The sequence below is a fragment of the Astatotilapia calliptera genome, chromosome 5 (genome assembly GCF_900246225.1).
Source record: "Astatotilapia calliptera chromosome 5, fAstCal1.2, whole genome shotgun sequence".
Lineage (NCBI taxonomy): Eukaryota > Metazoa > Chordata > Actinopteri > Cichliformes > Cichlidae > Astatotilapia > Astatotilapia calliptera.
Window position 1 is genome coordinate 3,213,717 of NC_039306.1, and position 60,772 is coordinate 3,274,488.

Below are 60,772 nucleotides of genomic sequence, written 5' to 3' on the forward strand. Positions count from 1 at the left end.
AGCCCTAAATGTTCATGTATGTTTATTTTTTATTTTATATTATAAAATTGTCTCTGGTTGTTTTAGTATTATTAATATTACCAGTATTATAATTGATGATTACCTTTTCAAAGTAACTTTACCATAAGGGGCCAATACCTGCAACTCAACAAGGGCTCTTTAATTTTCTTTAATAAATTGTGTGTGTTTTTTTTTTTTTTCCTTTTTGAATTTCTCTAACATTTTTCTCACAATGTTGTTTTTTGAATGTCATCTTTTACAGTGATGAATTCATAACTTGTAGGGATGTCATGATAGCCTTGATATTTAAAAGTGACATAATGATAAAATGATGAAATTATGATAGCATTGTAAGTAAATGTGTAACTGGTTAATGACATTTTCTTAATATAGAAGCAAATCACAACAACAGTTGTCCCAAGCTCCTTATGTAAAGCTTTTCTATACTGATGGTTGCAGACTTTTTCACCATCTCAGTGAACTTGTACTGAGATGTACTTGTCAGTTAATGCGTTTGCCAAAAGGACAAAGTGCCACTTTTACCACTCGAATCACAAATTTAAAATCTTTAAAATCTTTATTTTCATGCACTTGTGAATTACTCAGTGGAAATGTGATGGAAATATTACTTATTACTTAAAAATATAATATTTATTGTGTCTTTTCAGCTGTCAAGAGATGAATGCATCATCTGGCAATGTGACTGTAGTCTTACAGTATCGAGACTCATTTGCTAAAGCTGTGACCAAGAATTTGATTGTCGTGTTCCTTGGCATCTCCATCGGCTACATCAATGCCAACCTCATTCACACGTTCTGCAAACACCAGGTCTTGTAGTCTTTCTTTCATGACCACTTATGTAATCAGTAGGGGTGCAACGATACACAAAATTCACGGTTCGGTTCGGTTCGATACTTTGGTATCACGGTTCGATATTTTTTCGATACAAAAAAAAATGTTCATGCCTTTTTAATTTGTCATTTATTAAAATTATAAATATATATTTTAACTCAAAAGTACAGTTTTTAAATTTAACCCTAACCCTTGTGCGTGTTTTTTATTTTGACAGCGAATGCGCACCTGCGGACCACTTATGTGCAGCCCTGGTTATTTAGCTCGTCATATTGCAGCCACAGAAATTATTTTGTCCATGAAACCATAAAGCTGCACTTTCTTTTTGCCTTATAGTCTGATTTGTCATAACTTCTCCGTTTTGTGGTAAGCTTTTCTTTGGCTGTCACTTCTTCACCCTGACCTGTCTTATTTGGCTCAGCAGAACTAAAATATATATCCTGCTGCTTTTACACACGTACTCACATAAGCTCAGCGATTCTCTGCGCGATCAACCTCTCACATGTTTAAGCTGCGGGAGATTTCACTTGTCATGTTTGCATAGTAAGCTAACGATTAATAAGACGATGTCAGAGGAATTGGTGCACAAATTATCATCACTCACAGATCAGTGCTGTCGCTCTCTATACACAGTTCGCACGATTGCAAAGTGAAAGCAAAAAAACAAGCGCAAATTCAAACGCGATTTCAATATGTCACATATTGACAGTGGCTCACCGATGCCAATGACATAATTACCCAGCTACATTTCTGAAAGAATGCAAAAGCATTGACATATATTTTTCCTTCCTACAATAGCCCGACTGGAAAAATCGCTAGCCCTGGGACGTCGGGCTAGCGATATTGAAAGCCCTGTATCTGATTGAGGAATCACTCATCTTTGGAAAAGAGAGTTTATTACAGAGAAATGGCTCTTTCCAAAATAAAAGCTATACTATACGCTTCTTCTGGGCTATATTCTCAGCAGCATAAGGAGAATCATGTGCTAACAGCTTTCTAAATGACTCGGCTAAAGTTGGTAGCATGCTTGTTGTTTTTGTCTTTGCACTACGATGATGTCTGCGTAAATGTGCAGTCATATTCGTTGTGTTCCCACTAGTGCTTTCAGGTTAATCTCGTTGAAATGACCTTAATGCCACAACACGGCAAATCTCCGTTAACGAGCTACCGCCGATCGCCCCGTGCATGGGGCTAGACGGCCAACACGTTAACGAGCTAACTGCGCTAACACACTAGTTTCCACCCATGTAATTGAGCATTGCATGGCACATCCAACATACTGTTTTACTTTAGTCCATGACTCGCTTACCTTCAGGGTCATACGTCACATGAAAACCAAAATAATTCCAAACGCCAGATCTGAATGAGGGTGGGGGAGGTCCATGTTGCAAGGAGAGCTTAACTTCTGTCTTGCTAGTTTGCCCTGCGCTCTTCCTTCTGACTATGCTGTTTGTGTTGAGCGCTCAGTGGATCTGCGCTCGACAGTGCAGCCTAGGCGGAGTAGTCGAACGCAGATTCACTCAGCGCTCCACACAGACAGCATCGTCAAAAGGAAAGTTGATAAAATAAATTACAAATGTTGTATTGTTCGATACATATGCGTACCGAACCGAAAGCACTGTATCGAACGGTTCAATATCGATACGAATATCGTTGCACCCCTAGTAATCAGGCATGAAGCTTTAAACAGGAAACAGGAAAGTCCCAGTGAAATCCGATCTCTTTAACAGGATGACCTGTACAAAGTTGAAATCATACAAAATCAAAACTAATCTGGAGACACAACCAGTGTGTCAAAGCATCAGTGCTAAATGACATCTCACGCATAATGATGAGATGCAACCAGTATCTGTGGAAACGGTGTCTACATGTCTCTTAAGAAATTGCACCATTTGACGATATCCATCCTTTTCTACTGCTTGTGGTTGAAGGGGCACTATTCAAAGCAAAGATGCCTTGCCTTTCAAAATTGAAAATTTTAAACGTGTTGCCTAAACAGAATTGTTTTCAAACATTGTTTTCCTATACCTCTCCAGATTTTCTACAAGAATCCCAGATATGTCCTCTTTATTCACCTGGTGATCAATGACATGGTCCAAGTGATGCTGACTGCCATCCTGTTCATCATCAGCTACACCATCTACAAACTCAATGTCTCCGTCTGCTGCATCTTTATGTTGCTCGCTCTCTTCACCACTGAAAATTCCCCTCTGAACCTGGCTTGCATGGCAGTGGAATGCTACATAGCCATCTGTTTCCCCTTGCGTCATGTTCAGATTTGCACTGTCCAAAGAACTTTAATCTTGATTAGTTTAATTTGGATGATCACAACATTGTCTGTCCTTCCTGATCTATTCATCACCTTGGCCACAGAACCCCTGGATTTTTTTCATTCTCGTGTGTTTTGTCTCAGAAACACTGTCTTTCCACATCCCCTCATCATCCAGAAGAGGGATATTACATATGGAGTGTTTCTAGTTATAGTTTGGGTTACTATCATTTACACGTACCTAAAGATCCTATTCACTGCCAAAACAGCAAGCAAAGATGCCAAGAAAGCCAAAAACACAATCCTCCTGCACGGGTTTCAGCTGCTGCTGTGCATGGCAACATATGCAGCTCCCCACTTAACAAATGCTCTGCAGAAATGGTTTCCTACGAATTACACTGATTCCCTCTTCGTGATCTATGTTACAGTTCAAATACTGCCACGATCCATCAGCCCCATTATCTACGGCATTCGTGACAAAACTTTTAGGAAGTTCTTGAAAGGGAATCTGTTGTGTAAAATCACTGTACATAAATCAGACAATCAAAATAGGTAAAAGTGAATGTCCTGGCCCCTATACCTCTGTTCAGTTCATTCAGTCATGTAAGTTGAAATGCCATGAACATCTAATAAAAATCTTGATAGCTTGATTAGTCTTATATATTAATTGGTATTGTTATATATTTATGGTTTTTATATTGTTAATTTGTGTATGTTGCGGGGCGTGGTCGGCCGCAGCAGGGAAGGTGGACACACCTGCGCAACATCGCAATCACACCTCACCAGGTTAAAAGCTGTGCTCTGCCTGCTGTTGTTGTAAATAGTAAATGGTAAATGGCCTGTATTTATATAGCGCTTTACTAGTCCCTAAGGACCCCAAAGCGCTTTACATATCCAGTCATCCACCCATTCACACACACATTCACACACTGGTGATGGCAGCTACATTGTAGCCACAGCCACCCTGGGGCGCACTGACAGAGGCGAGGCTGCCGGACACTGGCGCCACCGGGCCCTCTGACCACCACCAGTTGTAGAAGTGTTCAGCTGCACAGCTGGAAAGCTGCAGCTGTGTATGTAACATGACAGCAACCGATAAATAAAAGAATAAAGATGCTGGAAAGCATGTTCATGTCGTCGTGGACATTTACAGTGCATAGTACTGTATGTGCAGATGATAATTATAATCATTCAGTTATCTTGTTTAAGGAACTTTTAACTGGATTTAAAAGCTTGTGTAATTGTAAACAATTTTATGTTTGTTTTTGTAAATACCTTTTTCTTTTTTCACTTAATTTGAATCCATGCTTCAAATTTCCATGTTCTTTTGATAAGCAGCATAATTTTATTTATATTTAGCAATAATTAAAATCCTTTATCAGAGAGCTTTTGTAAAGTCTGTCAAAATTTAAATTTTTGCATGAGGTACAGTTAAGTACTCCTTTAGGGTGCAAACAGTGAAAAATGTATTTGCAACACTTGGAACATTTTGTGATGAGCAACAACTGCTGTGGATCATTTAGGACATATATGTATGTTTAAAGCTGAAGCCACTAAACATGTCTAATGTCAAGAAAAACGTTTGTGTAATTATCAGAATTTATGCACTGATTAGCTATCTGGTGTCAAGTTAATTATAAGCAAAAGAAATCTGGCTTAAATAGTCCAGACTAGAACTGTAAGTGAACTCTATGCTGACAACCTTTCCAAAAGCTGCCTTTGGTTACATGCATGAGGAGAAAGAATTAGTTTTGGCTGTAGAGAAGTCCTTCCTTTAAATAAATAGTTACTGATGCAAGAACTGATTTCCCTCATTTAAATCAAATACACAAAGTTGTAGTGCATGTAAGATTACAATTTCAAACACAATGAACATAACTGTATACAGTTTAACCCTGCTTTTAAAAATGTTACAGGTTAAAATATGTCTTGCCGTTAAATTAGAAAAGTTCATTTTGTGTAACAGAATTTACATTTCTACAATAAAAGTGATAAAATTCTGGTGTTCATAACATATCTCACAATATTTTATAGTTCTTTGTGTGAATGATGTAAATGACTCCCCTGCTTGTTAAACCTTTTCGCCATTTGTCCGGTCTTTTATTTCACCCTTCAGCTTTTCTGCAGTAATCCCAGGTTTTTACTTTACATGATGGTCAATGACATGTTTCGTGTGACCGTGTGGATGTTTGTCATCAGCTACACAATCACAAAAATCCCGGCCTGTTGTATTCTCCTCCTGCTTGTTCTCTTCATGTTGGCTTTGAAGAGAGTAAGAATTTATCTAATGTATAATTTAGAATTATTTTTAAAAATTCTCAGATCTCATTGGGCTTTGGATAAACTGTGCACACATGTATCATAGATCAACCCCCACCCGCCACCGTCCATGTGTACTCACTCTGTATAAAAAGGCTGCTGCAATACCACAATCACATTAGGATCAAAATCCATTCAAGGTCAGTACTGTCATGCTTCACTTCACACTTCTTTTATTGGAAATGAAAAAAGAACCACCACAGAACTGTTCACAATGTAACACTGATCATATTTGCTGTACTTTGCACCGTTGACTGTTTTTTGCCCCTGAAACAGGTTCTTTGGATGCTGATATGAATTTGACACAAGTTGACAGCAATGCAACAATAACTTTGAATTACTGGAAGACATTTGTCAAAGCTGTTGGCAAGAATGTGACCGTTGTTGTGTTGGGCATCACCATAAACTACATTAATGCCACCATGATCCACACATTCAACAAGTATCATGTGTGTAAAGTAGGCCTGCTACTCTACTTTACCTGTCAAAGAGTTGTCATATTTTGTTATCTTTATTATTTTTTATTTTAAGTTGATTTTTTTTTTTTGTTTCCAGCTCATGTTCCTTTGGTTCGAAGGCTGAGCTTGTCTGCTGTACAAGAATATCATTTAGAAATGCTTGCTTTTGATGTAGACCTTATTACTTTCAATGTTAGCTTATTTTTGGATATTATTTGGGTGTCTCTCTACTAACTCAATAATTCACCTCTATGTGATTTATTGTTTCTGTGAAGCAATACTTAAATCTAATTTTAATATGTACATGTTTTTACAGTAACGCTGTCTGAAAAAATGTCTTTTTAAATCAACTGTTGTTTTAACATCTGCCTTTCTTTAACCTTACTCTAAAGATATATTCTAAACTAATAATTAATTATGTCATTTAAATCAGATCTTCAAGTTGAACCCTCGCTACATCCTGTTCATCCACTTGGTGTTAAACGATATCATCCAACTGTCAACCAGCATTTCCCTCTTCATCTTCTCGTACGCATTCCACACCATCCACGTCTCCCTCTGTTTGTTACTCATCTTGCCGGCGATCTTTACCACACAAAACACTCCTCTTAATATAGCTTTTATGGCAGCAGAGTGTTGTGTTTCTGTCTGCATCCCTCTTCGATACAGCTACATATGTACAGTCAAAAGAACATATATTGTAATTGGAATAATCTGGGCAATAAGTTCACTTTCCATTTTGCCAGATCTGTTCATTCTCTTGGCCGTTGAGTCTTCACAGTTCTTACAGTCGAGAGTGGTCTGCAACAGAGATTCTGTGTTTCGGAGCAGCTATAGTGTAAAGAAGAGGGATGCATCCCACGCACTGTTTCTGGTGCTAGTTTCGGTCACACTGTTGTACACTTACTGCCAAATTTTGTTTGTGGCTAGATGTGCTGATTCAGATACTAAAAAAGCAAGAAACACCATCCTGATTCATGGGTTTCAGGTGCTGTTGTGCACAACGGTTTATGTGCAACCTCCGTTAATCAAACTCCTGGTATACTTTTTTCCTGAAGGGCTAAGTGACATAAACTTTGCGACTTTTGTTATTAACCAAGTTCTCCCTCGCTTAGGAAGTCCTATAATCTATGGATTACGTGACAAGACTTTCAGAAAGTTCTTGAAAAGGCATTTGTGTGCAGTGAACAACCTTCCAAAGATAATACGGTCGTCATAAAACAGCAATACATATCCAACTCATATACTGATTTTAGATGGGAACATATTTTCAGCATGTCATTTTGTATAACCTCTGCTGTTTTCATAGCTGAACTACATTAAAATATTTAGTGTAAATATAATGTTGTTTAACACAATCAAGGAGGAAGTTGAAAGATTATAAACTCTGCACAAAAGCTTATATGCAATATTATAATTCATTTAAAAGTTTTTAATCAGATAACAGGTCTGTGCATGATGTGTGACATATATTTGGGTGTCCTTGGTCACTGCTGGGTCAGGCCTTGGGTAGCACTAGAGACATGGCACTCATTTCTGAATTGACATTTTTTAGAGAATTTTATTTAAAATGTGGTTTTCCCTCTTTTTACCTCCACACCTGAACTGAGGCTTATTGATGGTACTTCTTTTGGCTCTTCAGATTTTTTTATTCTTAAATAAATTTATTACCAAAAAAGTTTTGTGTAAAAAGAAATACTAATGTAATCAAAATTATGATTATTTATATGTCTTACGATATATGACAACAAACATGGAGCAAGAAAAAAAGGAGGTGAAAAAAAGAAAGAAAAGCAGCTTCAGCTCCTGGGCAGGAACCGGCTCCAACCAGGGCTGGGCTGGGACAAAAAATCGGCCCACCAGGTATTATAGGAAAAGCCATAAAGCCTTGAATGAAAGCAAACACTGTTGTAACAGGGATGTACACTGTCTTGTTGGTATATATGTATGATTTCTATACATTTTCCATCAGATATTATAGATACAGATATTATAAGATTCAGATAATTATGTCTAGATAAAAATGTCTAGCTTTATTTATTACAGCTAGACATTTTAAATGAGAATAAGAAAGAAAAGTATTTCTTTGTGACCCCTTTCCTGTTAATGCCCTACCTGCTAGACCCGCCCTGCACAGTTACCAGCTGTCAGCTCCTTAGAAAAGGATCCAGGTGTTATTTGTCTTACAAACTTCCCTTCAACATTCATGTCACCTAAAAGGTAAACCTGTTTCTCCATCACCTGCAAACGTAACATTTTACGGTAGGTGAGAAATCATCAACATGTTACGTTTTCGGCCACCCAACACGTTCCTAAATCACGACATCGGAAAAATGAGGAAATATGAGAACCGTTTGGACTCAATCTACACATGTTTGCTCTTTTTCTTAAAATCACTTGGGAAAACACTATTTAACGTCATTAAAGTGCTGGTTAATGTTAGGAATAAGTTTAGGGTTACGGATAAGGTTAGGTTTAGGGCTGGATCGTCTATTACCGCGGGACCGTCATTACACTGGATTTCATCCATAACCCGGTGTTGTGCCAAAAAGTGATTGTCTGCCAAAAACTAATTTCCAATGTTTCTGTGTATTTTTTATGTGTAATATCTTTATGTATGTTCGTAAATAGACTTCGGTGAACAGGGTTTAAAAAGGGGTTATAAAGAGAATTTAAAAAATATCCATTTTTCAAGTATCTTTACAACTCTGTGTTACTGTAATACATTATAACCAATCTGGTCCTTTATCCCTAATATTGTAATATTTGCTGCCATTTCTGCTGTCCTCTTGGCCAACTTACTCTTACAAAAGACATTTTTAATGTTAATGAGATTTTTTTTTTAACTGCATAAATAAAGGTTATATAAAAGTCACTGCCAAAAACTGATTGCAGCTTCTACCTTGTAGCCCAACAAGTTACTTATAGCAGTTTAAATACGAGCAATCAGTTTTTGGCAGACAATCATTTTTTCACACAACACCGGCACATACCATAAGAACGCGAACGGTCACCTTTTGCGTTTCTCAGGACGTGACAAAACGTCGGGACATTATGCCTCGGGAGTGAGAACGGGCTGGTTCAGCTCTGATGATTCAGTAAGGACATCTTCTGGTTTCATCTTCATGTTTCCCTCTCACCAGGATATCCAAACCGACATCATGACCAGCAGCTTTACAGCTGTGGCTCCAGCAAACATCAGCTGATGCTAGAAATTAATATTAAATAAATTCTAACAACAGCTGATCAAGCTTAAACGTGCTGCTGTTGTTTACCGCGACATCCGCTGGTTTCCTCTTTGTGGGAGATAAACAAACAAGAGAGAAAAGCTGATCATTGATCAGTTTCATGACTAGAGTAGCAACAGGAGAGAGAGGGGAGAGAATGAGAGAAGAAGAGGAAGCTGACAGCATAAAGACAGAGAATAACTCCAGCTTTGTGTCTTTTTTTCCATTCTAGCTGAAATACGGGACAAATCGCGTTCCTTTGCGGCTCAATATAAAACGCGTAATATTTTCTCTGAATACGGAACAATTCCATTTTTTACCGGACGTTTGGCAACTCTACTAACTAACCTTATGAATAAAATAAAGTTCACTATCAGTAACATCATAGCACCCACCCAGCTGTATAGAAACTCCGTCATGCTAGCTAGTACGCAGTACGAGTTATTGTAACTGACTGTAAAAAGTCAGCACAGCGAAAATAAACTCCACCTAAACTTGGTTTATATCTGACCCAGATAGACTGCAGGTCATAACTTCTTACATTTCGGGCAGTATGTTCAAAGCTTGTCCACTCTGCGCTGTGATATTTTACACCACTACATCTGACACTTCCTTACATCACTGAGCTTAGCGATGTAAGGCACTAATGTAGCTGCTAGGAAACTTGCTCTTGAGCTAATCTGAAGACTACACGAAGTTTGGAAGTCTGTAGCGATTGACTGCAGAAAGTTGGTGACCTCTGTACTACGGCCTACCACTTCATGACTTATTTGCTGTTGTTTCACATGACTTCCACTTTTAACACTACTAATAGTCGATTATGAAGTATTTCATAGCGAGAAAATTTCATGACTGGATTAAATGAATGACTGGGTTAAATGCGTTAAAGATTTTAATCACACTAATCATAATGGCGTGTTAACACATTCTTGAAGGGGCCCCTTAGTTCCAGTGAAAGGAGCCTTTCATGCTTCAGCATACCAAGACGTTTGGACAATTTCCTGCTCCCAGCTTTGTGGGAACAGTTTGAAGATTTAAAAGTTTGAAGGTGGAACAGTTTGAAGACTCTAAAGAGCTTGAAAACAAAAGCTGGACATCTTTAAGTTGCTTGAAGACGGTTCAACTCTCATCCGAGAAGCTTCTTCATAGACATAGATGGCTTGTAAGTCCTCTGTGAACAACCGTCTTTGAACAGAGGCGATGGCTTACGACACAAACTGTCTGCCATCTATAATCTAGTTTTGAGATCCCTTCCCAGATGCTGTAATGCCCACTCACATCCTGGGCCTTTTGACCTCAGGAAATCACATGATAGGGTGGGGCCAGGTTTCACAGTCCAGACACTTTTCTTTCTAAGTTCTTTAGACTACCATTACCTGGATGACTGAGAACCTTCACAGACAACAGTTTGAATACATCTTTTTGTTCCAACATGACTGCAGACCAGTGTACAAAGCAAGCTCCATGAGGACATATAAGAGGGAGTTTGGCCCTGACCTGACCGAGTCTTAACCTCAACCTAAAGAACACCTTTGGGATGAATTAGAGCAGTCACCGCTCCAATTCTTCTCATCCAACATCTGTGTCTGACCTCACAAATGCACTTCTGGAAGAAAGATCTAAAATTCCCATAAACACTCCTAAACCTGTGGAAAGCCTTCCCAGTAGTGTTGAGGATGTTTTGCTGCAAAGGGTGGGCTGACATCATGTTAAACTCTGTGTATAACGTGCCCACCCCCAAGTCCCTATATGTATGTGTTATGAGAGTGTGAGTAATGTGGATGTCTAGGTTGCAGAATAAAATTTAGGCACAGGCAGCCAGAAGGGGACAGAGGGGGAGTGCCTCCCCTGCACCCTGGTGACACACCTGCACCCCAAGGTGTGTGTGTGGGTGTGGTGGAGCGGGAAGAAGGAGGCAGCTGAGGATGGGGAGGGAAGAAAGGGAGGGGCAAGTGGCCCCTCCCTGGGGCCAGCTCCCCCGCTGACCCCAGGAGGTATCCCAACACTCTGGAACCCACCAGGGCAATGTGGCCTAGGCCCATCCAGACCGGGGCCCACAGCAGCAGCACCACCCCGCCCCACAGAGTCCGGGGCAGCCCACCCGACCCCACCGCAGAGAAAACTGCACCCACCTCATCATCCAATCTTCTCCCAGACTGCACAACACAATAGACACCCAGTTTGAGTCATTCTCCACCTCTCCAATATCTCTCCCCTAAAGATATTGGAGTGAGCTCCTGTAGAGAGGAGACCTCCTGCAAAGATGTGCTTGGACTTCTGAGTTGTGAACACTCAAATCATTGCATGGCTCCGCCCATCAAAAAGTCTGTGCATTCACGAATATATATCGCCCAACGTTCATTATTGGACTGACAATTGTCGGTTGGAAAATTTTTACATATCGTCCAACCCTAGTGTTAACCACAGGGTGCTTAGGTTAAGTAACAATGTAGTTTGTTGTTGTTTTGGTTTAAGTGAAAATGTTTTATGTGTGTGTGTTCATGTGTTGTATATGAGTGTAGACTTGTATATAGTTAATCATGTATGGATCATTTAATGTCGAATTCTGAATATCGATCTGTAAGTAATGAAATTTGAAATAAGGGGGTAGGAACAGGAAAAATGTAATCCCACTCCTTTTCGAGCACACACATTGTATAGACATAGATATATACGTGAAACTTCATTTTTTATAAATTTTGTTTTTTCTTTTTTCCCTTGTTATTTCAGTTATATTACACCCCGGCCTAGGCAACCGGCGTGCAACGCAGGAAAATGAAAATAATGAAAAAACACACGAAAAAAACCCCACTAAGGCTCTCTACCAAAATCCCCAAAACGGAAGTGTCTCAAAACGAAAGTATTTACAAAACCCATTTACAGCTATTTACAACAAACTTTTTATTTACAACACGGGGGAAGATCGCGACCATGACACACTGAAACACAAGGCTTAAATACATAGAAGGATCAATCAGGGAATGGACCACAGGAGGGAAACACAGCTGGGGCAAATTAGACCTGACGAGACAAGGAAACGTAAACTGAACACACTAAGATAACACAGACTTTCAAAGTAAAGCAGGAAATACATGACAGTCACGCAAAAAACAAAACACTGACAACACCGAAACGTAACATTTCCCCCCACCCAAAAATCAAACATGTAACCCCAAGTGAGAAGTTTGATCCAGACAGACGAAGCCGATGACGGCTGGAGCGGTCCCACGGACCCTCCAGCAGACGACGAAGGCTGGAGCGGTCCCCTGGACCCTCCAGCGAAGGCGGATGAAGGCTGGAGCGGTCCCACGGACCCTCCAGCAGACGACAAAGGCTGGGGCAGTCCCCGGACCCCCCAGCGAAGGCAATCCCGGACGAGCCCCCATATGTTACACCCCGGCCTAGGCGTGCAACGCAGGAAAATAAAAATAAGAGAAAAAAACAAACAAACAAAAAAACTACTACGGTTCACCACAAAAAAATCCCAAAACGAAAGTATCGACAACTATTTACATTAAAGAAAAATAGGACATTTATTTACAGCAAAACACCAAACTATTTACAACAGGGGGAAGATCGCGACCCTGACACACTGAAACACAGGGTTTAAATACCTAGAAGGAGCAATCAGGAAATGGACAACAAGAGGGAAACACAGCTGGGGCAACACTGAACTGACGAGACAGGGAAACGTAAACTGAACACACTAAGATAACACAGACTTTCAAAGTAAAACAGGAAACACATAACAGTCACGCCAAAACAAAACGCCTAAAACAATACACTGCCAACGCCGAACCGTAACAGCATGTTCTAAAGAAAATCTATCTATATTTTGTCATACTGATGTAAAAGACAAAAAATAATGGGTATTAAGGCCCTTAATGAGCAGGCCTTTTGAATGGAGTCCTTTAATGCATGCACATGGCCTAGGGCCCTGATACACATATAATACAGAGAGATGTTTCAGATGTTTCTGGAGAGCTGGGGTTAGTGGATGTTGTAGCCTAAATGCTGACAATATCCTCTGACTTTTCATACTTTAAACAAAGACACTAGAGCATGTGTTGGTGTCATGTCAACCTAAGGAGATGGACCATAAGACAAAGCATGATATTGACACATTTGCAGAGATTCTTGTCTCTTCTCTGTGAGCTAGCAAAAGTGCCTAATACACACGTGCATGCACTAATGGGTACGAGCACTCCTACTACTCACAAACATTTAGGCACTGTCTCCCTCTCTCACACATACAGTATAGACACACCTGACGTCATTTGCATATAACCACTATTATAAATTATCAAATCACTGGCAAGTGCTACAAGACAGAAGTCAACCATAACCAGGTGAGCACCTATTCTTTGGTGGGTGGGGTTGTTTATAAAAACAATTTATATATTCTTTGAGATTTTTATTGTACTGAATCATTTAGTGTAGTATATTTTATTTTATGTGATCAGCTATATAATAACTCTGATTGTAACACAACCAGGCGCAATTATCAACTATGATTTAAGTTACTGCTTTGACTGAGAATGCTACTATTATCCAGCTCGTTGTGACTAAGTTAATGTTATAGGTCAAACTTGGAGTTTTTTCTTTAATGAAAATGTCTTATTGCAGTTCACACTTAACTAAAGCAGAGTTTAGTGCAGAAAAGCATAGTTTGTTGTAAACTGGAGCAGAAAGGTTTTTGAACTTTATAAAATTGATGAGAATAAATAATTTATGGTGGATTACATTGCAGAAAATGCATTTTCTGAAATGTAAATTATTTGCTTAAGCAAAATGAATTATTTTTGATTCTTGGATATGGTGTTTTATGGTTGGTGTAATAGTGTTGCAGAATATTTAAGATTTCTAAGATTATTATTAATCAGATAAGGAATGCTCATAGATATCAACACTTTGCCGTGTTTTTAAAGTTAACACCTTCTGTGTTACAACCTGCCATAACAATCAATGATGTCTACAGGTTTTTTGGCCAACTCAAGAACCTTTCAAATGCTGCCATGAATTTGACAACAGTTACGTATCGGGACCCGTTAAACATAGCTATTGTCAAGAATGTGATAACTGTGGTCCTCAGTATCGCCATCATCTATGTCAACGGCACCTTGCTGCACACATTCAAAAAACATGAGGTCTGTATCCTGCTCATAAATTTTGCATCTATTTATTACATCCATTTAGAACTAGATACTAGACGACAGAATGTGATATGTTCTGCACGGTGAACATTCCATCGCGCAAAGAGACGTTGGAGTGACGTCTTTTAAGTGATATTTTTGGACGTCCAAGTTTGGTCACTGAAGCAGTTGTTTTTTATCCACCGTTCAATGTTTAGTGGAATAATTCACCTTTCATGTTCTAAATCCTGTCCTTCTCTTCAGGTTTTCAACACAAATCCTCGTTACATCCTGTACATTCATCTGGTAATCAATGATATCCTCCTGCTCATCATGTTCACCCTCCTTCAAGTTCTCAGTTACGCCATTTTCACTCTTCATGTGCCCTTCTGTATTATTTTGCTAGTGATTGCCGTCATTTCCAGCCTTAACACTCCAATGACCCTCGCTGTGATGGCAGTAGAGTGTTATGTTGCCATATGCTTCCCTCTCCAGCACTCACAGATCTGTACAGTCAAAAATGTAACCGTTGTGATCACAGTGATATGGATGCTAAGTTCACTTACAATTCTGCCAGATTTATTCACCATCTTGGCCACAGAATCCAGAGATTTCTTTCATTCAAGAGTCTTCTGCCTTTGGAAAACAACTTTCAGACCTCCTGAGCTAGAAAAGAAGAAAGATATATCCAACATTGTATTTCTGGTTATTGTTTGGCTCACCCTTGTCTACACATATTTCAGAATCCTTTTCGCTGCACAGGCAGCTGCTACAAACGCCAGGAAAGCAAGAAACACTGTACTGCTGCACGGCTTCCAGCTGCTGCTGTGCATGCTCAACTACGTGCATGATTTGCTGCTCAATGGTTTGACATCCTTGTTTCCAAGTGGAGTACTGACTATTCGCTACACAGTCTCAATACTAATACATGTTTTGCCTCGAATCATCAGTCCAATTATTTATGGGATACGAGATAAGATGTTCAGAAAGTACCTGAAAAAATACTTGTTTCATACAAAAAATGCTAATGCTTTTGTACACAGGTAACCCAGACAAGACAGACATTGTTGACGTTACACATTTATCAATTTCTCTTAATTTTATTACCATTTTCTTTTAGATACAGGCTAAGTAGAAGTAATGGGAGTAGTGAAATTCACTTTATGTTTCTCATATCATACTGACTTACAATTTTTTTGATCTTTCTAAACTCTCATTCACAGTGAAACAGTGTTCTGTTAGTCTCTGCATTTTGAAGCTGTAGGCAGAAATACTGTAACTTCCTGTTTGTATCACAAAGGAGAAAACTGCAGTAACCTAACCTACAGCAAATAAAAACATATTTTCATGAGTTTTCAGAATTTGGTGTTATTGGATTCATTTTTGGTGCTCAGTGTTTAGTGTAATATGTTCCAAAGTAAGATGCTACTTCATTGACAGTCCATTTTTCCATAAAGCATTACTGTGCTAAATTGAAAAATGGTATAACAGTTTTGTTGTTACTTATGTAAGACAGGTTCTCCAATTATGTGCATGATGGGAAAATAATCAAATGAGCCTTTTTCCTGCAAACATTTTGCTACCATTGGCTCACTAATGGATTTTATGTGGTGGTTTATGTGGAGGGAAATTTTGAAATTGCAGAGCAGGATACTTTATATAGTACTGTTAATTAGTAATTATTGCTTTTGGCTTCCTGTAAGCTACATTAGTGCTTGAACTTGCAGTGATGAAGTGAATGAAGAACACCACTGAACTGATCTGAATGGACTGGCTCATTGTCAGTGATCTGATCCAGCTTTTCAGTTTTCACTTGTGTTATTTGGTATCATACTTGAATTTTTCGTGACATGGGGTATTCGTAAGTCAGGGTTCCACTGTATTTAAGAATATTTTGTGTTTTTTTTTTTATTTATGTGTGCTCAAATGGAATAATATGGTAATAATAATACATTTGTCTTAAATTATGGATGCTGTGTCGGTCGCGAACGAAGTGGCTCTTAGAGCCGGATCTTTGAAGTGAACGACACGAGCCGGCTCCTTATCGCCAGCCGTGGGTTTTTTTTTTCTTTCTCTCTCCCTCTCTCTCACTCTTTTTTTCTGCTTCACTCAGCACACGAGCCTTGTGCTTTGTGCTGGGAAGAGGGGGGAGGGGTGGAATTTACACTCGCAGTAGCACAGGAACAGAGCAGGCGAGAGAGAGAGAGAGAAAGAGAGCCAGGGACAACAACGTCACATTAGAAAGGTATAGTAATCACAGTTGTGGATGTTAAAAGATTCACAAAGTTTATTCATGCAGGCCCATATGACAGAGAATGTGCATCTTCATTTTGTTTTCATATTTTCGTTTATATGTAATTGTGTTGTGGTTTGCAGTGTTTTGTGTTGTTTTACTTAAAATTTGTTTAAAAGGAAAAAGCTAAAAATTTAAATAGCTAAAAGTTGAACTGCGAATAGTTGGTTTTTGTAATATATGATTTATTTATTACATTTCATGTGGAGAGAATAAATAAAAGTAGATTTACGGTGGCCCCTAGAGACAAAGCACGTACAAACTCCAAAACACGTACAAAACACAACAGAAGTGCTCCAGGATGCAGGCAAAGTGTTGAGCTTTTGTTACCTAGTGGCTACACAAGCAAGCAATTACCAACGACCGGATTTGGTGTGTGGTAGTAACAGGTAAATGAACATTTTTTTAAATGATTTGAATATATATGAGTGGTATATATACAAACACCCAGCACGCCCCTGTGGCCGGTTTATCCTTCAAGCTCGGGTCCTCTACCAGAGCCCTGGGAGCTTGAGGGTTCTGCGCAGTATCTTAGCTGTTCCCAGGACTGCGCTCTTCTGGACAGAGATCTCCGATGTTATTCCCGGGATCTGCTGGAGCCACTCGCCTAGCTTGGGAGTCACCGCACCTAGTGCTCCGATTACCACGGGGACCACCGTTACCTTCACGCTCCACATCCTCTCGAACTCTTCTGTGAGCCCTTGGTATTTCTCCAGCTTCTCGTGTTCCTTCTTCCTGATATTGCTGTCATTCGGAACCGCTACATCGATCACTACGGCCGTCTTCTTCTGTTTGTCTACCACCACTATGTCCGGTTGGTTAGCCACCACCATTTTGTCCGTCTGTATCTGGAAGTCCCACAGGATCTTAGCTCGGTCATTCTCCACCACCCTTGGGGGCATCTCCCATTTTGACCTCGGGACTTCCAGGTTGTACTCAGCACAGATGTTCCTGTACACTATGCCGGCCACTTGGTTATGGCGTTCCATGTATGCCTTGCCTGCTAGCATCTTGCACCCTGCTGTTATGTGCTGGATTGTCTCTGGGGCATCTTTACACAGCCTGCACCTGGGGTCTTGCCTGGTGTGATAGACCCCAGCCTCTATGGATCTTGTACTCAGAGCTTGTTCTTGTGCTGCCATGATTAGTGCCTCTGTGCTGTCTTTCAGTCCAGCTTTGTCCAGCCACTGGTAGGATTTCTGGATATCAGCCACCTCCTCTATCTGCCGGTGGTACATACCGTGCAGGGGCCTGTCCTTCCATGATGGTTCCTCGTCTCCCTCCTCTTTCTTGGGTTTCTGCTGCCTGAGGTATTCACTGAGCACTCGGTCAGTTGGGGCCATCTTCCCAATGTATTCTTGGATGTTCGTTGTCTCATCCTGGACTGTGGTGCTGACACTCACCAGTCCCCGGCCCCCTTCCTTCCGCTTAGCGTACAGCCTCAGGGTGCTGGACTTGGGGTGAAACCCTCCATGCATGGTAAGGAGCTTTCTTGTCTTTATGTCAGTGGCTTCTATCTCCTCCTTTGGCCAGCCTATTACCCCAGCAGGGTACCTGATCACGGGCAGGGCGTAGGTGTTGATGGCCCGGATCTTGTTCTTACCATTCAGCTGACTCCTCAGGACTTGCCTGACCCTCTGCAGGTACTTGGTGGTTGCAGCCTTTCTAGCGGCCTCTTCATGGTTCCCATTTGCCTGCGGGATCCCCAGGTACTTGTAACTGTCCTCTATGTCTGCAATGTTGCCTTCTGGTAGTTCAATCCCCTCAGTTCTGACTGCCTTCCCTCTCTTTGTTACCATTCGACTACACTTCTCCAGTCCAAACGACATTCCAATGTCATTGCTGTATAGCCTGGTAGTGTGGATCAGTGAATCAATGTCTCGTTCACTCTTGGCATACAGCTTGATGTCATCCATGTACAGGAGGTGGCTGACAACTGCTCCGTTCCGTAGTCAGTATCCGTAGCCAGTCTTGTTAATGATCTCACTGAGGGGGTTCAGGCCTATTCAGAACAGCAGTGGGGACAGAGCATCTCCTTGGTAGATCCCGCACTTCAATTCAATTCAATTCAATTTTATTTATATAGCGCCAAATCACAACAAAAGTCGCCTCAAGGCGCTTCATACTCAAGGCGCTTCACTTGATGGTGACTTGTGCTATGGGCTTGGAGTTGGCCTCTAGTGTTGTACGCCACATCCCCATTGAGTTCCTGATGAAGGCTCTTAGGGTCCTGTTGATCTTGTACAATTCTAAGCATTCCAGTATCCAGCTGTGGGGCATTGAGTCATAGGCCTTCTTGTAATCAATCCAGGCAGTGCACAGGTTGGTCAGTCTTGCAGTCTTGGCTGACTGTTCTGTCTACCAGTAGCTGGTGTTTTGCGCCTCTGGTATTCTTGCCAATCCCTTTCTGTGTCCCGCTCATGTATTGACCCATGTGCCTGTTCATCTTAGCTGATATGATGCCTGACAGGAGCTTCCATGTAGTACTGAGGCAGGTTATTGGTCGGTAGTTGGATGGGACCGGTCCCTTCTTGGGGTCCTTGGGGATCAGGACCGTTCGACCTTCGGTTAGCCATTCCGGGTGTCTCTCGTTAACTAGCGGCTGGTTCATTTGTGCTTGAAGACGCTCGTGGAGTGCAGTCAGCTTCTTCAGCCAGTAGGCGTGAACCATGTCGGGCCCTGGTGCTGTCCAGCTCTTCATACTGGAGACCCTTTCTTGGATATCTGCCACTGTGATGGTTACTGGACCCTGTTCAGGGAGGTCGCTATGGTCTGCCCTCAGATCCACTAGCCACTGAGCATTGCCATTATGGGTTGTGTCCTTCTCCCATATGCTCTTCCAGTATTGCTCCGTCTCCAGCCTTGGTGGTGCTGTTCTCTTATTATTATTGTGCCCTTGCCACTGAGAGTACACCTTTGCTGGTTCTGTGGAGAACAGCTGGTTTATTCTCCTGCCTTCTATCGCTCTGGTGTACCTCCTCAAGCGGCTGGCCAAGGCTGTGAGTCTTTGCTTGGCAGTTTCCAAGGCCTCAGGTATGGACAGTTTGCTGTATTTCTTAGGCACCTTCTTTGTCACACCTTCTACAACTCCGTTAGTTGGCTAACCTCCCTACGTGCTACTTTGATCTTGCCCTCTAGCCTCCTTCTCCATGGAGGGTACTGCCCCTTGTGGCTGTTCAACTTGTAGCCAAGCATCTCACTGATCACTGCTGCCGTATTGTACATCAGCTTGTTAGTGTCAGTAATCGTGGTTGTAGGTATCATCTGTAGTGCTGCATTAACATCATCTAGCAGACCTTCTGAGGGTACTTCACGTAATCTTGGTAACCAGCTACGGGGGATCAAGGTTTCAAGCTTGGCCATGATCCTATTTTTCAGGTCAGTTCCTCTCGCACTCAACGATCCTTCTCCTATCGCACTTGGGGCTATGTACCCAATCTCGGGTAGGGGTGATGATATCTCCCCCCTGACCTGGCATCCTGACTCCTTGCCGTAGCATTTATGTTGTACCTTGTCAATCTCTAGCTGTGATAGCAGTCCCTTCTTTCGAATGTTGGAACACTGAGCTACTAGTTGTTTCGCTGTCATTGTGGATGTTGGGTATCGAAGAATCCATAGGTCCCTCATCCTATTCGTGTAGCCCCTTCCGCCAGGGTTACTTGCGTAGTAGCATTCCAACAACGCCCTGTTTTCGTCTCTTGCCCACCGATGCCTTCTTGTTCCAGTAGCCCACTTGTCGTCAGGGTGCCCTGGTTCCTCAACACCTGACGCAGACCTTGTTGATCCGGGCGACGTCCGAGCCGGCATGCCTTCATATTTATCTGTCTCGCTCATGTCTGCGGTAGGCTCACTAAGCATAGGGGGTCTAGCCTTAGGACCCTTACTGGATACAGACGCCCCAGGCAGGAATCGAACTTGCGATCCTCTGCTCCAAAGGCGTGTATATATATATATATATATATATATATATATATATGTATATATATATATATATATATATATATATATATATATATATATATATATATATATATATATATGAATGAGCTGGCTCTTTTCAGTGAGCCAAGCCAAAAGAGACGGTTCTCTAAAAAGAGCCGGAAATCCCATCACTAGTCTTTTTTTTTTTTTTTTTTTTTTTTTTTTTTGACATCAGAAACAGCAGCATGTGACATCACGTGATGGCGGCGCTTCAGTTCATCCTTTGTCATCTTTTTTTTTTTTTTTTTTTTTAAATAGGACAGGGGGAAAGAATGAAAGAAAGAGGGGGAGAGAAAGAAAGAAAACCAAAGGGGAGAAGAGACGGTGAGAAGGGGGGGAAGAGAGAAAAAACAAACAAACAAACAAACAAACAAAAAACAACTCCTGGGTCACCTGTATGGAGAAAAAAAAACAAACAAACAGAGGAGACAGCAAACAACAAAGAGCAACATAATAATAGAAGAAAAAAAGCACCATCACAATAAACTAGCTAGTCATAGATATCAATAGTTACTAAATAATAGACGATATTGTTCAGCACGCAAGATAGACAGCGCACAGTGTGCTTTGAGGCAGCAGCCAAGAAAGCTTTAGTCCGCGTCTGTGAATACCCATGTGTACACCTGTGTGCATACCTGTGTGGATCAGCATGCTTGCATTCCAAAGGTTTCTCCATGTAATGATCTGTTAGGGAGTGTGGGGAGCCACAGCCCCGTCCTTTATGGTATCAAGCGGGTATGGAGGAGATCAAAACTCCAGACATCCAGAGGCCCCCAGAACACAAGAGACCAAGGAAGACCCACAGAGGGGCAGCTGCGCCACTGTCCCAGTAAGAGCTAAGGAGAGTCCCAGATGAGGGCTCATTCAGCAGCCGCGGAGCAGAAGCCAGGGGGAGTTGCAGTGATGCGCCCGTGGGCTCCGCCGGCAGCCAGCTGTGCCTGAGTGACCGAGCCCCAGGCCGAGAGGCCGGGGGCACCCCACCTCCGAAATGGCCCGAGCGAGCCCCAATAAGCGGCCGCCAAGGAGTGAGCCGGTGTGTACCCGGACGCCCACCCCCAGATACAAAGAACCACCAACGCACCGACACCTGAGGGAGTCCGCCACCGGCAGGGGAAGTGGTGGTGGGTGGAGATAGGCCTCCAAACCTTGGAAGGCCCGAGATGTCCCCAGAGAGGTGGCGTCTGATACCCAACCTGACATATAGATACAAACATACAGGCACACACAGACACAAACATCCATTCCCACCCTCATGCTCTCATATGCACTTACACCACATTCAACCAACGTGGGGACAGACATAAAGAGACACTGTATACACGATCACACTCCCCAAGCGTACTCTACAAACCGGGTCTAGGTACCCCTGCCCCTGGAGGGGGGCAGGGGTACCTAGTCTTTAATAGATTTTGATATAATACTGTTCAAACATGATCTCAGATTCCAAAGTGAAAAACATAACATGCTGCAAGTGTGTTGACCAAAAATTATTTTCAAGAACATATATCTTTAAAAATATTTTAAGTATGAAGCTATAGTTTCATAGCAAATATTACATATGTCCAAAATTTTGAATGTAATTTTTTTAAACCCATCAGAAATGATTGTGCAGAAATTGTTCTGAAAATTTGATGATTTGAAATGGAATGACCCTTATGTTAACTGATAATTGCAGTGGTGTGAAAAATAGTTTGCCCCCTTTTGCGTACATTTAATTCAATTCAATTTTGCCTCAAGGTGCTTTGAATTCTAATGTAAACACTCTACAATAATAAAAAGACAACAGAGCAAACCCCACAAATCATATGACCCCCTATGAGCTAGCAACAGGAAGAAACCTCCAGCAGAACCAGGCTCAGGAAGGGACGGTACATGTGCATTGAAGGACATTTCGTGGTCAAAAATGACTCCAAAGTTCCTCACAGTATCTCTGGAGACCAAGGTAATGCCATCCAGAGTAGATATCTGGTTAGATACCATATTTCCAAGATTTTTAGGCCTGAGTACAATAACCCCAGTTTCATCTGAATTTAGAAGTAAAAAATGAGAGGCCATCCATGTCATTTTGTCTTTAGGCCATTCCTTAGGTTTAACAAATTGGTGTGCGTTATCTGGCTTCATGCATAGATAAACTGCATAGCAGTGAAAATAGATGCTACGCCCTGTAATGACATTGCCTAAAATAATCATGTATAAAGTAAACAGAACTAGACCTACCACAGAACCCTGTGGAACTCCATAATCAGCCTAAGTGTATGAAGTGGAGTCTGCAAATACATGAACAAATTGGACTCTATGAGATAGATAGGATTCAAACCACTGCAACAGAATCTCTTTAATACCTCCAGCACGATCACAAATTTAAATATTAGAAAAAAATCTTACTAGTAAACACAAGTAAAATATGCTAACCTTAACCCTAACCCTAAAAAGTGGATTGTAAAGAGCTGAAGCAGTATTTAAAATGTTTTCATTCACATTTGTGAATTTGTTAAGTTGCTATGTTTTATCTAAACGCGTTCATGAGTCACACCTCACATAATGGGGCAACAGTTTGAGGCCTTCACTAAACCACACTCTCACCAAACTCTCTCACACACACAAAGGCCTTTGCTATTACTTGACTACCCTGTATTAGTAGCTGACCTGCTAGACAGATGTATGACATGTGAGATGGTAACCACCTGAGTGCCTCTTCTGTGTTTTCTTGCATATAAATTCATAATATAATATTTTGCCTGTATAACAAATATTACTTCAGTTAAAACTTCATGTTTAGAAATGAACATTGTCTGGATCTTCTTCTCTTTACTCTTATGAAATGAGAGATATATGTGTGAACTTAAAAATGTATGCATATAAAATCACTTACAAATCGAGCTTGAGTGAGAATAGAAGTTGTTTCTCACAGCAGACATGTTGAAAATAACAACTGAAGACCAAGGTTAAATTAGCAGCTTCAATTTAGTGTTTAGTCTATGGTGTACCATTTTTCTCCCTTTGTTTTCCCCTATGCCGATAAATGAGTAAGTTTAAAAAAATGATATGGTGGCAGCACATGGCAGCATGGTAGTTTAGTGGTTAGCATTGTTACCTCACAGCAAGAAAGTCCTGAGTTCAGTTCTAACATCTGTGTGGAGTTTTCATGTTTTCCCTGTGTGTCCCTGTTTTAGTGTTAATTGATTCAAAATTGGAAATAGGGCAACCTTTTGCACTAATGTGAGTGTTGTCTGTCTCTGCGTGTTAGCCCTGTAACAGACTGGTGGCCTGTTCAGGGTGTGCCCTGCCCTGAAGACAGCTGGGATAGGCTCCAATGCCCCATGACCCTGAATAGGATGAGAGGATGGATGGACATGGTCCATAAGAAGTGTGATGCATTTAAAATAATGGTCATCATCAATCACCAGAAAATGAGAAAACTAGTTTATGGTAGGCATTCAATTTCAATTTCAATTTCAATTTTATTTCTATAGCACATTTAAAAGTCACAAGTACAACAAAGTGCTTCACAAACGAACCATACTTGCAATTTACAACAGGAGAAAACAGTTATCAAAGAATAAAATTATAAAATAATAATATAATAATATAAGAACAGACATTACAATGTAAGACAAAACTATGTAATAAACATATTATCAAAATTATATTTGTAAATTGATTTAAAAGCCATAGATTGTTTTGTGATAATAATATTTATGAGAGGACAAACAATGTCAGTATTAAAGTTTTCTCTGTTATATATTCCCTGAGAAGTGACATGCTGATGAATAATGTCAGGAGTGTGTCTCTGACTTCTGAATCCCAACTGGAAGCTGGTTCCACAGAAGAGGGGCCTGAAAGCTGAAGGCTCTGCCTCCCATTCTAATTTTTACCTCCGTCCACATATGTGGACATCACATTTTGGGTTATTTAGATTTAGACCAAAATCCTCAATTTTGCTCTGCAAGGGCCTGATATCCAGGACATTATACTGCTACTGTTTTATCAAAATTTTAAACAAATATCCTCAGATGTGGCTCATATTATTTCTTAAAAACAAAAATAAGGTAGAAAAAAAATAAAGCTGGTAATTCTTTGTTTATACATTTCTCCGGCTCCAATCAGCCCAAATATCAAAGAGAAATTAAAAATGCATGCCTTGGAGGTTAAAATACTCCAGGAATCACAAGAGAACCCAGCCAGCCTCGAGTTTCGTTAGCTGGGGGTTTTGTGATGTGCTTTTTTGTTTAGGGCTGTAGGGAACCAGCCCTTAGAGGGGGGGTACTGTCACGGTTCTTGTTCACGGTATTTTGAGTTTATTATGTTTTGGTTTAATTTTGCATCATGGATTGTTTTCTTGTTCTCTTGTTGTGGTTGTGATTAGTATTATTATTAGAGTTTCATGTTTCTGTTATCCATGTTTTAGGAATTGTGGTTTCATGTATAGTTCAGTTCCATGTGTCATTTTCTGTCTCTCTGTGTTGAGTCCGTGTCTCTGAGTTGTGATTCATGTTTCCTGTTTTATTGTGAAAGTCTTTGTCTTATGTTAATGTGTGCAACTTTGTTCCCTCTGTCTCGTTAGCCCTGATCTCTCCCAGCTGTGTCTCCCTCCTGTTGCCGATTCCCCCGTTGCTACCCTGTGTGTATATAAGCCCTGTGTTTTCCCATGCTCGGTGTCGCGTTGTACCATCAGATTATGCCTGTGTGTTTTTTGGTCTCAGTGTTCAGGCCTCACTTCATGTTTTGTTTTCTTGCCAGCAATAAAGCTGAGGTTTTTGAGTTGCATTCCGTCTTCCGAGTCCTGCATTTGAATCCTCATCTCCGCCTGCCCGCACACAGAGCCCTGACAAAAACCCACTGCATGTGGGGAAGAAACAAAACAAATAAGAATTTAAAAGAAAGTATAAGTTTAAGAGATTAAGACCTAAAAAACACTCAATGATGAGCAAAACTGAAAACACGTCATAGGTGACGAATTATGAATTTAGGACCCGTTTTAAAGTCCTTTTATTGGTTTTTAAACCTCTAAATGGTCTGGCACCTGTTTATTTGTCTGACTTGTTGAAACCCCACGTCCCCACTCGTTCCCTTCGGTCAGCTGAGCAGTTGCTGCTTTCGGCCCCAAAGTCTTGGCTGAAACTTGGAGGAGACCGAACGTTCTCTGTTGCAGCGCCGATGCTTTGGAATAACCTTCCTCTCCATATTAGACAGGCTACATCAGTGCCAGTTTTAAGTCTTTATTAAATATCATTAAATATAAATAAAACTAAAGCAATGTTTTTCGGTAATTTAAAATATAATATAGAATTAACAATTATCATTGAAGGTGTACCAATTGATAATGTGAGTGAAAACAAATTTTTGGGAGTTGTAATTGATAACAAAATTTCATGGAAACCCCACGTCAGACACATAAAAAACAAAATTTCCAGAAGCATCGCAGTTTTGAACAAAGTGAAACCATACCTTGATAAAGATGCACTTCGTACTCTGTACTGTACCCTGGTTCTTCCATATTTTATATATTGTGTGGAAGTGTGGGGAAACACATATAAAAATACAACTAATCCATTAGTCACAGTATAGAAACGAGCACTGCGTATTATTCACAAGGCTGGTTATCTAGATCATACTCACAAACTCTTTCTTCAGGCAAAGTTACTTCAATTCCAGGATCTGGTTAATTACAATACATCTATAATCTTATACAAAGCCTTTAATAAATTTCTCCCGGCAAATTTACAAACTATATTTGAAATTCGAGAAAGGGTTTATAATGTGAGAGGCTTTGGAGAATTCAAATTACCCAGAACTCGAACAACCCGTAAAGGTTTTTGTGTGTCTGTATGTGGTGTGAAACTCTGGAACAGTCTGAGTTTACAATTGAAACAATGCAAAAATATTCATAGATTTTAATTTCTCTACAAACAGTTGGTCTGGTCACAGTATACTCAATGATGGTTTTAGTGTGCTCTGTAATGTCTGTTCTCTTACCATTGCTGGTATGGATTCCAAAAAAAAAGAAAGTGTGTGCGTATGTATGTACATGTACATGTATATGTATGTGTGTTTGTCACTATGTAATTAGTATTGCTTGTTACCTGTGGTAACGCAATTTATAATTAATATATATTCTGTATTCAGTTATGAAGGTTCTATTTGTTGTTGCGAGCTGCCGTTGAGATGCTTGCATGTGCCCGGGGCTGTTGATGGTTTATTTGGTTGCAACGATGAGCGTAGCTGCGGGAAGCTTATTGTTTTTTGTTGATGAGTGAGTATAGGGGTGGGATTTAATAAGTTTTCTTCGTCCCACTCCTTGTCAGGTAATTTTTGTTTTTTGTTTTGTGCACTTTATGTTCAATATATGTATTTTTGTTGTGCCTGAAATGAACAAATAAATGAATGAATGAATGAATGAATGAATGAATGAATTTGAAACGCGTAACATTTTCTCTGAATACGGAACAATTCCATTTTTTACCGGACGTTTGGCAACTCTACTAACTAACCTTATGAATAAAATAAAGTTCACTATCAGTGACATCATAGCACCCACCCAGCTGTATAGAAACTCCGTCATGCTAGCTAGTACGCAGTACGAGTTATTGTAACTGACTGTAAAAAGTCAGCACAGCGAAAATAAACTCCACCTAAACTTGGTTTATATCTGACCCAGATAGACTGCAGGTCATAACTTCTTACATTTCGGGCAGTATGTTCAAAGCTTGTCCACTCTGCGCTGTGATATTTTACACCACTACATCTGACACTTCCTTACATCACTGAGCTTAGCGATGTAAGGCACTAATGTAGCTGCTAGGAAACTTGTTCTTGAGCTAATCTGAAGACTACACGAAGTTTGGAAGTCTGTAGCGATTGACTGCAGAAAGTTGGTGACCTCTGTACTACGGCCTACCACTTCATGACTTATTTGCTGTTGTTTCACATGACTTCCACTTTTAACACTACTAATAGTCGATTATGAAGTATTTCATAGCGAGAAAATTTCATGACTGGATTAAATGAATGACTGGATTAAATGAATGACTGGGTTAAATGCGTTAAAGATTTTAATCACACTAATCATAATGGCGTGTTAACACATTCTTGAAAGGGGCCCTTAGTTCCAGTGAAAGGAACCTTTCATGGTTCAGCATACCAAGACGTTTGGACAATTTCCTGCTCCCAGCTTTGTGGGAACAGTTTGAAGATTTAAAAGTTTGAAGGTGGAACAGTTTGAATACATCTTTTTGTTCCAACATGACTGCAGACCAGTGTACAAAGCAAGCTCCATGAGGACATATAAGAGGGAGTTTGGCCCTGACCTGACCGAGTCTTGACCTCAACCTAAAGAACACCTTTGGGATGAATTAGAGCAGTCACCGCTCCAATTCTTCTCATCCAACATCTGTGTCTGACCTCACAAATGCACTTCTGGAAGAAAGATCTAAAATTCCCATAAACACTCCTAAACCTGTGGAAAGCCTTCCCAGTAGTGTTGAGGATGTTTTGCTGCAAAGGGTGGGCTGACATCATGTTAAACTCTGTGGATTAGGAATGGGATGTCACTCAAGCTCATATGCATGTGACAAGTGCAGACAAGGGAATACATTTGGCAACATAGTGTAAGTCAAAGGAGGCATTTGGTACTTTGCTGTGTGGTTATGTCTGTTGGTGTTAAGGTTAGGCTAATTTGCTCTTGATTTTTTTTTTGTTTCTTTTTCTTTTGCCCCATTTTGAGAATTTTCCATTGATGCTTTATAATACATTCTATTTAAGTATTTGTTCTATGTAAATAATTCAGATCTTTTGTAATGTCTTTTAAAGAGTTCAGGGACTGAGTGAGTGCTTATGAAGGCTTTAAGGGCTCTGAAACTGAAGCCAAATTGACACCTTCCCATATCACACATTTCTCCCACCAGGATAAAAAGTACAAAGAGGAAATGTTTTTAACTGTCAATAAATGAAAATGTCTTTTTGTTTTGTTGTTTTTTTCATGTTAGATATATTTTTTAAATGTAATAACACCCAGAATGATATAACAGGGGTTGGTATTAGTTTACAGAACAGAAATGTTTTTTAAAAAAAAGATGCCAAAGTTTAACCAATGAGGAGAAACAGTATCAGTGACATCATTTCTAACCTTTAACAGGAGTCATGCATCAAACTCCTTAATATAAAGACAAATTATTTCCACATCAGTTTCCTAACTGGTCAAAGTGGAGGCTGAAGTGGTCTGTCTAAGGTAGGAAAGTTTTTTGTCTTTGTCGCTGCTATCAGTTCATTATAGTGCAGTATTTAGGATTCTTTAATGCATAAAGCTTGAGCAAAGCAGCTTATTTGTGTGAAGGTTGTGTGACCCCTTCTATGTACTCTGAGCTTTAGTTCTTTCCAGAGTTTCAGTTGGAGACTGGCTGGGCCACTCTACAACTTTTATTTTCTTTCTCTGAAACAATTGAGCATTTCCTAGCTGTGTATTTAGGATCATTGTTTTGCTTCAAGTAAAATGATTGTTGTTTTTTACATCACTGCATCCAACACTTCGCATTGCACTTGAAGGTGTAAGGTTTGGATGCAGTTGCTCAGTCATGGAAACCCACTGCATGAAGCTCTCTACACACTGTTTTTGAGCTAATCTGAATGCCACATGAGGTCTGTAGTAGCCGACTGTGCAGAAGGTTAGTGACCTTTGTTCACTCAGCATCGCTCACTAAGCACCTCAGCATCCCCGGATGCCTCTCTGTAATTTTACATGACTTTGTGGCTGAGTTGCTGTTATTCCCAGTCACTTCCACTTTGTTATAACACCACTAACAGTTGATTGTGGAATATTTAGTACTGAGGAAATTTCACCAATGGGTTTGTTGCACAGGTGGCATCTTATCATGGTACCAAGCTGGAATTTACTGAGCTCCTGAAAGCAACCCATTGATTTACAAATGTTGGTAGAAGCAGACGGCATGCCTAGATGCTTGATTTTATACACCTGTGGCCATGGATCATCTGAATTCAATTATTTGGATGGATGAATGAATAATTTAGGCAATAAAGTGTGTGTGACTTACTTTTACTCTTTTGTAAGGATCCCGAAAAAGCATCTCTATGAATTCCTCATCTTATGCCCTCAATGCGTCGAGCAGTCTGAACTATCGCGATTCGCCAAGTGCAGCCGTGGCCAAAAATGTAATCGTTCTGGCTCTCGGCTTTACCATCAACTATATTAACGGTACACTGATACACACCTTCAGAAAACACCAGGTCAGTATTTATTCTTATTGTTGTTTTTATTTAATTATCATTATTGGAAAAATATACCTAAATATTGCTAACACAAGAAATATATATGTATTAAAGTAATAAAAGTGAGATGAGGTGTTTCATGTCTTTCAGATATTTTATTTGAATCCTCGTTACATCCTGTTCATCCACCTGGTGGTGAATGACATGATCCAGCTCACTTCTTCAATTAGTCTATTTTGTCACGATCTGCAGACAGGCCGTGCGGTGGTGTGTGTGATGGACCCAGGTGCATACACAAGTGAGTAGACGGGAGTGGACTTAACAGAAAGCGAGCCTTTATTATGGCTGAAGACAAAGTGCACAAACAAAGCAGGGATGGCGTGACTAGACTATAACTAAACTGGGAAAACCAATACTGCGACAAACTAAGAAAACTCAGACTATGATGATCACTGCAAGGACTGACCGGGAAAACATGGAGGTGAGAACACAGACGACGCGACACAGACTGTACGAAACACAGAGACTAAATACACATGAGGGAAGATCAGGGGAAGTGGATGCACACGGGGAACACAGGTGACACTGATAATCATAACAAGACACGGCAGGAGTGAACGTAACACTGATGGGAGATGGGCAAAGTAAAGCAGGAAGTACACAGAGGTTCAAACAGGAGGAGAGAGAGCACGGGGAGAACGCAGACATAACGGGCTGGGGAAAACATAGAATAAAGCACAAAGAGAGACGAGGGCTCATAAATACACAGAGGGGCACACAGGGGGTAAGAGTCACGAAGGGAAAACACATAAGGAACAACGTAACAGATCAACCCAGGAAGCATGGCCTAAATAAAGAACAAAATACAAAAATACATGAAAACTAAGAATACTGGGCCCACATGGCCCAGGACCATGACACCACCCCCCCCTAAAGGGCTGGCTCCCGACAGCCCAAACCCGAGAAACAAAACACAAGCGAAACAGAAAACACCCCACCCAGGGCGGGAGGCGGGGGACCAGGACGGAGGGAACAAAACGAACCAAAAACAAGGAGCACGAGAACAAAACTGAGTCCACAAATACACAAAAGAGTCCAGAACAGGAAGGCGAATGTCCAAAGAGGCCCGAAGGCCAACCCGAGAGGCGACAACACAAAAGTCCAGTCCAACCGTTCCGGAGGCCGGCCACGGGAAAGGTGGCCACGGTGACAGAACAGATCCGGAGGCCGGCCGCGCGGAAGGCAGCGGCGGCGGCGAAGGCGGAGCAGTTCAGGGGGCCGGCCGCGCGGAAGGCAGCGGCGGCGGCGGAGCAGTTCAGGGGGCCGGCCGCGCGGAAGGCAGCGGCGGCGGCGGAGCAGTTCAGGGGGCCGGCCGCGCGGAAGGCAGCGGCGGAGCAGTTCAGGGGGCCGGCCGCGCGGAAGGCAGCGGCGGAGCAGTTCAGGGGGCCGGCCGCGCGGAAGGCAGCGGCGGAGCAGTTCAGGGGGCCGGCCGCGCGGAAGGCAGCGGCGGAGCAGTTCAGGGGGCCGGCCGCGCGGAAGGCAGCGGCGGCGGCGGCGGAGGAGACGACGGAGCAGTTCAGGGGGCCGGCCGCGCGGAAGGCAGCGGCGGCTCTCCAGTGTCAGGCGTGCCGGCCATGGCCCGGTGGGCACAGGACCAGACGAAGCAAAGGCCAAAGCCGCGGCAGACGAGGCTGAAGACTCTGAGGCTGCTGCAGCTGACGAGGGCTCGGAGGCTGCTGCAGCTGACGAGGGCTCGGAGGCTGCTGCAGCTGACGAGGGCTCGGAGGCTGCTGCAGCTGACGAGGGCTCGGAGGCTGCTGCAGCTGACGAGGGCTCGGAGGCTGCTGCAGCTGACGAGGGCTCGGAGGCTGCTGCAGCTGACGAGGGCTCGGAGGCTGCTGCAGCTGACGAGGGCTCGGAGGCTGCTGCAGCTGGCGAAGGCTCGGAGGCTGCTGCAGCTGGCGAAGGCTCGGAGGCTGCTGCAGCTGGCGAAGGCTCGGAGGCTGCTGCAGCTGGCGAAGGCTCGGAGGCTGCTGCAGCTGGCGAAGGCTCGGAGGCTGCTGCAGCTGGCGAAGGCTCGGAGGCTGCTGCAGCTGGCGAAGGCTCGGAGGCTGCTGCAGCTGGCGAAGGCTCTGAGGCTGCAGCTGGCGAAGGCTCTGAGGCTGCAGCTGGCGAAGGCTCTGAGGCTGCAGCTGGCGAAGGCTCTGAGGCTGCAGCTGGCGAAGGCTCTGAGGCTGCAGCTGGCAAAGGCTCTGAGGCTGCAGCTGGCGAAGGCTCTGGAGCTGCGGCTGACGGAGACTCTGATGAAGCCGCAGCAGGCGAAGCACAGGCTGGAGCCGGCGTAGCAGAAGGTGGCTGGATGGGCTTCTCGGGCCCTCCAGCTGAGACAGACGGCTGAACGGGCCCCTCGGACCCTCCAGCTGACGTGGCATGAGGCTGGTGCGGTTCTCCAGAACCCCCAGCTGACGAGGAAGGTTGCTGAACGGGCCCCTCGGACCCTCCAGCTGACGTGGCATGAGGCTGGTGCGGTTCTCCAGAACCCCCAGCTGACGAGGAAGGTTGCTGAACGGGCCCCTCGGACCCTCCAGCTGACGTGGCATGAGGCTGGTGCGGTTCTCCAGAACCCCCAGCTGACGAGGAAGGTTGCTGAACGGGCCCCTCGGACCCTCCAGCTGACGTGGCATGAGGCTGGTGCGGTTCTCCAGAACCCCCAGCTGACGAGGAAGGTTGCTGAACGGGCCCCTCGGACCCTCCAGCGGGAACAGACGGCTGAGGTAGAAGGCAGTCTGAGGCGGAGAGAAAGCTCACGCCATTCCTAGCCGGCTCAGAAGCAACCTGTACTGCCGACGTGTGGACCCCTTTCGCCGTCTCATGAACCTGGGCTTCATGTGGTGCGACTGTGAGAGCAACGCTAGAAAAGATCCTGGATCCTACAGAGTCAGGAATATGGTTTGTGATTTCATTGTGCGCTTCATAAAAACTGTTACACACAATCCTTTCATTATCACAACACGACTCTGACTGGCCCTTGGTCTTAACCAGAGTTGGGTCGGCCACAGCATGGATGTCTATGAAATCATGGTTAATGGTGGAGCGGTCTTTGGCACCAGTTTCTTCGTAGCTGGGCCCCAAAAAGGGTAACCCAGTACACTCCACTATGACAGGCTCATGAGATGAGAAAGCACAGTCACTCACCTCCGTCATAGGAGGAGTCTGGGACAGAACTAGGACGGGTGCGGACTGGACAGCTGCTGCCCCCTCCTCTCCAGAGACCTCAGCGCAGTACAGACAGTCCCTAGTCGCTCCCTGAGGAAAGCTAGGCAGTCTCTCTTCAGACCCGGTAACTTGTTCACACAACGTTTCAAACCTGGCATGAGGTGGCGTAGCATTTGTTAAATTGTCAGAGGTAACAGAAGTTACTTCTCGATCACCCACACAACTAGGGCTGCTCGCTGATGGTTTCAACACATTAATTCGAAAGTCACATGACACAGAAAACTTCGAGTCTGAACCTTTACTCCCAGCATCCGACATTATTTCAGAGAAATCCACCGACTGCAGGTTCACTGTGTGAGACTTAACGTCCTCATCACTAGTTAACTCAGTAAACCCCTCTGACGTGGTAGGAAGACATAACACAGAAGTACAATGGTTGGTGGCTGTAAACAACGGTGGGTTGGTTATTACAGCGTTGCACTTTACAGACGATCTGTCCTGTACTGCGCTAAAAACCTGTGTAGAGCTAGGTGCTAGGTTAGTGCCGGCGGGCACAGACACATCTTCATTAACGGCAACATTTGAACTGTTGCTCATAGTACCAGGGTTAAACAACTCAAGAACAATACAGTTATTGTTTGCATCAGCACAACATTTAGGTTCAGAAGTCATGACGCTGAGGACACAGTCATCTTTATTGCTGTTAGGATTGTTAACTGGTTCATGGATGCTGTAACCTGCCGAATCAGCCGGGTCACAGTCAGACAAGAAGTCTTTATTCACAGCAGCCCCTGAAACACTCTCCTTTGACTTAAGGTCTTTGGCTATGGGGCTAGATACAATGTCAGAAACTGAGGCAGTGGTACTCACGACTGGATGGCTGATGGAAGTCAAAGCCCCAGACGGCAATAACAGAGGGACCTCCTTGGGCTGAGGCTCAGAGCGCCGGCGGCGAGAGTGCCGCTTCTTTCTATCCGTGGAAGCGGGCGGGGTGAGCGGTGGAAGTCCCTGGCAGCTCCGGGGACCCCCAAGAGCCAGTCGAGTTCCCCGGAAAGAGCGCTCGTCACGATCAGGAGCGAGCCACGGCTCCCTCCCGAACTCTTCCACTAGCTGTGCGTCTGCGGCGTGCTGCTGCCCCACGTGATCGACGTCCAGGACCCCCACCGCGTCCGCGGGATGCTTCGTGGAGGGCGAGACAGGACGTAGCAGTGCGCGACGGCAGCGAGAACGCCGCTTTCCCCTTGAAGCGGCTGTGGACAAAACCTGACTGTCCCTGGCGACCGGCTCCTCGTCCTCCAACCACATCCGTGCTAGAAAGACAGCAGGGGACGAGTAGTCCGATCGGGGCGGCGAGGGCGGGCGGCAGGTGCGAGGTGGGGAAGTTGGCGAGAACTCCTCCTCGGGGATGAGCCAGGGCTTCCAGCGGAGCTCGTCCTCGCGATACGCCCGTAATACCTGCTGCCGCTCCTCCTCACCAAAGTCAATAGCAGCTGGCATCTCCTTGAGCCGCGTAGTGCAGTCAGGCGATGGCGAGGAAGCGGAAGGCGATGGAGCGTGAGCCGAGGGTGCGTCGGCGGTGAGCCACACCGTACCGATTCTGACCGCTTCAGGCTCACGAGGCAGCGGGGAAACAGAGCTACAGCATGGCTCAGGCGACGGCTCACGCTTACCGGGCAGCTGCTGTCGCGGGCGGAGTTGAAGAGTGGAGGCGAGAAAGTCTATGATGAGGGGATGCAGCGCCTCCCATAACCAGGGGAATGCGGACATGCATACTCCGGCTTGGCGGGCTAGCTCAACCCGTTCCTCCTCCCCGGAACACTGCAGTCAACCGCCGCATAGCGACTCCACTGTCCGAATGATCTCCTGGTCTTGTGACGCTGGGTCCGGCATGGTCGCGTCGTACTGTCACGATCTGCAGACAGGCCGTGCGGTGGTGTGTGTGATGGACCCAGGTGCATACACAAGTGAGTAGACGGGAGTGGACTTAACAGAAAGCGAGCCTTTATTATGGCTGAAGACAAAGTGCACAAACAAAGCAGGGATGGCGTGACTAGACTATAACTAAACTGGGAAAACCAATACTGCGACAAACTAAGAAAACTCAGACTATGATGATCACTGCAAGGACTGACCGGGAAAACATGGAGGTGAGAACACAGACGACGCGACACAGACTGTACGAAACACAGAGACTAAATACACATGAGGGAAGATCAGGGGAAGTGGATGCACACGGGGAACACAGGTGACACTGATAATCATAACAAGACACGGCAGGAGTGAACGTAACACTGATGGGAGATGGGCAAAGTAAAGCAGGAAGTACACAGAGGTTCAAACAGGAGGAGAGAGAGCACGGGGAGAACGCAGACATAACGGGCTGGGGAAAACATAGAATAAAGCACAAAGAGAGACGAGGGCTCATAAATACACAGAGGGGCACACAGGGGGTAAGAGTCACGAAGGGAAAACACATAAGGAACAACGTAACAGATCAACCCAGGAAGCATGGCCTAAATAAAGAACAAAATACAAAAATACATGAAAACTAAGAATACTGGGCCCACATGGCCCAGGACCATGACATATTTGTTTTCACTTATATCTTTTATCAAATTAATGTTGCATTCTGTTGCTTCCTTATCACTTTGGCTATCTTCACCACCTTCAATACTCCAATAAATTTAGCTCTCATGGCACTAGAGTGCTACATTGCTATTTGTTTACCACTGCAACACGCTGAGTACTGCACCACTAAAAGAACATACGTGGCTATAGGTTGGATCTGGGCCATGAGTGCAGTCTCAGCTTTGTCCGACATCGTTATTATTCTGGCAACAGAGCCAGTGGAGTTATTTTATTCCACAATACAATGTGAGAGAGATAACTTATTCCGGCATCCAATCATTGTAAAAAAGAAAGAGGTTTCATATTTAATTTTCCTAATTGGTGTTTTGCTCACCTTCATGTACACATACTTCAGGATATTTTTTGCTGCTAACAAAGCTAAATCAGCCAAGCGAGAGTCGAAGAAGGCGAGAAACACAATCCTGCTCCACGGCTTTCAGCTTCTGTTGTCTATGCTAACCTATATAGCAACTGCATTAATGCAGGCTCTGGTGCGCTGGTTCCCTAAACAGTATCTAATAGTTGTTTTTATTTCCTATATCATAATCTACATTGTCCCCAGGTTTGTTAGCCCTATTGTGTATGGGTTACGAGACAAGACATTTAAACAGTATTTGAAAAAGTATCTGTTGTGTACCATGAAAATGGGTAACGAGACCGATTTTAGACTATAACATTCTTGATCTAGCAGAGGGCAGCTAGGTGTATTGGTAAAAAACATTAATTAATCATCAGGTTAACTGGATTTCATCCTCTGGACATGCACTGGGTGCACATTGTGTTCCAGAAAAACCCCCAAATATTAGTTGATATGTTGGCTTTTTAAATGCTCAGACATAGGTATCACCATCAGTCTTGAAAATCACACATTACCCTTGCTCTTGTTAGTAGCGTTGTATAGAATCTGAATTAAGTAAAAAAAAAAAACAATTTTAAAAAAGCAACAAAAAAAAGAAAGAAAAAAAAAACGTTACTGTTACTAGTGATAATTTACTGTTTTAACTCTTTGGCAAATATTTGTCCACTTTAAAAAAAAAAAAAAGAGCATCCTCCTTCAATTCTAAGGTTTTATGTATCAAAACATGATATGTAAGTAACAGGCGATACTAAAACTAATGCTGATGTCAGCAGTGGTAATATGGAAATCCCCCAAAATCTCATCTGCATTGTTTTTGTTCTTCTTGTGTTGATGTCAGCATTATCTATATTGTAGTTTATAATGTAGTATAGTTTAGTGTCATTATGAATCACATAATGGTGTATTAAATTTTTTTTTTAAAAGCTCAAAGAAAGAAAGTTCCTTTGTCTCACAATGCCTAATATACTACTTTAAAGTTTGGAGATGATCCAGTGGAAACTAGTGTTTTCCTAATTGTGTGACTGTGTGATGTTTGATCTCTGACCTTGAAGCAGATACTAAAAGGTGTATTTTATATCTTTACCCATTTGATTGGAGCATAACTGGCTTAAATCTTTGGTTTCTATAAGCTTTAAATACTTAAATTCATGCAGTGTGTGATTTTGCAAAACCTTATACAGACATTGAGAATTTGTAGGGCGTTGTATTGGAAAAATATAATGTGTGATGAACATCTCTCTTCATTTCCTTTCATATGATGTAGCACTTGATTACATACTCCCTCCCTTTTGGGGAAAGAGTAATCTGGCCTTTAGCAGGTCTTTAAAATAAGCAAATGCAATCTGACATGAAAACAGCGTGACATATTGTCGTTAGTTGTTGTTTTTTTATTATGCCAATATGCAGAAGCAGTGTGTAAAAAAACATAAATACATGCTTACTGATGTATTATTGTAGGTTCTTTACTTTACAGCATAAAATGCCTTGATGCAATTTTGGTTGTCTTTTGCAACTATGTAAATAACATTTTCTTGAATTGACAAAATGCTGCTAAATATATTTGTTTATATAAAAACAGACAAAGCAACGACACCTCGAGCTGCTTTTTATTACAAGATTGCAACCCTACAATAAAACAGAGAAAAATCACCAACAAATAGATGGCAGCCTGTTAGCAACCACCTGGTGACACTGGGAAGGAAGAACTCCCTTTAAACAAAACCTCCAGCAGACTCAGGGAGGGGCAGCCATCTACTAAGACCAGTAGATGGCTGACATCTACTGGTGGCAGGAGGAGCAGGAGACAGGACCAAAAAAACACTGGAAAAGAGACAAAAATTAACAAAGAATGATTAAATACACAGTGGTATAAAAACAAACCATGAATTGCAGCTGGCTCCTAGCCTTTGCATCCTGACCCTCCCCCCACATCACTCAAACAGCTGCTGCGCGGTGACCTGCCCCTCCTTTTTAATTACCCTATAGTGATTACGGTTCTCAGTACATCACTATAGAAATAGGGCCTGCAGGAGCAGGTGTGTTAGCCAGAGATTTGTGGTTGGGGCTATTGTCTGCCTCTCAATTTTATCTGCACTTTATAGGCCTTTTCCACTTGTACCTGCTTATTTTAGCTCGGCTTGACTACGTTTTTAGTGCTTTCCATTAGGTGATAGTTCCTGGTACCAGGTAATTACTCCGTCAGGGTTCCAAGAAAAATGTGATGTCAACCGACTGTATGCCACCAATCGGCTAGTGGTGGCACTCAATGAGTCATGACGGTGTCTCCTTCTCAAAAATCCAAACCGCTATTTTTAAAACCACTGGTGCAGCCATTAAGGGAAATGTCTGCACAGAAAACAACATGCCATACACCGAGCAGCAGGTATACCATCACCTCGACATCCTCCTTTGTTGTGGCATTTGTATTGCGTACAAATGATGTCACAGACTTTCAGCCACATTGCTATAACAACACCACTCATATTAAGTGGTACACGATTGTAATAGATGAGTTGAGTCACTTTGAGTGAAGCCAAATACGTACTAGTGGAAGAGAGCTAAAGACACAGAGTTTGGAGGGGGGAGGTTTGGATGATCAGCAGTCACATGCTCATGGTATCTGTCTCTAAATTAAATAGCACTGTAGTTTACACACACACACTCATGCTTTAAAACTCATATACACAGACACAACACATGCGCCAACATATCATGTCAAACGCTGACAACAGCGTGGAGTCTAAGACCCAAGCTGACATATAGACACAGATGAACAGGCGCACGCAGACACAAACATGCATTCCCACCCCCATATACACAAACAAATACTTGACACTCACCCGATGTGTAGACAGACACAAATAGACACTGTACACACATTCACACTCCCCAAACATACTCATTTTGCTCTGGCAGGAAGCATTTTTCTTCCTGCCAGAGAGCAGCACGGCTCCTACCGATAACCCTCAGTGTCTATATGCATTTAAAATTGAGGATAGGGCACCAGCGTCAGAGGTGGGTTTGAATACACAGACCATCCTCTGGACGCTGTATAACGTGCCCACCCCCACGTCCCTACATGTATGTGTTATGAGAGTGTGAGTAATGTGGATGTCTAGGTTGCAGAATAAAATTTAGGCACAGGCAGCCAGAAGGGGACAGAGGGGGAGTGCCTCCCCTGCACCCTGGTGACACACCTGCTTGGGGTGCAGGTGTGTGTGTGGGTGTGGTGGAGCGGGAAGAAGGAGGCAGCTGAGGATGGGGAGGGAAGAAAGGGGCCAGCTCCTGGGGCCAGCTCCCCCGCTGACCCCAGGAGGTATCCCAACACTCTGGAACCCACCAGGGCAATGTGGCCTAGGCCCATCCAGACCGGGGCCCACAGCAGCAGCACCACCCCGCCCCACAGAGTCCGGGGCAGCCCACCTGACCCCACCGCAGAGAAAACTGCACCCACCTCATCGTCCAATCTTCTCCCAGACTGCACAAGACAATAGACACCCAATTTGAGTCATTCTCCACCTCTCCAATATCTCTCCCCTAAAGATATTGGAGTGAGCTCCTGTAGAGAGGAGACCTCCTGCAAAGATGTGCTTGGACTTCTGAGTTGTGAACACTCAAATCAGTCCATGCATGATTGCATGGCTCCGCCCATCAAAAAGCCACCACGGACCCTCCAGCGACGACAAAGGCTGGGGCGGTCCCACGGACCCTCCCCCCAGCGAAGGCGGATGAAGGCAGACGAAGCTGATGGAGGCTGGAGCGGCCCCACCGACCCTCCAGCAGACGACGAAGGCTGGAGCGGTCCCTCGGACCCTCCAGCGAAGGCGGATGAAGGCTGGAGCGGTCCCACGGACCCTCCAGCAGACGACAAAGGCTGGGGCGGTCCCCGGACCCCCCAGCGAAGGCAATCCCGGACGAGCCCCCATATGTTACACCCCGGCCTAGGCAACCGGCGTGCAACGCAGGAAAATAAAAATAAGGGGAAAAAAATAAAAACTACTACGGTTCACCACAAAAAAAAAATCCCAAAATGAAAGTATCGACAACTATTTACATTAAAGAAAAATAGGACATTTATTTACAGCAAAACACCAAACTATTTACAACGGGGGGAAGATCGCGACCCTGACACACTGAAACACAGGGTTTAAATACCTAGAAGGAGCAATCAGGAAATGGACAACAAGAGGGAAACACAGCTGGGGCAACGCTGAACTGACGAGACAGGGAAACGTAAACTGAACACACTAAGATAACACAGACTTTCAAAGTAAAACAGGAAACACATAACAGTCACGCCAAAACAAAACGCCTAAAACAATACACTGCCAACGCCGAACCGTAACAGCATGTTCTAAAGAAAATCTATCTATATTTTGTCATACTGATGTAAAAGACAAAAAATAATGGGTATTAAGGCCCTTAATGAGCAGGCCTTTTGAATGGAGTCCTTTAATGCATGCACATGGCCTAGGGCCCTGATACACATATAATACAGAGAGATGTTTCAGATGTTTCTGGAGAGCTGGGGTTAGTGGATGTTGTAGCCTAAATGCTGACAATATCCTCTGACTTTTCAAACTTTAAACAAAGACACTAGAGCATGTGTTGGTGTCATGTCAACCTAAGGAGATGGACCATAAGACAAAGCATGATATTGACACATTTGCAGTGATTCTTGTCTCTTCTCTGTGAGCTAGCAAAAGTGCCTAATACACACGTGCATGCACTAATGGGTACGAGCACTCCTACTACTCACAAACATTTAGGCACTGTCTCCCTCTCTCACACATACAGTATAGACACACCTGACGTCATTTGCATATAACCACTATTATAAATTATCAAATCACTGGCAAGTGCTACAAGACAGAAGTCAACCATAACCAGGTGAGCACCTATTCTTTGGTGGGTGGGGTTGTTTATAAAAACAATTTATATATTCTTTGAGATTTGTATTGTATTGAATCATTTAGTGTAGTATACTTTATTTTATGTGATCAGCTATATAATAACTCTGATTGTAACACAACCAGGCGCAATTATCAACTATGATTTAAGTTACTGCTTTGAATGAGAATGCTACTATTATCCAGCTCGTTGTGACTAAGTTAATGTTATAGGACAAACATGTGGAGTTTTTTCTTTAATGAAAATGTCTTATTGCAGTTCACACTTAACTAAAGCAGAGTTTAGTGCAGAAAAGCATAGTTTGTTGTAAACTGGAGCAGAAAGGTTTTTGAACTTTATAAAATTGATGAGAATAAATAATTTATGGTGGATTACATTGCAGAAAATGCATTTTCTGAAATGTAAATTATTTGCTTAAGCAAAATGAATTATTTTTGATTCTTGGATATGGTGTTTTATGGTTGATGTAATAGTGTTGCAGAATATTTAAGATTTCTAAGATTATTATTAATCAGATAAGGAATGCTCATAGATATCAACACTTTGCCGTGTTTTTAAAGTTAACACCTTCTGTGTTACAACCTGCCATAACAATCAATGATGTCTACAGGTTTTTTGGCCAACTCAAGAACCTTTCAAATGCTGCCATGAATTTGACAACAGTTATGTATCGGGACCCGTTAAACATAGCTATTGTCAAGAATGTGATAACTGTGGTCCTCAGTATCGCCATCATCTATGTCAACGGCACCTTGCTGCACACATTCAAAAAACATGAGGTCTGTATCCTGCTCATAAATTTTGCATCTATTTATTACATCCATTTAGAACTACATACTAGACGACAGAATGTGATATGTTCTGCACGGTGAACATTCCATCGTGCAAAGAGACGTTGGAGTGACGTCTTTTAAGTGATATTTTTGGACGTCCAAGTTTGGTCACTGAAGCAGTTGTTTTTTATCCACCGTTCAATGTTTAGTGGAATAATTCACCTTTCATGTTCTAAATCCTGTCCTTCTCTTCAGGTTTTCAACACAAATCCTCGTTACATCCTGTACATTCATCTGGTAATCAATGATATCCTCCTGCTCATCATGTTCACCCTCCTTCAAGTTCTCAGTTACGCCATTTTCACTCTTCATGTGCCCTTCTGTATTATTTTGCTAGTGATTGCCATCATTTCCAGCCTTAACACTCCAATGACCCTCGCTGTGATGGCAGTAGAGTGTTATGTTGCCATATGCTTCCCTCTCCAGCACTCACAGATCTGTACAGTCAAAAATGTAACCGTTGTGATCACAGTGATATGGGTGCTAAGTTCACTTACAATTCTGCCAGATTTATTCACCATCTTGGCCACAGAATCCAGAGATTTCTTTCATTCAAGAGTCTTCTGCCTTTGGAAAACAACTTTCAGACCTCCTGAGCTAGAAAAGAAGAGAGATATATCCAACATTGTATTTCTGGTTATTGTTTGGCTCATCCTTGTCTACACATATTTCAGAATTCTTTTCGCTGCACAGGCAGCTGCTGCAAACGCCAGGAAAGCAAGAAACACTGTACTGCTGCACGGCTTCCAGCTGCTGCTGTGCATGCTCAACTACGTGTATGATTTGCTGCTCAATGGTTTGACATCCTTGTTTCCAAAAGGAGTACTGACTATCCGCTACACAGTCTCAATACTAATACATGTTCTGCCTCGAATCATCAGTCCAGTTGTTTATGGGATACGAGATAAGATGTTCAGAAAGTACCTGAAAAAATACTTGTTTCATACAAAAAATGCTAATGCTTTTGTACACAGGTAACCCAGACAAGACAGACATTGTTGACGTTACACATTTATCAATTTCTCTTAATTTTATTACCATTTTCTTTTAGATACGGGCTAAGTATAAGTAATGGGAGTAGTGAAATTCACTTTATGTTTCTCATATCATCCTGACTTACAATTTTTTTGATCTTTCTAAACTCTCATTCACAGTGAAACAGTGTTCTGTTAGTCTCTGCATTTTGAAGCTGTAGGCAGAAATACTGTAACTTCCTGTTTGTATCACAAAGGAGAAAACTGCAGTAACCTAACCTACAGCAAATAAAAACATATTTTCATGAGTTTTCAGAATTTGGTGTTATTGGATTCATTTTAGGTGCTCAGTGTTTAGTGTAATATGTTCCAAAGTAAGATGCTACTTCATTGACAGTCCGTTTTTCCATAAAGCATTACTGTGCTAAATTGAAAAATGGTATAACAGTTTTGTTGTTACTTATGTAAAACAGGTTCTCCAATTATGTGCATGATGGGAAAATAATCAAATGAGCCTTTTTCCTGCAAACATTTTGCTACCATTGGCTCACTAATGGATTTTATGTGGTGGTTTATGTGGAGGGAAATTTTGAAATTGCAGAGCAGGATACTTTATATAGTACTGTTAATTAGTAATTATTGCTTTTGGCTTCCTGTAAGCTACATTAGTGCTTGAACTTGCAGTGATGAAGTGAATGCAGAACACCACTGAACTGATCTGAATGGACTGGCTCATTGTCAGTGATCTGATCCAGCTTTTCAGTTTTGTTACTTGTGTTATTTGGTATCATACTTGAATTTTTCGTGACATGGGGTATTCGTAAGTCGGGGTTCCACTGTATTTAAGAATATTTTGTGTTTTTTTATTTATGTGTGCTCAAATGGAATAATATGGTAATAATAATACATTTGTCTTAAATTATGGATGCTGTGTCGGTCGCGAACGAAGTGGCTCTTAGAGCCGGATCTTTGAAGTGAACGACACGAGCCGGCTCCTTATCGCCAGCCGGGGGTTTTTTTTTCTTTCTCTCACCCTCTCTCTCTCTCTCTCACTCTTTTTTTCCGCTTCACTCAGCACATGAGCCTTGTGCTTTGTGCTGGGAAGAGGGGGGAGGGGTGGAATTTACACTCGCAGTAGCACAGGAACAGAGCGGGAGGAAGAGAGAGAGAGCCAGGGACAACAATGTCACATTAGAAAGGTATAGTAAATACAGTTGTGGATGTTAAAGGATTCACAAAGTTTATTCATGCAGGCCCATATGACAGAGAATGTGCATCTTCTTTTTGTTTTCATATTTTCATTTATATGTAATTGTGTTGTGGTTTGCAGTGTTTTGTGTTGTTTTACTTAAAATTTGTTTAAAAGGAAAAAGCTGAAAATTTAAATAGCTAAAAGTTGAACTGCGAATAGTTGGTTTTTGTAATATATGATTTATTTATTACATTTTATGTGGAGAGAATAAATAAAAAGTAGATTTACGGTGGCCCCTAGAGACAAAGCACGTACAAACTCCAAAACATGTAAAAACTCCAAAACATGTAAAAACTCCAAAACATGTAAAAACTCCAAAACATGTAAAAACTCCAAAACACGTACAAAGCACAACAGAAGTGCTCCAGGATGCAGGCGAAGTGTTGAGCTTTTGTTACCTAGTGGCTACCCAAGCCAGCAAGTACCAACGACCGGATTTGGTGTGTGGTAGTAACAGGTAAATGAACATTTTTTTTTAAATCATTTGAATATATATGAGTGGTATACATACATATGTATATATATATATATACATATATATGAGCTGGCTCTTTTTAGTGAGCCGAGCCGAAAGAGCCGGTTCTCTAAAAAGAGCTGGAAATCCCATCACTATAGTCTTTAATAGATTTTGATATAATACTGTTCAAACATGATCTCAGATTCCAAAGTGAAAAACATAACATGCTGCAAGTGTGTTGACCAAAAATTATTTTCAAGAACATATATCTTTAAAAATATTTTAAGTATGAAGCTATAGTTTCATAGCAAATATTACATATGTCCAAAATGTTGAATGTAATTTTTTTAAACCCATCAGAAATGATTGTGCAGAAATTGTTCTGAAAATTTGATGATTTGAAATGGAATGACCCTTATGTTAACTGATAATTGCAGTGGTGTGAAAAATAGTTTGCCCCCTTTTGCGTACATTTAATTCAATTCAATTTTGCCTCAAGGTGCTTTGAATTCTAATGTAAACACTCTACAATAATAAAAAGACAACAGAGCAAACCCCACAAATCATATGACCCCCTATGAGCTAGCAACAGGAAGAAACCTCCAGCAGAACCAGGCTCAGGAAGGGACGGTACACATTGTTTAATATGTGCATTGAAGGACATTTCGTGGTCAAAAATGACTCCAAAGTTCCTCACAGTATCTCTGGAGACCAAGGTAATGCCATCCAGAGTAGATATCTGGTTAGACACCATATTTCCAAGATTTTTAGGCCTGAGTACAATAACCCCAGTTTCATCTGAAATTAGAAGTAAAAAATGAGAGGCCATCCATGTCATTTTGTCTTTAGGCCATTCCTTAGGTTTAACAAATTGGTGTGCATTATCTGGCTTCATGCATAGATAAACTGCATAGCAGTGAAATAGATGCTACGCCCTGTAATGACATTGCCTAAAATAATCATGTATAAAGTAAACAGAACTAGACCTACCACAGAACCCTGTGGAACTCCATAATCAACCTAAGTGTATGAAGTGGAGTCTGCAAATACATGAACAAATTGGACTCTATGAGATAGATAGGATTCAAACCACTGCAACAGAATCTCTTTAATACCTCCAGCACGATCACAAATTTAAATATTAGAAAAAAATCTTACTAGTAAACACAAGTAAAATATGCTAACCTTTAACCCTAACGCTAAAAAGTGGATTGTAAAGAGCTGAAGCAGTATTTAAAATGTTTTCATTCACATTTGTGAATTTGTTAAGTTGCTATGTTTTATCTAAACGCGTTCATGAGTCACACCTCACATAATGGGGCAACAGTTTGAGGCCTTCACTAAACTACACTCTCACCAAACTTTCTCACACACACAAAGGCCTTTGCTATTACTTGACTACTCTGTATTAGTAGCTGACCTACTAGACAGATGTATGACATGTGAGACGGTAACCACGTGAGTGCCTCTTCTGTGTTTTCTTGCATATAAATTCATAATATAATATTTTGTCTGTATATCAACTATTACTTCAGTTATAACTTCATGTTTAGAAATAAACATTGTCTGGATCTTCTTCTATTTACTCTTATGAAATGAGAGTTATATGTGTGAACTTAAAAATATATGCATATAAAATCACTTACAAATCGAGCTTGAGCGAGAATAGAAGATGTTTCTCACAGCAAATTCAAATTCAAATTCAAATTTTTATTTGTCACGTACACAGTCATACACAGTACGATATGTAGTGAAATGCTTGGACAACTGCTCGTGACCTAAAGAAAACAAAAAAGGAAAAGGCTATGAATAAGATAGGAAATAAATATGAAAAATTAAAAAGGGTAAATTTAACTAGGAAGGAATAAAATATAAATTAAGGTTAAAAATGAAATAACTGTACAACAAAATACACAATATAGAACTATATAAGAATGTATGAACAAAATACACAAGAAGTATAAATAAATATATACACAATAACAGCAGCATATACACAATAACAGCAGCAGTGATTTAAGTAATGAAGTGAAAACAATGTCCAGAAAGTCCAGTGTGTGTGTAAGAACCATATGTGTGGGTCAGTACTGTGTGGTGGTGTGATTGTGATTGAGAGACCGTATCGCCTGCAGGAAGAAGCTCCTCCTCAGTCTCTCTGTGTTGGTCTTCAGGGAGCGGAATCGCTTTCCTGACCTCAGCAGAGAGAACAGTCTGTTGTTGGGATGGCTGAGGTCCTTCACGATCTTCCTGGCCTTGGTCCAGCACCGCCTGCTGTAGATTGAGTGCAGGTCAGGGAGCTCGGAGCGGATGGTGCGCTCAGCTGACCGCACAACCCTCTGTAGAGCTCGTCTGTCCTGCATGGTGCTGTTCCCGAACCAGGTTAAGATGTTTCCCGTCAGGATGCTCTCTATGGTGCACGAGTAAAAGTTCCTGAGCACCTTGGAGGGCAGTTGGAAGTCTCTCAAGCGTCTGAGGTGGTAGAGACGCTGACGGGCCTTTTTCACCACGGAGTTGATGTGACAGGACCATGACAGGTCCTGCGTGATGTGAACTCCGAGGTATTTGAAGCTGTCCACTCTCTCCACTGGGCACTCGTTGATGACGGGGGTCTGGTAGTTCCTCTCCTGCTTAGTGCTGAAGTCCACTATCAGCTCCTTTGTCTTACTGACGTTTAGAAGGAGGTTGTTCCTCTGGCACCAGTTCTCCAGATTCCTAATCTCCTTCAGGTAGGCCGTCTCGTTGTTATCAGAGATCAGGCCCACCACGACGGTGTCGTCAGCAAACTTGATGATGGTGGTGGAGCTGGTAGTGGCCACGCAGTCATATGTGTACAGAGAGTACAGCAGGGGGCTCAGAACACACCCCTGGGGGGCTCCAGTGCTGAGAGTGGTGGAGGCTGAGACATGTCCGCCCATCCTTACTGCCTGTGGTCTGCCAGTTAGGAAGTTGGAGATCCACTGACACATAGATGAGCTGAGTCCCAGAAGCTCCAGCTTGGTGGTGAGTGTGGAGGGAATTATGGTGTTAAATGCAGAGCTGTAGTCTATGAAGAGCATTTTAACATAATTCCCCCTTCTAATGTCCAAGTGAGTGAGTGATGTGTGGAGGAGATGAGAGATGGCATCGTCTGTGGAACGATTTGGACGGTAAGCGAACTGTAGTGGGTCCAGTGTGTCTGGTAGTGAAGAAATGATGAAGTCTCTGACCAGGTGTTCAAAACACTTCATCACTACTGAGGTGAGGGCTACAGGGCGATAGCAGACATGTTGAAAATAACAACTGAAGACCAAGGTTAAATTAGCAGCTTCAATTTAGTGTTTAGTCTATGGTGTACCATTTTTCTCCCTTTGTTTTCCCCTATGCCGATAAATGAGTAAGTTTAAAAAAATGATATGGTGGCAGCACATGGCAGCATGGTAGTTTAGTGGTTAGCATTGTTACCTCACAGCAAGAAAGTCCTGAGTTCAGTTCTAACATCTGTGTGGAGTTTTCATGTTTTCCCTGTGTGTCCCTGTTTTAGTGTTAATTGATTCAAAATTGGAAATAGGGCAACCTTTTGCACTAATGTGAGTGTTGTCTGTCTCTGCGTGTTAGCCCTGTAACAGACTGGTGGCCTGTTCAGGGTGTGCCCTGCCCTGAAGACAGCTGGGATAGGCTCCAATGCCCCATGACCCTGAATAGGATGAGAGGATGGATGGACATGGTCCATAAGAAGTGTGATGCATTTAAAATAATGGTCATCATCAATCACCAGAAAATGAGAAAACTAGTTTATGGTAGGCATTACAGTGTAAGACAAAACTATGTAATAAACATATTATCAAAATTATATTTGTAAATTGATTTAAAAGCCATAGATTGTTTTGTGATAATAATATTTATGAGAGGACAAACAATGTCAGTATTAAAGTTTTCTCTGTTATATATTCCCTGAGAAGTGACATGCTGATGAATAACGTCAGGAGTGGGTCTCTGTCTCCTGAATCCCAACTGGAAGCTGGTTCCACAGAAGAGGGGCCTGAAAGCTGAAGGCTCTGCCTCCCATTCTACTTTTTACCTCCGTCCACATATGTGGACATCACATTTTGGGTTATTTAGACCAAAATACTCAATTTTGCTCTGCAAGGGCCTGATATACAGGACATTATACTGCTACTGTTCTATCAAAATTTTAAACGAATATCCTCAGATGTGGCTCAGATTTTTTCTTAAAAACAAAAATAAGGTAAAAAAAATAATAAAGCTGGTAATTCTTTGTTTTTACATTTCTCCGGCCCCAATCAGCCCAAATATCAAAGAGAAATTAAAAATGCATGCTGTGGAGGTTAAAATACTCCAGGAACCACAAGTAAACCAGCAACCACCATGGTGTTGTTGAAAGTTTGTCTCTCATGCCATGAAAACGATTGAAAGTTCAGGTTCGCTTTCATTATACCCTCCTTAGGTCATCAGTCACAACTGAAAAAAAGTATCTGGCAAAAGAAGTGGATTGTAAAGAGCTGTAGTAGAATTTTATTTAAGATTTCATTCATCTAAATTGGTTTGTTCAGTACTGCGTGTAAGCATCAGGACTTATGAAACGTAATGAGCTAAGGCACACGCACTCTGAAGGCTCTCATGAAACCACGTGCACATGCACACACACAACCAGACCCCTTCACTATTACCTGACTAATACCAGTACTCTATATTAGAAGTGACAATCTACCTGACTTACCAGACCTGTGTGGTATGAGATCATAACCAGGTGAGTGCCTGTTCTTAAATTGTTTGTGTGTAAAGAGATAAAACGATATCACATAATAACGATCTTTTTCATCATTGTGTTCACTTGATGTTTTTTTAAATGTTATCAAGTGTTACAGTATAAATAATATGTGTGCCTTACGAACCGTTGTTTTACTGTTTGCTGTTTTTCTTTCCTTGGCAACAGATTGGTAGGTTAAAAAATGACATTGTGCATAAAAATTAAACATATAACAGAAGGATCATCATCATTACCATTATGATTGGGCTTACAAGAAAAAAAAAAAGCATATAATGAATACATATATGTATATTTATTTACTCTTCTGGCTTCTATTTGCTATTTTTCTTATTGAGAATAATGTTTCCAAGATAATCAGCCTTCAGTATTGAAGCTTTCCTATATTAATGTTTTATGTTATATGAACCTGAAATGCTGATGAATAAAGTGTCCAGTTTTTAGAAAACTTTTCAGACGTCTCAAGAACCGTTCAAATGCTGGTATGAATTCGACAACAGCGGTGTATCAGGACTCCTTAAGCACAGCCATCATCAAGAATCTGATTACCGTGGGTCTCTCTGTCTCCATCATCTACATCAACAGCAGCTTGGTGCACACATTCAAAAAACATGAGGTCTGTATTTTATTCATTCCTGATATTCATTTTGTATAATTCAATATGTTTGGGATGTATGTGGGACATCGTATAATGTGATTTATTTCATGCATATTCTCAGGTGATCATCTGTAATGTACCTATAAGTCTAAACTATCCTGTCCTTCTCTTCAGGTTTTCAACACAAATCCTCGTTACATCCTGTACATTCATCTGGTAATCATTGATATCCTGCTGCTCATAATATTCACCCTCCTTCAAGTCCTCAGCTACATCATTTTCACTCTTCCTGTTCCATTTTGCATCATTTTATTGTTGATTTCCATAATTTGTAGCCTGAACACTCCACTGACCCTTGCTGTGATGGCAGTAGAGTGTCATGTTGCCATATGCTTCCCTCTCCAGCACTCACAGATCTGTACAGTCAAAAATGTAACCGTTGTGATCACAGTGATATGGATGCTAAGTTCACTTACAATTCTGCCAGATTTATTCACCATCCTGGCCACAGAATCCAGAGATTTCTTTCATTCAAGAGTTTTCTGCCTTAGAGAAACTGTTTTCAGACTTCCTGAATTAGAAAAGAAGAGAACTATATCCAACATTGTATTTCTGGTTATTGTTTGGCTCACCCTTGTCTACACATATTTCAGAATCCTTTTCGCTGCACAGGCAGCTGCTGCAAACGCCAGGAAAGCAAGAAACACTGTACTGCTGCACGGCTTCCAGCTGCTGCTGTGCATGCTCACCTACGTGTATGATTTGCTGCTGAATGGTTTGACAAAGTTGTTCCCAAAAGGAGTACTGACTATTCGCTACACAGTCTCAGTATTCGTTCACGTTCTGCCTCGACTTGTTAGTCCACTTGTTTATGGGATACGAGACAAGGCATTCAGAAGATATCTGAGAAAATATCTGTTCTACTCACCAAAGACTAATGTTAACAAAAGTTAAAAACAATGCCATCAGCTCTTTTAATTTAAAATACTGAGATTGAGTAGTCTTTGTTTATCTTATTCTATTGTCCTTTTTTGTTTGCATATCTTTCTAATCTAATGTCGCAGTGAATGTGTCGAACAATAACTTTCACTATATGGCAATTTTATAAGACACTTTAGTGTTCGGAAAGACAAAAACTGCAGAATTCAACCAGAGAGCTGAAAATATGGACGGAAATAAAACTGGACAAAATGAAAGCAAAGTTAATAAAGATGGAAGAAAATGTTGCACAAAAAGGCAAAACAAAAACCATCAACATAAGAAGTAGATATTACCAAAAGAACCAATGCAAAAAGAGTAAGTATAACTAAATAATACAGAAAAATATTTTAAATATATACATTTTTAGGAGCAATGTGAAAGGAACCCAAGAGCTCTAAAACAGTCAGAAGTGCCCACCAGAAGATGTCAGTAGAGCCCAGCCAGGATTTTTCAAGCCAATATTTGGTGACTTAAAAAATGGTAAAACTTTATTTCAGAGTCTTTCCTGACATTTCTTGCAGTTATTTATCATATTATCTATATTTAAACTAGCTGAATGCAGTGATTTTTCCTTGATAAAATAAGATCCAAAATACATTCTTCTGAGTTTAAGAGTTTCTCTTTAATTAACTAATACATTCCAGGTGATATTTTTAAATGACTTAATGCATTAAGGTAAAAACACTAAGGTTTACAGAATGGAAAGTTCTTCAGCATTAGTGTGGTGCTCATAAAAATAGCAGCATGTTGATCGATGCTGATGACACCTACCTTAATGTGCTATTACATTCTTTTATTGAGAAGTGCATGATCTGTAGTCTGCTTTATTTCTTGTCAGAGTCATAGTACTTATGTAAATGTGTTGTTTCTTATTAGAGATCAACTAAAGCCATCTTCTTCTAAAACCATCTTCAGTCTTTTGTAGATGAGGCTTTTTAAAACCAAAACCAACCATTTTTCATTATTCATGTACAAATGATCCTCATTATTTATGTCTTTGCCATAGTCCATCCTGGGCCCTATACTACAAAGACAGTTTAAGGAGCTTGGAAAGAAAAGCATCCGGACTTCTGTAAGTTTCTTGAAGACGTTTCATCCAAGAAGTGTATTCAGTTCTAAGAGCAATCCCAGAGGCCCAGATTTTTAAGGGCTATTGGGAGTTTCCTTAAGAGGGTCCTGAACCCCCTATTGATCCTCTGCCAAATCCCAAGAGCCTAGGTTTGAAAACATGTGTGGGTCACAATCAGCCAAGGTTTCAGGTGAACCCATTGTGAAACATAGCCCCACCCTATCGAGTGACTTACTGAGATCAAATGGCCCAGGATGTGAGTGGGCATTAAGGCATTTGGGCCATTCTCAAAATTGGATTATAGATGGCAGAGAGTTGGTGTCGGAAGGCACACCTCTTTTCAAGAATAGTCATTCACGGTGGACATAGATGGGCTTTCCCTACATGTGTGTGTTCTTCCTTTTTCCCTTCTGCCACAGTCCCATAGGGAACAGTCCTGATTACTCCAATTTTGTGTTCCAGAGGGTAGTGGAAGTCAAAGAGTAGGTTCTGGTCCATGTGTGTGAACGACTTAAAGATCCAGACACTTTTCTTTTTAAGCTCCTTAAACTATGATGACCTGGATGACTGAGAACCTTCACAAACATATAAAGAGAGTTCAACATACCAAGAGTTTCCCCTCCATGTTCACATGAAAGACGTGGTCTTTCAGCATCTAACCAACCTAAATCCCAGCCCTGGCAGATCACCATGTACTAAATAGAAGTGAAGTAGTTACAGAATTGAAAAGGGGAGGAAGGGAGGGAGGTGCATGTAAACGAGAATGATAGCTTGCAGAACTGGGAGAACCTATATAGATGAAAGCCAGAAGGAGCGTGTTTGGAGGCGTGGTCCTGCTCCTGAAATTCCGATCCATAATCTCCAATTGTCTCAAGGGGCTCTATGTTTTAAGGTATAGACCAGGGGTCCCCAATCCCAGTCCACAAGGGCCGGTGTCCCTGCAGGTTTTAGATCTCACCCAGGGTCAACACACCTGAATCACATGATTAGTTCATTACCAGGCCTCTGGAGAACTTCAAGACGTGTCGAGAAGGTAATTTATCCATTTAAATCAGCTGTGGTGCATCAAGGACACATCTAAAACCTGCAGGGACACTGGCCCTCATGGACTGGAATTGGGGACCCCTGGTATAGACCCTACAATACAGCAAAAACAGGGAAAACCCCAACAATCAGATGACCCCCTATGAGCAAGCAATCTGGCAACAGTGGGAAGGTAAATAGTGCATAAACACAGTGAATTAAAAAAAATAAAAGAAGATGACGAATAGGTGACGAATTATGAATTTAGGACCCGTTTTAAAGTCCTTTTATTGGTTTTTAAACCTCTAAATGGTCTGGCACCTGTTTATTTGTCTGACTTGTTGAAGCCCCACGTCCCCACTCGTTCCCTTCGGTCAGCTGAGCAGTTGCTGCTTTCGGCCCCAAAGTCACGGCTGAAACTTGGAGGAGACCGAACGTTCTCTGTTGCAGCGCCGAAGCTTTGGAATAACCTTCCTCTCCATGTTAGACAGGCTACATCAGTGCCAGTTTTAAGTCTTTATTAAAAACCTATTTTTATTCCCTGGCTTTTAACTCTGTGGGTAACTGACTTTTTTTATTTTTTTTATTGCTATTTCTGGTTTTATTACCATGTGCATATTAGTATTGTACAGCACTTTGGTCTACCAGGTGTGTTTTTAAAGTGCTATATAAATAAATGATGATGATGATGTTTTTGAAAACATTTGTCTCATTGCATGAGGATTCAGGTAAAAGAGTACAAAACCACAAATATATCTAATAACGTTAAATCAGTAACAATTTGCACAGTGACACTGCACCAGTGGCATAAACATGCAAAGTCCAGTTTAATGACTCTGATTAGCAGACATGCCTGTTAAGATTTTTTTTTTTAAACAGGAGAAAAAGAAAATATTGTCACCCAACATACCGTGTTTATAAAGGGAGAAACTCCACACCAGGAATGAAACCTTTTTTTAAAGCAGACTGTAAAACTGTCCTTTCAGGAAGTTGAAGTGAGAGTCTGTGGGGATCAACTCATTTTTGATGTGGCTCCAGTTTTTTGTTTTTTCTTCTGTGTTGAATTTTTTTCTTCATCCTGGAACTTTTTGTGCACCAGAAGTGGGCAAATATGCAAAATAATGATGCAACCAAACAGACTAAACAACCAATCACTGCATATAACATCATTTGGGATTATCCAATCTAACTCCAAACCTCTTGGCGAGATGGAGGAAGCCGGCGTGCAAACACTGGCATCTATATAAATTCCTTGCACTCCCTACAATCTAATAGAGCATGTTGTTTGTGAGGGTAAGTACAATCTTTATTTAGTGTGTACTGTTACTGCATTACTGGACTGGAAATACTTTGCAGACTATAAATTACTGTGTTGTTGTTTGATATCCTTTTTTGCTGTTTGCCATATTTGTTATATAATTTTAACTTTTTCTGGGGTTTTAATTTTAGATTTTTAGATTACAAGTGTTGTCTTAGCAGTTTTATTGCAGCAAACACTAAAGTGAAGACGTGTAATGAATGCAGTTTCCTGTAGTAACTTGTTTGGTGGAGGTTTGATTTTAACAAAGAAAGTAAAGAACATGTGAGCAGTTGTGATTTGATAAAGTTTCAAGCTGTGTTTGAAACATCGAGTGTCTTTCACAGATCAATGCGCTGTACAGTAACAGCTCTTTTACTCATGAATGTTTGAACCTTTTCAATGCCACACAGTAACCTCCAACACCATCTCTGTGTGTGTGTGTGTGTGTGGTGTGTGTGTGTGTGTGTGTGTGTGTGTGTGTGTGTGTGTGTGTGTGTGTGTGGTGTGTGTGTGCGTGCGTGCGTGCGTGCGTGCGTGTGTGCGTGCGTGCGTGTGTGTGTGTGTGCGTGCGTGCGTGCGTGCGTGCGTGCGTGCGTGCGTGTGTGTGTGTGTGTCATTTCAGACTGGGAGGATTTGTCATGTCAGACATGAATTTGTCTTCAGTCAATTTCTCTTCCACTCTAACCTCGTATGAGGAGAATCCCCTCCTGACCAACTACATAGTAGCTGCAGCCCTCTGCATCACCATTAATTACATCAATGGCACCCTGATCCACACCTTCAGAAAATATCAGGTATAAACTCGTACATTGTTGTACAAATCATGAAAAAAGAGTAGTTTATCACTCTCACTGTGATTCATTTTCAGATTTTTCTATGTAAAAAACGACATTAGGAAATATTGATACAGTGTGCTTCTCTGCAAATAGTGTATTTTTATGCATCAAGGCATGCCTTTAAATCTAGTCTTTTACTCCGTATTATTGAAATAAAATAAAAATCATCTGCTTCTGGAAAACATGGAAGCTTTCTTTAAAGGTGTAAAATTTCAGGAAAATGTGATTAAATCAATATTAAGTAGTTCGAATAGTTAAAAATCCTTATTGTAATACTTTGTGTCAGTTATTGCTAACCGTAGAGTCTGCTTTCAGTACCATGTAGTGAAAATCTTTTCTTGCCCATTTGCAGAAACATCAAATTGCTTTAAAAGGAATCCTGTTTCCCTCACATGTGTGGATTCACTGTTTTTACTCTACAGATCTTACATTCAAACCCTCGTTACATTCTCTTCATCCACCTGGTGATCAATGACATGATGTGGCTTTTCCTGTCAACTCTTCTCCTCATCATCAGTTACGCCCTGCGCATCTTCTTCGTGCCTTACTGCATCATCCTGCTGATCATTTCCATCATCGTCTCCCACAACTCCCCATTAAATCTGGCTGGCATGGCAATCGAGTGTTACATCGCCGTCTGCATGCCTCTCCGTCACGGGCAGATCTGTACAGTCAAGAAAACCTACATTCTGATTGGTTTGATCTGGGCTGCCAGTGCACTCTCTATCCTCCCTGACCTGTTCATCCTCCTGGCTACAGAGCCTCTGCAGTTCTTTCACTCTAAAGTGAGATGCATTAGAGATTTCGTGTTCAGAAGCACATACAGCCAGAACAAGAGGGACGCTTCACACATTGTTTGTCTTGTCGTGGTCTGGCTCACACTCATATACACCTACGCTAGGATTATATTTGCAGCCAAGGGACTAACCGGTGACATCAAAAAAGCCAGAAACACTATTCTTCTTCATGGTTTTCAGGTGCTGCTACTTATGCTGAATTATCTGAGGAACATTTTTGAACGGAGCTTGTTTTTTTTATTCCCAAACCGGGAAAGTCAAATACGATTTGCTGCCTTTGTCATTGTCCAGATCATACCACGGTTTATAAGTCCCATCGTTTATGGACTGCGAGACCAGACGTTCAGGAAATATGTGAGAAGGTACCTCGTTTGCCGTGAGAGAGGAATCGCCCACCCAGAAAACACCACTACTAAAAAGGCCTCACTTAATGTTACATCTGCAACAGTATAAAACTTTATTATTAACTTAATTTGTGTTTTTTATGCTGCAAATAAATAAATAAATACTATTGCTTGATTTTATAAAGCATATTTCTTTTTTCCGGGGGGGGGGGGGGGGGCTTATAATTATTCAATGAAAAGAAAATATCCACTGGGATTAGTCAAGAAATTATGAAACATTTTTATAAATTCCATGTTAATGTGCAATGAAAACACTAAAAGTAAAGCAGAAAATACTCACCACCAGCCTTCAATGATCAGAGGTTAGTTTGGGGTTTACTGTTGTCGAGGAGGGAAATTATTTTACTGCTATTGTTAAATAATTGTCATTGCATTAATAATATAATCTGCAGCATGGATATTGCATTCCAAGGTTTAAACAGTGTCTCTTTCAGAAAGACTGAGTTGCAGGCTGACAGGAAGTTGTATGCAGAAAGAAGCAGGAAGTTATTTTGAGCCGCAGGCTAAGACGAGGCTTTAACAATGTAATAGATAGCTTTAAGAAGGCCTTAAGCAGCTATGACTATTTTATACACAATGCATATCTGTGCTTATTAAAGAGTTGGAGCTCGGTCAATTAATTGGGGGTCGGAAGCTTTGTTCGGCGCGATGTTCGGACAATCTATTGTGCAAGTGACTTGGAGCCATAGAAGGAATCGCAATACATGCTTACAAAACACTTATATCAGGTCATTTTATATTAAGGTTTAAGTAGAGGTTCTTGATTAAAACATTTATTTAGTAGAAGACATACACATAGTCTCAGTGAGCTTCTGGTCTGGTAAAAAGGTCAGAAGTGCAACAGGTGAATTGAGAAAGAGCATTTGAGGACGAGACACAGACAGTAGGTGAAGAGGTGACACAAAGAGCATGTGAGGTCAACACACACACACACACACACTTTAAATTAGATTTATTTAGAGGAGAGGTTAGTTATGTTTGGCTGTAACTGCAAAATTGTCTTGGTAAAAGAGGAACCGTTTCTTGGTGTCTCGGCAAGAAAGAGGAACAAGATAAGAACTGAAAGGTAGACAGGAAGGGCTAGCCATGAAAATAGAAGATGATTTTCTAGGTGAAAAGTCATGATGATGTTGATCTGATCTATGTATAAAATGTATCTGTGACGCATGAAGGGGCGTCAGTAAACAAACCCTGATGCTATAAAATATCTGTTCATGCTTTGATTAAGTCGAAGACTACTTCCTGTCTGCGTACAGAGTTGTCTTCCCACGCGTGTATTCATTAAAATCATCGTTTGACTTCACCCGGCCGGATTGGTGTGGTTATTCTTCGATCACCTCTTGTACCCTTCCTCAATATTGAATCTTAACACTGTGCATCATGCTTTGGTAATAAATAATAAATAAAGTCCTCTTAGGTCAGAATATGCTTCATTTTCTTCTCTTCTTTTTGGCCTTTTTATCTTAAAAATTAAGGATAATGAAAATTGCTGTGACTGATTCATATATTTTTAAGAAACTGTGACAATGTCACGGTCCTGGGTCTCCTGACCCAGCGTTTTTAGTTCTTTGTGATTTTCGTATTATTGTACTTGTGTGATTTATTCTATGGCTTCTAGTTTTGATCCCTTGCCCTTCATGTCTCCCTGTGTGCCCCTCTGTGTATCTGTGAGCCCTCGTCTCTCCTTATGTTTTATTCCATGCTTCCCCTGCCCATCATGTCTAAGTTCTCCCCGTGCTCTCTCTTCCCCCTGTGTGCCCTCTATGTATTTATGAGCCCTCGTCCCCTTTCGTGTTTATTCCGTGTCTCCCCTGCCTGTTATGTTGGTGTTCTACTCGTGCTCTCTCTCCTCCTGTCTGAACCTCTGTGCTCCCTGTTTCACCTCTCCCGTCAGTGTTCAGTTCACCCCGCCCTGTCTCGTTATGGTTATCAGTGTCACCTGTGTTCCCCGTGTGTTCCCACTCCCCTCGTTAACCCTCTGTGTATTTCTGTCTGCGTCTCCCTCTGTTCAGCGTGACGTCGTCCCTCATGTTATGTGGATCTCCCTGTGAGTTCTTAGTTTGTAGTTTTCCCAGTTTAGTTTTGTATTTCCTATGTTCTGCCATTCCAGCATTAAAGCTGTGATTTTGAGTTCATCCCCGTGTCTGTGAGTTTTGCGTTTGGGTCCTCCTCCTGCCTGCCACACAGCCGAGCCGTGACAGTACGACGTCACCAGATATGGACCCAGCAGCACTCAACCCACCAGAAGAACTGCGTCTGGACATTATCTACTCCGTGGAAAGACTCCTGCATCTGTGGCTCGAACATGAGGGGAAGGAATTTCGCCGTGCTGTGGAAACCAGACTACAGCGCTTGTTCTCTGGTCTTCCCTGGCTACTCAGTGCGCTCCACCCACTCGAACAGGATTTAATCCGCAACGAGCTCCACCTTCATCCCCCAGCTGCTACTACCCACCTGCCTGAAGGGCCGGATGTGGAGCCGCTCAGCCCGTCAGAGCCATCATCAAAAAAGAAACGGCATTCACGCCGCCGACGCGCCACCCCACAGCCGGACATTCGGCCTTCTAATTCACCTTCTGTGCTGCCAGAAGCTCCGTCGGCTCCCTCGCCGCCACCCGCAGCTCAGTTAGCTCCCTCGCCGCCACCCGCGGCTCAGTTAGCTCCCTCGCCGCCACCCGCGGCTCAGTTAGCTCCCTCGCCGCCACCCGCGGCTCAGTTAGCTCCCTCGCCGCCACCCGCGGCTCAGTTAGCTCCCTCGCCGCCACCCGCGGCTCAGTCTCCTGTGTCCCCGCTAGCTCAGCCATTAACTCCACCACAAGCTCCATTTTCACCTCTACCATCGCTTCAGTCATCAGTTCGGTCTGCCACTCAGTCGCCCTTAGCTCCATCATCCACACTACCACCTGTTTCTCTTCCACCACAACCGTCACTACACCCAGCCACTCAGGCTGCTACTCAGTCAGACATTCAACCCATAGCCCTGCCGTTAATATGCTCTGTAGCTGAGCCACTAGCCGCCCGACCCGCAGCCACTTCAGCCACTCCTCCACCCGTCACACCTCCACTACAACCATCACTGCAGTCTCTAGCGCAGTCTCCCGCAGCTCTGCCTTCCCCAGTGCAGTCTCCAGTGTCCCCAGTGCAGTCTCCAGTGTCCCCAGTGCAGTCTCCAGTGTCCCCAGTGCAGTCTCCAGTGTCCCCAGTGCAGCCTCCTGCAGCCCTGCTTTCCCCAGTACAGTCTCCAGTGTCCCCAGTGCAGCCTCCTTTAGCACAGTCACCCACTCAACCACCAGCACCACAACCGTCACTACCTCTAGTTCATTCCCCTGTGAAGTCATTAACTCCACCACCTACTCCACTCTCACCACCACCGTTACTACAGACATCAGTTCAGTCCCCTGTGCAGTCATTTACTTCTCCACCGTTAGCAGCTCAGGTCCCCGTGTGTCCAGCAGCTCAGGTCCCCGTGTGTCCAGCAGCTCAGGTCCCCGTGTGTCCAGCAGCTCAGGTCCCCGTGTGTCCAGCAGCTCAGCTCGCACCTGAACCTTTGGCCCAGTTCCCCGTAGCAGTGCGGTTTTCTAGCCAGCTTAACATTGAGCCCGGGGTCCCAATCCTCTCTGGCTCTACTTCAGCTCCTGCTGGAAGCTCGGATGAGCTCATCCAGGACTCCGCGGCTCCCACGCCGCCATCTACCTCGTCCGCTGGGGGTTCCAGTGAGCCCGGCCAGCACCTCCCTGTCTCCGCTGGAGGGTCCGAGGGGCCCGTTCAGCCTCCTGTCTCCGCTGGAGGGTCCGAGGGGCCCGTTCAGCCTCCTGTCTCCGCTGGAGGGTCCGAGGGGCCCGTTCAGCCTCCTGTCTCCGCTGGAGGGTCCGAGGGGCCCGTTCAGCCTCACGCCGCATCAGCTGGAGGGCCCGAGGAGCCTGTCCAGCCGCCATCTGCGACCGCCTCGTCATCGCCTGGCCCGGCTACATCCGCCTGTGCTTCTGCTACGCCTGGGCCTGCCTGTGCTTCTGCAACCTCGCCTGGCCCGGCCTCGGCCTCTGCAACCTCGCCTGGCCCGGCCTCGGCCTCTGCGTCCTCGCCTGGCCCGGCCTCGGCCTCTGCGTCCTCGCCTGGCCCGGCCTCGGCCTCTGCGTCCTCGCCTGGCCCGGCCTCGGCCTCTGCGTCCTCGCCTGGCCCGGCCTCGGCCTCTGCGTCCTCGCCTGGCCCGGCCTCAGAGCCTGCGTCCTCGCCTGGCCCGGCCTCAGAGCCTGCGTCCTCGCCTGGCCCGGCCTCAGAGCCTGCGTCCTCGCCTGGCCCGGCCTCAGAGCCTTCGTCCTCGCCTGGCCCGGCCTCAGAGCCTTCGTCTGCCGCAGCCTCCTCTTCAGAGCCTTCGTCTGCCGCAGCCTCCTCTTCAGAGCCTTCGTCTGCCGCAGCCTCCTCTTCAGAGCCCTCGTCTGCCGCAGCCTCCTCTTCAGAGCCCTCGTCTGCCGCAGCCTCCTCTTCAGAGCCCTCGTCTGCCGCAGCCTCCTCTTCAGAGCCCTCGTCTGCCGCAGCCTCCTCTTCAGAGCCCTCGTCTGCCGCAGCCTCCTCTTCAGAGCCCTCGTCTGCCGCAGCCTCCTCTTCAGAGCCCTCGTCT

At 42.7% G+C, this 60,772-nt stretch overlaps 7 protein-coding genes across 7 annotated transcripts; all 7 read left to right on the plus strand.

Annotated features, from left to right (window-relative positions):
* Positions 1-678: 678 nt before the first annotated feature.
* Positions 679-3,677, plus strand: LOC113021759 (odorant receptor 131-2-like). Its single transcript, XM_026166473.1, has 2 exons — positions 679-828; positions 2,889-3,677. Exons 1-2 carry the CDS (start codon positions 679-681, stop codon positions 3,675-3,677), a joined length of 939 nt encoding a protein of 312 aa, XP_026022258.1.
* A 2,056-nt stretch (positions 3,678-5,733) lies between these two features.
* Positions 5,734-7,117, plus strand: LOC113021760 (odorant receptor 131-2-like). Its single transcript, XM_026166474.1, has 2 exons — positions 5,734-5,889; positions 6,332-7,117. The coding sequence occupies exons 1-2, from the start codon at positions 5,734-5,736 to the stop codon at positions 7,115-7,117; spliced, it is 942 nt and encodes a 313-aa protein (XP_026022259.1).
* A 7,023-nt stretch (positions 7,118-14,140) lies between these two features.
* LOC113021627 (odorant receptor 131-2-like) lies at positions 14,141-15,304 on the plus strand. Its single transcript, XM_026166326.1, has 2 exons — positions 14,141-14,272; positions 14,522-15,304. Exons 1-2 carry the CDS (start codon positions 14,141-14,143, stop codon positions 15,302-15,304), a joined length of 915 nt encoding a protein of 304 aa, XP_026022111.1.
* Positions 15,305-29,615: 14,311 nt separating this feature from the next.
* Positions 29,616-36,271, plus strand: LOC113021761 (odorant receptor 131-2-like). The gene is made up of 3 exons (XM_026166475.1): positions 29,616-29,771; positions 29,904-29,978; positions 35,549-36,271. The coding sequence occupies exons 1-3, from the start codon at positions 29,616-29,618 to the stop codon at positions 36,269-36,271; spliced, it is 954 nt and encodes a 317-aa protein (XP_026022260.1).
* Positions 36,272-41,504: 5,233 nt separating this feature from the next.
* On the plus strand, positions 41,505-42,677 carry LOC113021628 (odorant receptor 131-2-like). Its single transcript, XM_026166327.1, has 2 exons — positions 41,505-41,645; positions 41,895-42,677. The coding sequence occupies exons 1-2, from the start codon at positions 41,514-41,516 to the stop codon at positions 42,675-42,677; spliced, it is 915 nt and encodes a 304-aa protein (XP_026022112.1). The 5' UTR covers positions 41,505-41,513.
* A 6,954-nt stretch (positions 42,678-49,631) lies between these two features.
* On the plus strand, positions 49,632-50,699 carry LOC113021762 (odorant receptor 131-2-like). The gene is made up of 2 exons (XM_026166476.1): positions 49,632-49,763; positions 49,920-50,699. Exons 1-2 carry the CDS (start codon positions 49,632-49,634, stop codon positions 50,697-50,699), a joined length of 912 nt encoding a protein of 303 aa, XP_026022261.1.
* A 4,066-nt stretch (positions 50,700-54,765) lies between these two features.
* LOC113021763 (odorant receptor 131-2-like) lies at positions 54,766-56,204 on the plus strand. Its single transcript, XM_026166477.1, has 2 exons — positions 54,766-54,912; positions 55,377-56,204. Exons 1-2 carry the CDS (start codon positions 54,766-54,768, stop codon positions 56,202-56,204), a joined length of 975 nt encoding a protein of 324 aa, XP_026022262.1.
* The last annotated feature ends 4,568 nt before the right edge of the window (positions 56,205-60,772 follow it).

Coding starts and splice junctions, on each gene's coding strand:
- LOC113021760 (XM_026166474.1), top strand. CDS start 5,734: ATGAATTTGACACAAGTTGACAGCAATGCAACAATAACTTTGAATTAC. Junction 5,890..6,331: donor ACACATTCAACAAGTATCAT/GTGTGTAAAGTA, acceptor CATTTAAATCAG/ATCTTCAAGTTGAACCCTCG.
- LOC113021628 (XM_026166327.1), top strand. CDS start 41,514: ATGAATTTGACAACAGTTATGTATCGGGACCCGTTAAACATAGCTATT. Junction 41,646..41,894: donor ACACATTCAAAAAACATGAG/GTCTGTATCCTG, acceptor CCTTCTCTTCAG/GTTTTCAACACAAATCCTCG.
- LOC113021763 (XM_026166477.1), top strand. CDS start 54,766: ATGAATTTGTCTTCAGTCAATTTCTCTTCCACTCTAACCTCGTATGAG. Junction 54,913..55,376: donor ACACCTTCAGAAAATATCAG/GTATAAACTCGT, acceptor TTTACTCTACAG/ATCTTACATTCAAACCCTCG.
- LOC113021627 (XM_026166326.1), top strand. CDS start 14,141: ATGAATTTGACAACAGTTACGTATCGGGACCCGTTAAACATAGCTATT. Junction 14,273..14,521: donor ACACATTCAAAAAACATGAG/GTCTGTATCCTG, acceptor CCTTCTCTTCAG/GTTTTCAACACAAATCCTCG.
- LOC113021759 (XM_026166473.1), top strand. CDS start 679: ATGAATGCATCATCTGGCAATGTGACTGTAGTCTTACAGTATCGAGAC. Junction 829..2,888: donor ACACGTTCTGCAAACACCAG/GTCTTGTAGTCT, acceptor ATACCTCTCCAG/ATTTTCTACAAGAATCCCAG.
- LOC113021761 (XM_026166475.1), top strand. CDS start 29,616: ATGAATTCCTCATCTTATGCCCTCAATGCGTCGAGCAGTCTGAACTAT. Junction 29,772..29,903: donor ACACCTTCAGAAAACACCAG/GTCAGTATTTAT, acceptor CATGTCTTTCAG/ATATTTTATTTGAATCCTCG. Junction 29,979..35,548: donor TGATCCAGCTCACTTCTTCA/ATTAGTCTATTT, acceptor ATGGCCCAGGAC/CATGACATATTTGTTTTCAC.
- LOC113021762 (XM_026166476.1), top strand. CDS start 49,632: ATGAATTCGACAACAGCGGTGTATCAGGACTCCTTAAGCACAGCCATC. Junction 49,764..49,919: donor ACACATTCAAAAAACATGAG/GTCTGTATTTTA, acceptor CCTTCTCTTCAG/GTTTTCAACACAAATCCTCG.